Below are 72,089 nucleotides of genomic sequence, written 5' to 3' on the forward strand. Positions count from 1 at the left end.
AGAAAATCAACAATGTGGAATAGCCTACTTGGATAATTGTTGTTAAAAAAAAAAAAAAAATTAGAACAGTCCCTTATACCAAAGTTGTTCCCTTAGACACGTGTGTCAAGCTTTCGTCCCTGTGCAATACGATGAGAAGTGTTAGAATGAGAAACATTGAAGGAAATAACAAACAAATGAAATCAACAACAGAAGTCAGTCGTGCATTTGTGGTTACAGCAGCAATTGACCTTACCACGTGGGAGCTTATAGCTACCTGCGTGACATCCGAGTCCAAGAAAATCAACAATGTGGAACGGCTTACTTCGATAATTGTTCATTAAACAAAAAGAAGGGAATAAGAACAGTCCCTTATACCGAAGTGGTTTCCTTAGACACGTGTGTCAAGCTTTCGTCCCTGTGCAATACGATGAGAAGTGTTAGAATGAGAAACATTGAAGGAAATAACAAAAAAATGAAATCAACAACTGAAGTCAGTTGTGCATTTGTGGTTACAGCAGCAATTGACCTTACCACGTGGGAGATTATAGCTACCTGCGTGACATCCGAGTCCAAGAAAATCAACAATGTGGAACGGCTTACTTGGATAATTGTTCATTAAACAAAAAGAATTGAATAAGAACAGTCCCTTATACCAAAGTCGTATCCTTAGACACGTGTGTCAAGCTTTCGTCCCTGTGCAATACGATGAAAAGTGATAGAATGAGAAACATTGAAGGAAATAACAAACAAATGAAATCAACAACAGAAGTCAGTCGTGCATTTGTGGTTACAGCAGCAATTGACCTCACCACGTTACAGATTATAGCTACCTGCGTGTCATCCGAGTCCAAGAAAATCAACAATGTGGAATGGCTTACTTGGATAATTGATCATCATACAGAAAGAAGGGAATAAGAACAGTCCCTTATACCGATGTGGTTTCCATAGACACGTGTGTCAAGCTTTCGTCCCTGTGCAATACGATGAAAAGTGTTAGAATGAGAAACATTGAAGGAAATAACAAACAAATGAAATCAACATTAGAAGTCAGTCGTGCATTTGTGGTTAAAGCAGCAATTGACCTTACCACGTGGGAGATTATAGCTACCTGCGTGACATCCGAGTCCAAGAAAATCAACAATGTGGAATGGCTTACTTGGATAATTGATCATTATACAGAAAGAATGAAGTAAGAACATTTCCTTATACCAAAGTGGTTTCCTTAGACACGTGTGTCAAGCTTTCGTCCCTGTGCAATACGATGAAAAGTGTTAGAATGAGAAACATTGAAGAAAATAACAAACGAATGAAATCAACAACAGAAGTCAGTCGTGCATTTGTGGTTACAGCAGCAATTGACCTTACCACGTGGGAGATTATAGCTACCTGCGTGACATCCGAGTCCAAGAAAATCAACAATGTGGAATGGCTTATTTGGATAATTGTTCATTAAACAAAAAGAAGGGAATAAGAACAGTCCCTTATACCAAAGTGGTTTCCTTAGACACGCGTGTCAAGCTATCGTCTCTGTGCAATACGATGAAAAGTGTTAGAATGAGAAACATTGAAGAAAATAACAAACGAATGAAATCAACAACAGAAGTCAGTCGTGCATTTGTGGTTACAGCAGCGATTGACCTTACCACGTGGGAGATTACAGCTACCTGCGTGACATCCGAGTCCAAGAAAATGAACAATGTGGAATGGCTTACTTGGATAATTGTTCATTAAACAAAAAGAAGGGAATAAGAACAGTCCCTTATACCAAAGTGGTTTCCTTAGACACGCGTGTCAAGCTTTCGTCCCTGTGCAATACGATGAAAAGTGTTAGAATGAGAAACATTGAAGGAAATAACAAACAAATGAAATCAACAACAGAAGTCAGTCGTGCATTTGTGGTTACAGCAGCAATTGACCTTACCACGTGGGAGATTATAGCTACCTGCGTGACATCCGAGTCCAAGAAAATCAACAATGTGGAATGGCTTATTTGGATAATTGTTCATTAAACAAAAAGAAGGGAATAAGTACAGTCCCTTATACCAAAGTGGTTTCCTCAGACACGCGTGTCAAGCTTTCGTCCCTGTGCAATACGATGAAAAGTGTTAGAATGAGAAACATTGAAGAAAATAACAAACGAATGAAATCAACAACAGAAGTCAGTCGTGCATTTGTGGTTACAGCAGCAATTGACCTTACCACGTGGGAGATTATAGCTACCTGCGCGACATCCGAGTCCAAGAAAATCAACAATGTGGAATGGCTTATTTGGATAATTGTTCATTAAACAAAAAGAAGGGAATAAGTACAGTCCCTTATACCAAAGTGGTTTCCTCAGACACGCGTGTCAAGCTTTCGTCCCTGTGCAATACGATGAAAAGTGTTAGAATGAGAAACATTGAAGAAAATAACAAACGAATGAAATCAACAACAGAAGTCAGTCGTGCATTTGTGGTTACAGCAGCAATTGACCTTACCACGTAAAAGATAATAGCTACCTGCGTGTCATCCGAGTCCAAGAAAATCAACAATGTGGAATGGCTCACTTGGATAATTGATCATTATACAGAAAGAAGGGAATAAGAACAGTCCCTTATACCAAAGTGGTTTCCTTAGACACGCGTGTCAAGCTTTCGTCCCTGTGCAATACGATGAAATGTGTTAGAATGAGAAACATAGAAGGAAATAACAAACAAATGAAATCAACAACAGAAGTCAGTCGTGCATTTGTGGTTACAGCAGCAATTGACCTTACCACGTGGGAGATAATAGCTACCTGCGTGACATTCGAGTCCAAGAAAATCAACAATGTGGAATGGCTTACTTGGATAATTGTTGATTGAACAAAAAGAAGGGAATAAAAACAGTCCCTCATACCAAAGTGGTTTCCTTAGACACGTGTGCCAAGCTTTCGTCCCTGTGCAATAAGATGAGAAGTGTTAGAATGAGAAACATTGAAGGAAATAACAAACAAATGAAATCAACATTAGAAGTCAGTCGTGCATTTGTGGTTACAGCAGCAATTGACCTTACCACGTGGGAGATTATAGCTACCTTCGTGACATCCGAGTCCAAGATAATCAACAATGTGGAATGGCCTACTTGGATAATTGTTGATTAAACAAAAAAAGAGAATAACAACAGTCCCTTATACCAAAGTGGTTTCCTTAGACACGTGTGTCAAGCTTTCGTCCCTGTGCAATACGATGAAATGTGTTAGAATGAGAAACATAGAAGGAAATAACAAACAAATGAAATCAACAACAGAAGTCAGTCGTGCATTTGTGGTTACAGCAGCAATTGACCTTACCACGTGGGAGATAATAGCTACCTGCGTGACATTCGAGTCCAAGAAAATCAACAATGTGGAATGGCTTACTTGGATAATTGTTGATTGAACAAAAAGAAGGGAATAAAAACAGTCCCTCATACCAAAGTGGTTTCCTTAGACACGTGTGCCAAGCTTTCGTCCCTGTGCAATAAGATGAGAAGTGTTAGAATGAGAAACATTGAAGGAAATAACAAACAAATGAAATCAACATTAGAAGTCAGTCGTGCATTTGTGGTTACAGCAGCAATTGACCTTACCACGTGGGAGATTATAGCTACCTGCGTGACATCCGAGTCCAAGAAAATCAACAATGTGGAATAGCCTACTTGGATAATTGTTGATTGAACAAAAAAAAAAAAATAAGAACAGTCCCTTATACCAAAGTTGTTCCCTTAGACACGTGTGTCAAGCTTTCGTCCCTGTGCAATACGATGAGAAGTGTTAGAATGAGAAACATTGAAGGAAATAACAAACAAATGAAATCAACAACAGAAGTCAGTCGTGCATTTGTGGTTACAGCAGCAATTGTCCTTACCACGTGGGAGCTTATAGCTACCTGCGTGACATCCGAGTCCAAGAAAATCAACAATGTGGAATGGCTTACTTGGATAATTGTTGATTGAACAAAAAGAAGGGAATAAGAACAGTCCCTTATACCAAAGTGGTTTCCTTAGACACGTGTGTCAAGCTATCGTCCCTGTGCAATACGATGAGAAGTGTTAGAATGAGAAACATTGAAGGAAATAACAAACAAATGAAATCAACATTAGAAGTCAGTCGTGCATTTGTGGTTACAGCATTAATTGACCTTACCACGTGGGAGATTATAGCTACCTTCGTGACATCCGAGTCCAAGATAATCAACAATGTGGAATGGCCTACTTGGATAATTGTTGATTAAACAAAAAAAGAGAATAAGAACAGTCCCTTATACCAAAGTGGTTTCCTTAGACACGTGTGTCAAGCTTTCGTCCCTGTGCAATACGATGAAATGTGTTCGAATGAGAAACATAGAAGGAAATAACAAACAAATGAAATCAACAACAGAAGTCAGTCGTGCATTTGTGGTTACAGCAGCAATTGACCTTACCACGTGGGAGATAATAGCTACCTGCGTGACATTCGAGTCCAAGAAAATCAACAATGTGGAATGGCTTACTTGGATAATTGTTGATTGAACAAAAAGAAGGGAATAAAAACAGTCCCTCATACCAAAGTGGTTTCCTTAGACACGTGTGCCAAGCTTTGGTCCCTGTGCAATAAGATGAGAAGTGTTAGAATGAGAAACATTGAAGAAAATAACAAACAAATGAAATCAACATTAGAAGTCAGTCGTGCATTTGTGGTTACAGCAGCAATTGACCTTCCCACGTGGGAGATTATAGCTACCTGCGTGACATCCGAGTCCAAGAAAATCAACAATGTGGAATAGCCTACTTGGATAATTGTTGTTAAAAAAAAAAAAAAAATTAGAACAGTCCCTTATACCAAAGTTGTTCCCTTAGACACGTGTGTCAAGCTTTCGTCCCTGTGCAATACGATGAGAAGTGTTAGAATGAGAAACATTGAAGGAAATAACAAACAAATGAAATCAACAACAGAAGTCAGTCGTGCATTTGTGGTTACAGCAGCAATTGACCTTACCACGTGGGAGCTTATAGCTACCTGCGTGACATCCGAGTCCAAGAAAATCAACAATGTGGAACGGCTTACTTCGATAATTGTTCATTAAACAAAAAGAAGGGAATAAGAACAGTCCCTTATACCGAAGTGGTTTCCTTAGACACGTGTGTCAAGCTTTCGTCCCTGTGCAATACGATGAGAAGTGTTAGAATGAGAAACATTGAAGGAAATAACAAAAAAATGAAATCAACAACTGAAGTCAGTTGTGCATTTGTGGTTACAGCAGCAATTGACCTTACCACGTGGGAGATTATAGCTACCTGCGTGACATCCGAGTCCAAGAAAATCAACAATGTGGAACGGCTTACTTGGATAATTGTTCATTAAACAAAAAGAATTGAATAAGAACAGTCCCTTATACCAAAGTCGTATCCTTAGACACGTGTGTCAAGCTTTCGTCCCTGTGCAATACGATGAAAAGTGATAGAATGAGAAACATTGAAGGAAATAACAAACAAATGAAATCAACAACAGAAGTCAGTCGTGCATTTGTGGTTACAGCAGCAATTGACCTCACCACGTTACAGATTATAGCTACCTGCGTGTCATCCGAGTCCAAGAAAATCAACAATGTGGAATGGCTTACTTGGATAATTGATCATCATACAGAAAGAAGGGAATAAGAACAGTCCCTTATACCGATGTGGTTTCCATAGACACGTGTGTCAAGCTTTCGTCCCTGTGCAATACGATGAAAAGTGTTAGAATGAGAAACATTGAAGGAAATAACAAACAAATGAAATCAACATTAGAAGTCAGTCGTGCATTTGTGGTTAAAGCAGCAATTGACCTTACCACGTGGGAGATTATAGCTACCTGCGTGACATCCGAGTCCAAGAAAATCAACAATGTGGAATGGCTTACTTGGATAATTGATCATTATACAGAAAGAATGAAGTAAGAACATTTCCTTATACCAAAGTGGTTTCCTTAGACACGTGTGTCAAGCTTTCGTCCCTGTGCAATACGATGAAAAGTGTTAGAATGAGAAACATTGAAGAAAATAACAAACGAATGAAATCAACAACAGAAGTCAGTCGTGCATTTGTGGTTACAGCAGCAATTGACCTTACCACGTGGGAGATTATAGCTACCTGCGTGACATCCGAGTCCAAGAAAATCAACAATGTGGAATGGCTTATTTGGATAATTGTTCATTAAACAAAAAGAAGGGAATAAGAACAGTCCCTTATACCAAAGTGGTTTCCTTAGACACGCGTGTCAAGCTATCGTCTCTGTGCAATACGATGAAAAGTGTTAGAATGAGAAACATTGAAGAAAATAACAAACGAATGAAATCAACAACAGAAGTCAGTCGTGCATTTGTGGTTACAGCAGCGATTGACCTTACCACGTGGGAGATTACAGCTACCTGCGTGACATCCGAGTCCAAGAAAATGAACAATGTGGAATGGCTTACTTGGATAATTGTTCATTAAACAAAAAGAAGGGAATAAGAACAGTCCCTTATACCAAAGTGGTTTCCTTAGACACGCGTGTCAAGCTTTCGTCCCTGTGCAATACGATGAAAAGTGTTAGAATGAGAAACATTGAAGGAAATAACAAACAAATGAAATCAACAACAGAAGTCAGTCGTGCATTTGTGGTTACAGCAGCAATTGACCTTACCACGTGGGAGATTATAGCTACCTGCGTGACATCCGAGTCCAAGAAAATCAACAATGTGGAATGGCTTATTTGGATAATTGTTCATTAAACAAAAAGAAGGGAATAAGTACAGTCCCTTATACCAAAGTGGTTTCCTCAGACACGCGTGTCAAGCTTTCGTCCCTGTGCAATACGATGAAAAGTGTTAGAATGAGAAACATTGAAGAAAATAACAAACGAATGAAATCAACAACAGAAGTCAGTCGTGCATTTGTGGTTACAGCAGCAATTGACCTTACCACGTGGGAGATTATAGCTACCTGCGCGACATCCGAGTCCAAGAAAATCAACAATGTGGAATGGCTTATTTGGATAATTGTTCATTAAACAAAAAGAAGGGAATAAGTACAGTCCCTTATACCAAAGTGGTTTCCTCAGACACGCGTGTCAAGCTTTCGTCCCTGTGCAATACGATGAAAAGTGTTAGAATGAGAAACATTGAAGAAAATAACAAACGAATGAAATCAACAACAGAAGTCAGTCGTGCATTTGTGGTTACAGCAGCAATTGACCTTACCACGTAAAAGATAATAGCTACCTGCGTGTCATCCGAGTCCAAGAAAATCAACAATGTGGAATGGCTCACTTGGATAATTGATCATTATACAGAAAGAAGGGAATAAGAACAGTCCCTTATACCAAAGTGGTTTCCTTAGACACGCGTGTCAAGCTTTCGTCTCTGTGCAATACGATGAAAAGTGTTAGAATGAGAAACATTGAAGAAAATAACAAACGAATGAAATCAACAACAGAAGTCAGTCGTGCATTTGTGGTTACAGCAGCAATTGACCTTACCACGTGGGAGATTAAAGCTACCTGCGTGACATTCGAGTCCAAGAAAATCAACAATGTGGAATGGCTTACTTGGAGAATTGTTGATTGAACAAAACGAAGGGAATGAGAACAGTCCCTTATACCAAAGTGGTTTCCTTAGACACGCGTGTCAAGCTTTCGTCCCTGTGCAATACGATGAAAAGTGTAAGAATGAGAAACATAGAAGGAAATAACAAACAAATGAAATCAACAACAGAAGTCAGTCGTGCATTTGTGGTTACAGCAGCATTTGACCTTACCACGTAAAAGATAATAGCTACCTGCGTGTCATCCGAGTCCAAGAAAATCAACAATGTGGAATGGCTTACTTGGATAATTGATCATTATACAGAAAGAAGGGAATAAGAACAGTCCCTTATACCAATGTGGTTTCCATAGACACGTGTGTCAAGCTTTCGTCCCTGTGCAATACGATGAGAAGTGTTAGAATGAGAAACATTGAAGGAAATAACAAACAAATCAAATCAACAACAGAAGTCAGTCGTGCATTTGTGATTACAGCAGCAATTGACCTTACCACGTTGGAGATTATAGCTACCTGCGTGACATCCGAGTCCAAGAAAATCAACAATGTGGAACGGCTTACTTGGATAATTGTTCATTAAACAAAAAGAATTGAATAAGAACAGTCCCTTATACCAAAGTCGTATCCTTAGACACGTGAGTCAAGCTTTCGTCCCTGTGCAATACGATGAAAAGTGTTAGAATGAGAAACATCGAAGGAAATAACAAACAAATGAAATCAACAACAGAAGTCAGTCGTGCATTTGTGGTTACAGCAGCAATTGACCTCACCACGTTACAGATTATAGCTACCTGCGTGTCATCCGAGTCCAAGAAAATCAACAATGTGGAATGGCTTACTTGGATAATTGATCATCATACAGAAAGAAGGGAATAAGAACAGTCCCTTATACCGATGTGGTTTCCATAGACACGTGTGTCAAGCTTTCGTCCCTGTGCAATACGATGAAAAGTGTTAGAATGAGAAACATTGAAGGAAATAACAAACAAATGAAATCAACATTAGAAGTCAGTCGTGCATTTGTGGTTAAAGCAGCAATTGACCTTACCACGTGGGAGATTATAGCTACCTGCGTGACATCCGAGTCCAAGAAAATCAACAATGTGGAATGGCTTACTTGGATAATTGATCATCATACAGAAAGAAGGGAATAAGAACAGTCCCTTATACCGATGTGGTTTCCATAGACACGTGTGTCAAGCTTTCGTCCCTGTGCAATACGATGAAAAGTGTTAGAATGAGAAACATTGAAGGAAATAACAAACGAATGAAATCAACAACAGAAGTCAGTCGTGCATTTGTGGTTACAGCAGCAATTGACCTTACCACGTAAAAGATAATAGCTACCTGCGTGTCATCCGAGTCCAAGAAAATCAACAATGTGGAATGGCTCACTTGGATAATTGATCATTATACAGAAAGAAGGGAATAAGAACAGTCCCTTATACCAAAGTGGTTTCCTTAGACACGCGTGTCAAGCTTTCGTCTCTGTGCAATACGATGAAAAGTGTTAGAATGAGAAACATTGAAGAAAATAACAAACGAATGAAATCAACAACAGAAGTCAGTCGTGCATTTGTGGTTACAGCAGCGATTGACCTTACCACGTGGGAGATTACAGCTACCTGCGTGACATCCGAGTCCAAGAAAATGAACAATGTGGAACGGCTTACTTGGATAATTGTTCATTAAACAAAAAGAAGGGAATAAGTACAGTCCCTTATACCAAAGTGGTTTCCTCAGACACGTGTGTCAAGCTTTCGTCCCTGTGCAATACGATGAAAAATGTTAGAATGAGAAACATAAGGGGAAATAACAAACAACTGAAATCAACAACAGATGTCAGTCGTGCATTTGTGGTTACAGCAGCAATTGACCTTACCACGTAAAAGATAATAGCTACCTGCGTGTCATCCGAGTCCAAGAAAATCAACAATGTGGAATGGCTCACTTGGATAATTGATCATTATACAGAAAGAAGGGAATAAGAACAGTCCCTTATACCAATGTGGTTTCCTTAGACACGCGTGTCAAGCTTTCGTCCCTGTGCAATACGACGAAAAGTGTTAGAAAGAGAAACATAGAAGGAAATAACAAACAAATGAAATCAACAACAGAAGTCAGTCGTGCATTTGTGGTTACAGCAGCAATTGACCTTACCACGTGGGAGATTATAGCTACCTGCGTGACATCCGAGTCCAAGAAAATCAACAATGTGGAATGCCTTACTTGGATAATTGTTCATTAAACAAAACGAAGGGAATAAGAACAGTCCCTTATACCAAAGTGGTTTCCTTAGACACGCGTGTCAAGCTTTCGTCCCTGTGCAATACGATGAAAAGTGTAAGAATGAGAAACATAGAAGGAAATAACAAACAAATGAAATCAACAACAGAACTCAGTCGTGCATTTGTGGTTACAGCAGCAATTGACGTTACCACGTGGGAGATTAAAGCTACCTGCGTGACATTCGAGTCCAAGAAAATCAACAATGTGGAATGGCTTACTTGGATAATTGTTGATTGAACAAAACGAAGGGAATGAGAACAGTCCCTTATACCAAAGTGGTTTCCTTAGACACGCGTGTCAAGCTTTCGTCTCTGTGCAATACGATGAAAAGTGTTAGAATGAGAAACATTGAAGAAAATAACAAACGAATGAAATCAACAACAGAAGTCAGTCGTGCATTTGTGGTTACAGCAGCAATTGACCTTACCACGTGGGAGATTAAAGCTACCTGCGTGACATTCGAGTCCAAGAAAATCAACAATGTGGAATGGCTTACTTGGAGAATTGTTGATTGAACAAAACGAAGGGAATGAGAACAGTCCCTTATACCAAAGTGGTTTCCTTAGACACGCGTGTCAAGCTTTCGTCCCTGTGCAATACGATGAAAAGTGTAAGAATGAGAAACATAGAAGGAAATAACAAACAAATGAAATCAACAACAGAAGTCAGTCGTGCATTTGTGGTTACAGCAGCATTTGACCTTACCACGTAAAAGATAATAGCTACCTGCGTGTCATCCGAGTCCAAGAAAATCAACAATGTGGAATGGCTTACTTGGATAATTGATCATTATACAGAAAGAAGGGAATAAGAACAGTCCCTTATACCAATGTGGTTTCCATAGACACGTGTGTCAAGCTTTCGTCCCTGTGCAATACGATGAGAAGTGTTAGAATGAGAAACATTGAAGGAAATAACAAACAAATCAAATCAACAACAGAAGTCAGTCGTGCATTTGTGATTACAGCAGCAATTGACCTTACCACGTGGGAGATTATAGCTACCTGCGTGACATCCGAGTCCAAGAAAATCAACAATGTGGAATGGCTTACTTGTATAATTGATCATTATACAGAAAGAATGAAGTAAGAACAGTCCCTTATACCGATGTGGTTTCCATAGTCACGTGTGTCAAGCTTTCGTCCCTGTGCATTACGATGAAAAGTGTTAGAATGAGAAACATTGAAGAAAATAACAAACGAATGAAATCAACAACAGAAGTCAATCGTGCATTTGTGGTTACAGCAGCAATTGACCTTACCACGTGGGAGATTATAGCTACCTGCGTGACATCCGAGTCCAAGAAAATCAACAATGTGGAACGGCTTACTTGGATAATTGTTCATTAAACAAAAAGAATTGAATAAGAACAGTCCCTTATACCAAAGTCGTATCCTTAGACACGTGTGTCAAGCTTTCGTCCCTGTGCAATACGATGAAAAGTGTTAGAATGAGAAACATTGAAGGAAATAACAAACAAATGAAATCAACAACAGAAGTCAGTCGTGCATTTGTGGTTACAGCAGCAATTGACCTCACCACGTTACAGATTATAGCTACCTGCGTGTCATCCGAGTCCAAGAAAATCAACAATGTGGAATGGCTTACTTGGATAATTGATCATCATACAGAAAGAAGGGAATAAGAACAGTCCCTTATACCGATGTGGTTTCCATAGACACGTGTGTCAAGCTTTCGTCCCTGTGCAATACGATGAAAAGTGTTAGAATGAGAAACATTGAAGGAAATAACAAACAAATGAAATCAACATTAGAAGTCAGTCGTGCATTTGTGGTTAAAGCAGCAATTGACCTTACCACGTGGGAGATTATAGCTACCTGCGTGACATCCGAGTCCAAGAAAATCAACAATGTGGAATGGCTTACTTGGATAATTGATCATTATACAGAAAGAATGAAGTAAGAACAGTTCCTTATACCAAAGTGGTTTCCTTAGACACGTGTGTCAAGCTTTCGTCCCTGTGCAATACGATGAAAAGTGTTAGAATGAGAAACATTGAAGAAAATAACAAACGAATGAAATCAACAACAGAAGTCAGTCGTGCATTTGTGGTTACAGCAGCAATTGACCTTACCACGTGGGAGATTATAGCTACCTGCGTGACATCCGAGTCCAAGAAAATCAACAATGTGGAACGGCTTACTTGGATAATTGTTCATTAAACAAAAAGAATTGAATAAGAACAGTCCCTTATACCAAAGTGGTTTCCATAGACACGTGTGTCAAGCTTTCGTCCCTGTGCAATACGATGAGAAGTGTTAGAATGAGAAACATTGAAGGAAATAACAAACAAATCAAATCAACAACAGAAGTCAGTCGTGCATTTGTGATTACAGCAGCAATTGACCTTACCACGTGGGAGATTATAGCTACCTGCGTGACATCCGAGTCCAAGAAAATCAACAATGTGGAATGGCTTACTTGTATAATTGATCATTATACAGAAAGAATGAAGTAAGAACAGTCCCTTATACCAATGTGGTTTCCATAGTCACGTGTGTCAAGCTTTCGTCCCTGTGCATTACGATAAAAAGTGTTAGAATGAGAAACATTGAAGAAAATAACAAACGAATGAAATCAACAACAGAAGTCAATCGTGCATTTGTGGTTACAGCAGCAATTGACCTTACCACGTGGGAGATTATAGCTACCTGCGTGACATCCGAGTCCAAGAAAATCAACAATGTGGAACGGCTTACTTGGATAATTGTTCATTAAACAAAAAGAATTGAATAAGAACAGTCCCTTATACCAAAGTCGTATCCTTAGACACGTGTGTCAAGCTTTCGTCCCTGTGCAATACGATGAAAAGTGTTAGAATGAGAAACATTGAAGGAAATAACAAACAAATGAAATCAACAACAGAAGTCAGTCGTGCATTTGTGGTTACAGCAGCAATTGACCTCACCACGTTACAGATTATAGCTACCTGCGTGTCATCCGAGTCCAAGAAAATCAACAATGTGGAATGGCTTACTTGGATAATTGATCATCATACAGAAAGAAGGGAATAAGAACAGTCCCTTATACCGATGTGGTTTCCATAGACACGTGTGTCAAGCTTTCGTCCCTGTGCAATACGATGAAAAGTGTTAGAATGAGAAACATTGAAGGAAATAACAAACAAATGAAATCAACATTAGAAGTCAGTCGTGCATTTGTGGTTAAAGCAGCAATTGACCTTACCACGTGGGAGATTATAGCTACCTGCGTGACATCCGAGTCCAAGAAAATCAACAATGTGGAATGGCTTACTTGGATAATTGATCATTATACAGAAAGAATGAAGTAAGAACAGTTCCTTATACCAAAGTGGTTTCCTTAGACACGTGTGTCAAGCTTTCGTCCCTGTGCAATACGATGAAAAGTGTTAGAATGAGAAACATTGAAGAAAATAACAAACGAATGAAATCAACAACAGAAGTCAGTCGTGCATTTGTGGTTACAGCAGCAATTGACCTTACCACGTGGGAGATTATAGCTACCTGCGTGACATCCGAGTCCAAGAAAATCAACAATGTGGAATGGCTTATTTGGATAATTGTTCATTTAACAAAAAGAAGGGAATAAGAACAGTCCCTTATACCAAAGTGGTTTCCTTAGACACGTGTGTCAAGCTTTCGTCCCTGTGCAATACGATGAAAAATGTTAGAATGAGAAACATAAGGGGAAATAACAAACAACTGAAATCATCAACAGATGTCAGTCGTGCATTTGTGGTTACAGCAGCAATTGACCTTACCACGTAAAAGATAATAGCTACCTGCGTGTCATCCGAGTCCAAGAAAATCAACAATGTGGAATGGCTCACTTGGATAATTGATCATTATACAGAAAGAAGGGAATAAGAACAGTCCCTTATACCAATGTGGTTTCCTTAGACACGCGTGTCAAGCTTTCGTCCCTGTGCAATACGACGAAAAGTGTTAGAAAGAGAAACATAGAAGGAAATAACAAACAAATGAAATCAACAACAGAAGTCAGTCGTGCATTTGTGGTTACAGCAGCAATTGACCTTACCACGTGGGAGATTATAGCTACCTGCGTGACATCCGAGTCCAAGAAAATCAACAATGTGGAATGCCTTACTTGGATAATTGTTCATTAAACAAAACGAAGGGAATAAGAACAGTCCCTTATACCAAAGTGGTTTCCTTAGACACGCGTGTCAAGCTTTCGTCCCTGTGCAATACGATGAAAAGTGTAAGAATGAGAAACATAGAAGGAAATAACAAACAAATGAAATCAACAACAGAACTCAGTCGTGCATTTGTGGTTACAGCAGCAATTGACGTTACCACGTGGGAGATTAAAGCTACCTGCGTGACATTCGAGTCCAAGAAAATCAACAATGTGGAATGGCTTACTTGGATAATTGTTGATTGAACAAAACGAAGGGAATGAGAACAGTCCCTTTTACCAGAGTGGTTTCCTTAGACACGCGTGTCAAGCTTTCGTCCCTCTGCAATACGATGAAAAGTGTAAGAATGAGAAACATAGAAGGAAATAACAAACAGATGAAATCAACAACAGAATTCAGTCGTGCATTTGTGGTTACAGCAGCAATTGAACTTACCACGTAAAAGATAATAGCTACCTGCGTGTCATCCGAGTCCAAGAAAATCAACAATGTGGAATGGCTTACTTGGATAATTGATCATTATACAGAAAAAAGGGAATAAGAACAGTCCCTTATACCAATGTGGTTTCCATAGACACGTGTGTCAAGCTTTCGTCCCTGTGCAATACGATGAGAAGTGTTAGAATGAGAAACATTGAAGGAAATAACAAACAAATCAAATCAACAACAGAAGTCAGTCGTGCATTTGTGATTACAGCAGCAATTGACCTTACCACGTGGGAGATTATAGCTACCTGCGTGACATCCGAGTCCAAGAAAATCAACAATGTGGAATGGCTTACTTGGATAATTGATCATTATACAGAAAGAATGAAGTAAGAACAGTCCCTTATACCAATGTGGTTTCCATAGACACGTGTGTCAAGCTTTCGTCCCTGTGCATTACGATGAAAAGTGTTAGAATGAGAAACATTGAAGAAAATAACAAACGAATGAAATCAACAACAGAAGTCAGTCGGGCATTTGTGGTTACAGCAGCGATTGACCTTACCACGTGGGAGATTACAGCTACCTGCGTGACATCCGAGTCCAAGAAAATGAACAATGTGGAACGGCTTACTTGGATAATTGTTCATTAAACAAAAAGAAGGGAATAAGTACAGTCCCTTATACGAAAGTGGTTTCCTCAGACACGTGTGTCAAGCTTTCGTCCCTGTGCAATACGATGAAGAATGTTAGAATGAAAAACATAAGGGGAAATAACAAACAAATGAAATCAACAACAGAAGTCAGTCGTGCATTTGTGGTTACAGCAGCAATTGACCTTACCACGTAAAAGATAATAGCTACCTGCGTGTCATCCGAGTCCAAGAAAATCAACAATGTGGAATGGCTCACTTGGATAATTGATCATTATACAGAAAGAAGGGAATAAGAACAGTCCCTTATACCAAAGTGGTTTCCTTAGACACGCGTGTCAAGCTTTCGTCTCTGTGCAATACGATGAAAAGTGTTAGAATGAGAAACATTGAAGAAAATAACAAACGAATGAAATCAACAACAGAAGTCAGTCGTGCATTTGTGGTTACAGCAGCAATTGACCTTACCACGTGGGAGATTAAAGCTACCTGCGTGACATTCGAGTCCAAGAAAATCAACAATGTGGAATGGCTTACTTGGAGAATTGTTGATTGAACAAAACGAAGGGAATGAGAACAGTCCCTTATACCAAAGTGGTTTCCTTAGACACGCGTGTCAAGCTTTCGTCCCTGTGCAATACGATGAAAAGTGTAAGAATGAGAAACATAGAAGGAAATAACAAACAAATGAAATCAACAACAGAAGTCAGTCGTGCATTTGTGGTTACAGCAGCATTTGACCTTACCACGTAAAAGATAATAGCTACCTGCGTGTCATCCGAGTCCAAGAAAATCAACAATGTGGAATGGCTTACTTGGATAATTGATCATTATACAGAAAGAAGTGAATAAGAACAGTCCCTTATACCAATGTGGTTTCCATAGACACGTGTGTCAAGCTTTCGTCCCTGTGCAATACGATGAGAAGTGTTAGAATGAGAAACATTGAAGGAAATAACAAACAAATCAAATCAACAACAGAAGTCAGTCGTGCATTTGTGATTACAGCAGCAATTGACCTTACCACGTGGGAGATTATAGCTACCTGCGTGACATCCGAGTCCAAGAAAATCAACAATGTGGAATGGCTTACTTGTATAATTGATCATTATACAGAAAGAATGAAGTAAGAACAGTCCCTTATACCAATGTGGTTTCCATAGACACGTGTGTCAAGCTTTCGTCCCTGTGCATTACGATGAAAAGTGTTAGAATGAGAAACATTGAAGAAAATAACAAACGAATGAAATCAACAACAGAAGTCAATCGTGCATTTGTGGTTACAGCAGCAATTGACCTTACCACGTGGGAGATTATAGCTACCTGCGTGACATCCGAGTCCAAGAAAATCAACAATGTGGAACAGCTTACTTGGATAATTGTTCATTAAACAAAAAGAATTGAATAAGAACAGTCCCTTATACCAAAGTCGTATCCTTAGACACGTGTGTCAAGCTTTCGTCCCTGTGCAATACGATGAAAAGTGTTAGAATGAGAAACATTGAAGGAAATAACAAACAAATGAAATCAACAACAGAAGTCAGTCGTGCATTTGTGGTTACAGCAGCAATTGACCTCACCACGTTACAGATTATAGCTACCTGCGTGTCATCCGAGTCCAAGAAAATCAACAATGTGGAATGGCTTACTTGGATAATTGATCATCATACAGAAAGAAGGGAATAAGAACAGTCCCTTATACCGATGTGGTTTCCATAGACACGTGTGTCAAGCTTTCGTCCCTGTGCAATACGATGAAAAGTGTTAGAATGAGAAACATTGAAGGAAATAACAAACAAATGAAATCAACATTAGAAGTCAGTCGTGCATTTGTGGTTAAAGCAGCAATTGACCTTACCACGTGGGAGATTATAGCTACCTGCGTGACATCCGAGTCCAAGAAAATCAACAATGTGGAATGGCTTACTTGGATAATTGATCATTATACAGAAAGAATGAAGTAAGAACAGTTCCTTATACCAAAGTGGTTTCCTTAGACACGTGTGTCAAGCTTTCGTCCCTGTGCAATACGATGAAAAGTGTTAGAATTGAAGAAAATAACAAACGAATGAAATCAACAACAGAAGTCAGTCGTGCATTTGTGGTTACAGCAGCAATTGACCTTACCACGTGGGAGATTATAGCTACCTGCGTGACATCCGAGTCCAAGAAAATCAACAATGTGGAATGGCTTATTTGGATAATTGTTCATTAAACAAAAAGAAGGGAATAAGAACAGTCCCTTATACCAAAGTGGTTTCCTTAGACACGCGTGTCAAGCTTTCGTCCCTGTGCAATACGATGAAAAGTGTTAGAATGAGAAACATTGAAGAAAATAACAAACGAATGAAATCAATAACAGAAGTCAGTCGTGCATTTGTGGTTACAGCAGCGATTGACCTTACCACGTGGGAGATTACAGCTACCTGCGTGACATCCGAGTCCAAGAAAATGAACAATGTGGAACGGCTTACTTGGATAATTGTTCATTAAACAAAAAGAAGGGAATAAGTACAGTCCCTTATACCAAAGTGGTTTCCTCAGACACGTGTGTCAAGCTTTCGTCCCTGTGCAATACGATGAAAAATGTTAGAATGAGAAACATAAGGGGAAATAACAAACAACTGAAATCAACAACAGAAGTCAGTCGTGCATTTGTGATTACAGCAGCAATTGACCTTACCACGTAAAAGATAATAGCTACCTGCGTGTCATCCGAGTCCAAGAAAATCAACAATGTGGAATGGCTCACTTGGATAATTGATCATTATACAGAAAGAAGGGAATAAGAACAGTCCCTTATACCAATGTGGTTTCCATAGACACGTGTGTCAAGCTTTCGTCCCTGTGCAATACGATGAGAAGTGTTAGAATGAGAAACATTGAAGGAAATAACAAACAAATCAAATCAACAACAGAAGTCAGTCGTGCATTTGTGATTACAGCAGCAATTGACCTTACCACGTGGGAGATTATAGCTACCTGCGTGACATCCGAGTCCAAGAAAATCAACAATGTGGAACGGCTTACTTGGATAATTGTTCATTAAACAAAAAGAATTGAATAAGAACAGTCCCTTATACCAAAGTCGTATCCTTAGACACGTGTGTCAAGCTTTCGTCCCTGTGCAAAACGATGAAAAGTGTTAGAATGAGAAACATTGAAGGAAATAACAAACAAATCAAATCAACAACAGAAGTCAGTCGTGCATTTGTGATTACAGCAGCAATTGACCTTACCACGTGGGAGATTATAGCTACCTGCGTGACATCCGAGTCCAAGAAAATCAACAATGTGGAATGGCTTACTTGGATAATTAATCATTATACAGAAAGAATGAAGTGAGAACAGTTCCTTATACCAAATTGGTTTCCTTAGACACGTGTGTCAAGCTTTCGTTCCTGTGCAATACGATGAAAAGTGTTAGAATGAGAAACATTGAAGAAAATAACAAACGAATGAAATCAACAACAGAAGTCAGTCGTGCATTTGTGGTTACAGCAGCAATTGACCTTACCACGTGGGAGATTATAGCTACCTGCGTGACATTCGAGTCCAAGAAAATCAACAATGTGGAATGGCTTATTTGGATAATTGTTCATTAAACAAAAAGAAGGGAATAAGAACAGTCCCTTATACCAAAGTGGTTTCCTTAGACACGCGTGTCAAGCTTTCGTCTCTGTGCAATACGATGAAAAGTGTTAGAATGAGAAACATTGAAGAGAATGACAAACGAATGAAATCAACAACAGAAGTCAGTCGTGCATTTGTGGTTACAGCAGCGATTGACCTTACCACGTGGGAGATTACAGCTACCTGCGTGACATCCGAGTCCAAGAAAATGAACAATGTGGAACGGCTTACTTGGATAATTGTTCATTAAACAAAAAGAAGGGAATAAGTACAGTCCCTTATACCAAAGTGGTTTCCTCAGACACGTGTGTCAAGCTTTCGTCCCTGTGCAATACGATGAAAAATGTTAGAATGAGAAACATAAGGGGAAATAACAAACAAATGAAATCAACAACAGAAGTCAGTCGTGCATTTGTGGTTACAGCAGCAATTGACCTTACCACGTAAAAGATAATAGCTACCTGCGTGTCATCCGAGTCCAAGAAAATCAACAATGTGGAATGGCTCACTTGGATAATTGATCATTATACAGAAAGAAGGGAATAAGAACAGTCCCTTATACCAAAGTGGTTTCCTTAGACACGCGTGTCAAGCTTTCGTCTCTGTGCAATACGATGAAAAGTGTTAGAATGAGAAACATTGAAGAAAATAACAAACGAATGAAATCAACAACAGAAGTCAGTCGTGCATTTGTGGTTACAGCAGCAATTGACCTTACCACGTGGGAGATTAAAGCTACCTGCGTGACATTCGAGTCCAAGAAAATCAACAATGTGGAATGGCTTACTTGGAGAATTGTTGATTGAACAAAACGAAGGGAATGAGAACAGTCCCTTATACCAAAGTGGTTTCCTTAGACACGCGTGTCAAGCTTTCGTCCCTGTGCAATACGATGAAAAGTGTAAGAATGAGAAACATAGAAGGAAATAACAAACAAATGAAATCAACAACAGAAGTAGTCGTGCATTTGTGGTTACAGCAGCAATTGACCTTACCACGTAAAAGATAATAGCTACCTGCGTGTCATCCGAGTCCAAGAAAATCAACAATGTGGAATGGCTTACTTGGATAATTGATCATTATACAGAAAGAAGGGAATAAGAACAGTCCCTTATACCAATGTGGTTTCCATAGACACGTGTGTCAAGCTTTCGTCCCTGTGCAATACGATGAGAAGTGTTAGAATGAGAAACATTGAAGGAAATAACAAACAAATCAAATCAACAACAGGAGTCAGTCGTGCATTTGTGATTACAGCAGCAATTGACCTTACCACGTGGGAGATTATAGCTACCTGCGTGACATCCGAGTCCAAGAAAATCAACAATGTGGAATGGCTTACTTGGATAATTGATCATTATACAGAAAGAATGAAGTAAGAACAGTCCCTTATACGAATGTGGTTTCCATAGACACGTGTGTCAAGCTTTCGTCCCTGTGCAATACGATGAAAAGTGTAGAATGAGAAACATTGAAGAAAATAACAAACGAATGAAATCAACAACAGAAGTCAGTCGTGCATTTGTGGTTACAGCAGCAATTGACCTTACCACGTGGGAGATTATAGCTACCTGCGTGACATCCGAGTCCAAGAAAATCAACAATGTGGAACGGCTTACTTGGATAATTGTTTATTAAACAAAAAGAATTGAATAAGAACAGTCCCTTATACCAAAGTGGTATCCTTAGACACGCGTGTCAAGCTTTCGTCCCTGTGCAATACGATGAAAAGTGTTAGAATGAGAAACATAGAAGGAAATAACAAACAAATGAAATCAACAACAGAAGTCAGTCGTGCATTTGTGGTTACAGCAGCAATTGACCTTACCACGTGGGAGATTATAGCTACCTGCGTGACATCCGAGTCCAAGATAATCAACAATGAGGAATGGCTTACTTGGATAATTGTTCATTAAACAAAAAGAAGGGAATAAGAACAGTCCCTTATACCAAAGTGGTTTCCTTAGACACCTGTGTCAAGCTTTCGTTCCTGTGCAATACGATGGAAAGTGTTAGAATGAGAAACATAGAAGGAAATAACAAACAAATGAAATCAACAACAGAAGTCAGTCGTGCATTTGTGGTTACAGCAGCAATTGACCTTACCACGTGGGAGATTATAGCTACCTGCGTGACATCCGAGTCCAAGAAAATCAACAATGTGGAATGGCTTACTTGGATAATTGTTCATTAAACAAAACGAAGGGAACAAGAACAGTCCCTTATACCAAAGTGGTTTCCTTAGACACGCGTGTCAAGCTTTCGTCCCTGTGCAATACGATGAAAAGTGTTAGAATGAGAAACATAGAAGGAAATAACAAACAAATGAAATCAACAACAGAAGTCAGTCGTGCATTTGTGGTTACAGCAGCAATTGACCTTACCACGTGGGAGATTATAGCTACCTGCGTGACATCCGAGTCCAAGATAATCAACAATGTGGAATGGCTTACTTGGATAATTGTTCATTAAACAAAAAGAAGGGAATAAGATCAGTCCCTTATACCAAAGTGGTTTCCTTAGACACCTGTGTCAAGCTTTCGTTCCTGTGCAATACGATGAAAAGTGTTAGAATGAGAAACATAGAAGGAAATAACAAACAAATGAAATCAACAACAGAAGTCAGTCGTGCATTTGTGGTTACAGCAGCAATTGACCTTACCACGTGGGAGATTATAGCTACCTGCGTGACATCCGAGTCCAAGAAAATCAACAATGTGGAATGGCTTACTTGGATAATTGTTCATTAAATAAAAAGAAGGGAATAAGAACAGTCCCTCATACCAAAGTGGTTTCCTTAGACACCTGTGTCAAGCTTTCGTTCCTGTGCAATACGATGAAAAGTGTTAGAATGAGAAACATAGAAGGAAATAACAAACAAATGAAATCAACAACAGAAGTCAGTCGTGCATTTGTGGTTACAGCAGCAATTGACCTTACCACGTGGGAGATTATAGCTACCTGCGTGACATCCGAGTCCAAGAAAATCAACAATGTGGAATGGCTTACTTGGATAATTGTTCATTAAACAAAACGAAGGGAATAAGAACAGTCCCTTATACCAAAGTGGTTTCTTTAGACACGCGTGTCAAGCTTTCGTCCCTGTGCAATACGAAGAAAAGTGTTAGAATGAGAAACATTGAAGGAAATAACAAACAAATGAAATCAAAATTAGAAGTCAGTCGTGCATTTGTGGTTACAGCAGCAATTGACCTTACCACGTGGGAGATTATAGCTACCTGCGTGACATCCGAGTCCAAGATAATCAACAATGTGGAATGGCTTACTTGGATAATTGTTCATTAAACAAAAAGAAGGGGATAAGAACAGTCTCTTATACCAAAGTGGTTTCCTTAGACACCTGTTTCAAGCTTTCGTCCCTGTGCAATACGATGAGAAGTGTTAGAATGAGAAACATTGAAGGAAATAACAAACAAATCAAATCAACAACAGAAGTCAGTCGTGCATTTGTGATTACAGCAGCAATTGACCTTACCACGTGGGAGATTATAGCTACCTGCGTGACATCCGAGTTCAAGAAAATCAACAATGTGGAATGGCTTACTTGGATAATTGATCATTATACAGAAAGAATGAAGTAAGAACAGTCCCTTATACCAATGTGGTTTCCATAGACACGTGTGTCAAGCTTTCGTCCCTGTGCATTACGATGAAAAGTGTTAGAATGAGAAACATTGAAGAAAATAACAAACGAATGAAATCAACAACAGAAGTCAGTCGTGCATTTGTGGTTACAGCAGCAATTGACCTTACCACGTGGGAGATTATAGCTACCTGCGTGACATCCGAGTCCAAGAAAATCAACAATGTGGAACGGCTTACTTGGATAATTGTTCATTAAACAAAAAGAAGGGAATAAGAACAGTCCCTTATACCAAAGTGGTTTCCTTAGACACGCGTGTCAAGCTTTCGTCTCTGTGCAATACGATGAAAAGTGTTAGAATGAGAAACATTGAAGAAAATAACAAACGAATGAAATCAACAACAGAAGTCAGTCGTGCATTTGTGGTTACAGCAGCAATTGACCTTACCACGTGGGAGATTATAGCTACCTGCGTGACATCCGAGTCCAAGAAAATCAACAATGTGGAATGGCTTACTTGGATAATTGTTCATTAAACAAAACGAAGGGAACAAGAACAGTCCCTTATACCAAAGTGGTTTCCTTAGACACGCGTGTCAAGCTTTCGTCCCTGTGCAATACGATGAAAAGTGTTAGAATGAGAAACATAGAGGGAAATAACAAACAAATGAAATCAACAACAGAAGTCAGTCGTGCATTTGTGGTTACAGCAGCAATTGACCTTACCACGTGGGAGATTATAGCTACCTGCGTGACATCCGAGTCCAAGATAATCAACAATGTGGAATGGCTTACTTGGATAATTGTTCATTAAACAAAAAGAAGGGAATAAGATCAGTCCCTTATACCAAAGTGGTTTCCTTAGACACCTGTGTCAAGCTTTCGTTCCTGTGCAATACGATGAAAAGTGTTAGAATGAGAAACATAGAAGGAAATAACAAACAAATGAAATCAACAACAGAAGTCAGTCGTGCATTTGTGGTTACAGCAGCAATTGACCTTACCACGTGGGAGATTATAGCTACCTGCGTGACATCCGAGTCCAAGAAAATCAACAATGTGGAATGGCTTACTTGGATAATTGTTCATTAAACAAAAAGAAGGGAATAAGAACAGTCCCTCATACCAAAGTGGTTTCCTTAGACACCTGTGTCAAGCTTTCGTTCCTGTGCAATACGATGAAAAGTGTTAGAATGAGAAACATAGAAGGAAATAACAAACAAATGAAATCAACAACAGAAGTCAGTCGTGCATTTGTGGTTACAGCAGCAATTGACCTTACCACGTGGGAGATTATAGCTACCTGCGTGACATCCGAGTCCAAGAAAATCAACAATGTGGAACGGCTTACTTGGATAATTGTTCATTAAACAAAAAGAAGGGAATAAGAACAGTCCCTTATACCAAAGTGGTTTCCTTAGACACGCGTGTCAAGCTTTCGTCTCTGTGCAATACGATGAAAAGTGTTAGAATGAGAAACATTGAAGAAAATAACAAACGAATGAAATCAACAACAGAAGTCAGTCGTGCATTTGTGGTTACAGCAGCAATTGACCTTACCACGTGGGAGATTATAGCTACCTGCGTGACATCCGAGTCCAAGAAAATCAACAATGTGGAATGGCTTACTTGGATAATTGTTCATTAAACAAAACGAAGGGAACAAGAACAGTCCCTTATACCAAAGTGGTTTCCTTAGACACGCGTGTCAAGCTTTCGTCCCTGTGCAATACGATGAAAAGTGTTAGAATGAGAAACATAGAAGGAAATAACAAACAAATGAAATCAACAACAGAAGTCAGTCGTGCATTTGTGGTTACAGCAGCAATTGACCTTACCACGTGGGAGATTATAGCTACCTGCGTGACATCCGAGTCCAAGATAATCAACAATGTGGAATGGCTTACTTGGATAATTGTTCATTAAACAAAAAGAAGGGAATAAGATCAGTCCCTTATACCAAAGTGGTTTCCTTAGACACCTGTGTCAAGCTTTCGTTCCTGTGCAATACGATGAAAAGTGTTAGAATGAGAAACATAGAAGGAAATAACAAACAAATGAAATCAACAACAGAAGTCAGTCGTGCATTTGTGGTTACAGCAGCAATTGACCTTACCACGTGGGAGATTATAGCTACCTGCGTGACATCCGAGTCCAAGAAAATCAACAATGTGGAATGGCTTACTTGGATAATTGTTCATTAAACAAAAAGAAGGGAATAAGAACAGTCCCTCATACCAAAGTGGTTTCCTTAGACACCTGTGTCAAGCTTTCGTTCCTGTGCAATACGATGAAAAGTGTTAGAATGAGAAACATAGAAGGAAATAACAAACAAATGAAATCAACAACAGAAGTCAGTCGTGCATTTGTGGTTACAGCAGCAATTGACCTTACCACGTGGGAGATTATAGCTACCTGCGTGACATCCGAGTCCAAGAAAATCAACAATGTGGAATGGCTTACTTGGATAATTGTTCATTAAACAAAACGAAGGGAATAAGAACAGTCCCTTATACCAAAGTGGTTTCTTTAGACACGCGTGTCAAGCTTTCGTCCCTGTGCAATACGATGAAAAGTGTTAGAATGAGAAACATTGAAGGAAATAACAAACAAATGAAATCAAAATTAGAAGTCAGTCGTGCATTTGTGGTTACAGCAGCAATTGACCTTACCACGTGGGAGATTATAGCTACCTGCGTGACATCCGAGTCCAAGATAATCAACAATGTGGAATGGCTTACTTGGATAATTGTTCATTAAACAAAAAGAAGGGGATAAGAACAGTCTCTTATACCAAAGTGGTTTCCTTAGACACCTGTTTCAAGCTTTCGTCCCTGTGCAATACGATGAGAAGTGTTAGAATGAGAAACATTGAAGGAAATAACAAACAAATCAAATCAACAACAGAAGTCAGTCGTGCATTTGTGATTACAGCAGCAATTGACCTTACCACGTGGGAGATTATAGCTACCTGCGTGACATCCGAGTTCAAGAAAATCAACAATGTGGAATGGCTTACTTGGATAATTGATCATTATACAGAAAGAATGAAGTAAGAACAGTCCCTTATACCAATGTGGTTTCCATAGACACGTGTGTCAAGCTTTCGTCCCTGTGCATTACGATGAAAAGTGTTAGAATGAGAAACATTGAAGAAAATAACAAACGAATGAAATCAACAACAGAAGTCAGTCGTGCATTTGTGGTTACAGCAGCAATTGACCTTACCACGTGGGAGATTATAGCTACCTGCGTGACATCCGAGTCCAAGAAAATCAACAATGTGGAACGGCTTACTTGGATAATTGTTCATTAAACAAAAAGAAGGGAATAAGAACAGTCCCTTATACCAAAGTGGTTTCCTTAGACACGCGTGTCAAGCTTTCGTCTCTGTGCAATACGATGAAAAGTGTTAGAATGAGAAACATTGAAGAAAATAACAAACGAATGAAATCAACAACAGAAGTCAGTCGTGCATTTGTGGTCAATGGTCATGGTCAATATGAATATGTAATATAATAATGAGTCAACTAATATCAACTTTTTCAGAAAATGAGTGTAGAAAATCTGTAATCAATTACAATGGATTATCAATTACAAAACCTTTTATCCAGAATGAGATGACAGGAAAACATTCGAAACCTTCAACTCCCCCTAGTTCAGCTGTAAAAACAGTTGAAATTATTGCAAGAGATAATACAGAGATAATCAAAAATGATACAATTTTCAATAGGACAATTGAAAAAATTGAAAGTAGCATCTCGAATAAAAATGAATCTAAAATTGAGGAGCCCACAGTAAATGTATGGAAAAAATCATGGGCTAGTCTATTTGATAAAGATGTTAAAACAATATCGAATGAGAAAATAGACAATAAAATTAATGATCCACATGTAACATCTTTAAAACATACAAAAGTAGTCAAAAAAATAGATTCAGCCACTCATATGTTAGGAGGTGAGTTCAAAACCATATCTTTTTTTATATATTTATCTTACTTTCAACTAACAATTTGCTTACATCTACAGTAGATAATTATTTTACTTAGTTGAACCCATTTTACTCGATGAAAAGTGGAATGCTTTGGTTTTCACCTACAGATATCAGTGAAAATTCAAGTTTCTATCATGGTTAGTAATATTTTTAAATTTTCAGAATTACTAAAGAACTATTAAATTGCTGGGACGCAAACCAGTTTTAAATCCAGGTGTTTACGAAATAAAAGTATTTTTTGTTATATAAACTCAATATTACAAGCCTTACTTGCTTGCCCACCACTTTGTAATCTCCTCAAACGGCTATCAGAGAACTTCACTCACAATAATGCACTGAAATCAATAACAATGAGTGAAAATATGTATTGAAGGAAAGTTATTGGTCCTAGGAACGAAGGGAATGTAACAAGAGAAATACAAATGGACAAGACACCGATTAGTGATATATTCGGAGGACTTCTCTGTTCAAGAATCCATAAAACCGGAGACGAAACTTCAGAAAATATTGAACCATTCCTAACATTGCCATTAAATATTAAGAAAGCAAATAACATAGCTGAAGCATTAGAAGGCCTTACAACCAAGAACAAACTAGAGGGTCTAACATCATCGAAAACGAAAGAAACGGTTGAAGCATGGCAGCAAGTGATGATAGAGAAGTTGCCTGTAGTTTTAGTATTACATTTGAAATGCTTCGAATACAGAATGAATGGCTGCACTGAAATAATGAAGACTATAGAATTTCCCATCAATCTGCAGATTGATTCTAAAATATTATCTGGAAGGACGAATACTTCAGCGGAGAGACAATATAAATTAATATCTGTAGTATACCATGTAGGAAAGGAGGCCAGCTATGGGCATTATATAGCAGATACTTTCCATTCGGGGTATAATACATGGTTGAGGTTTGATGACTCTAAAATAAACAGAGTTACGGAAGAAGATGTTCTTAAACGTCAAGGAGATAGAGTTCCTTATTTATTATTTTATCGAAGGAGTGATACGGTGTGAAGTGTGAAGATTCATTGATAAAGTTGTTAATTTGTACAGATTAGATTTAAGGATGCTGAACATTGTAATATTTTTCTGTTGTTTCATGAGTGATGCCATGAATTGTATTTCGGGAGAATATGATAAATTGACTATACAATGTTATATATATATATATATATATATACATATGTATATAAAAAATAAATATTATATTTTAATAAACGAACTTTGTATGAATGTAAAATTTTGTTTGTTTTTTTGAAGAAATTTCTTTTCCTAAAACTTGAATTAAATTTTTATAAGAACTACGATCTCAGAAAGGAAAAGAAGGTCGTCTTCGTGAAAATTTCAATGAACCATTAACAGTATTAGCTATTTCAGGACTTTGGACTCTTTATTCCTTTTTTTTTGCTCTTGAAATCAGGTGAATTTCGCTCAATGTAATGAAAAGAAACTTGACCAAACTTTATAATTTCCCCCTGTGTTCAGCGGCGCTACGTTGTCCTACTTCTGTAACCTAGATAAATGAGGATATTTTGGAAGATCGTACCTCATGCACTCGAATCATGTAATTTTTTTTTGTTTCACAAAAATCATAAATATACCAGTCATGAACTCTGAATTAACCTATATCTTTAATGACCCAAAACAAAACACTCATTAATTTTCGTTTTATAACCTATTATTCCTTTTCCTGGGTCAGAACAATTTTTTTGGAGAATTCTCGTCTCTGATTACTATAAAATTTCTTTCTTCTATTGGTCCTCTAATTCACTTGAAAATCAAAACTTAGTTGAATAATTACTCGAAAAAAAGATCTGTCCAAGGTCAGATTGGATTTCTTTAAATTTTATCATCCTGGATATTAGACATGAGAACTCAGAATATATTGAATTTCTCTCTTACTACAGATGAAGGTCTGTGCTTATAATTTACATCTGGTGTACGCTAATAGTTTCGATTGTCTGGGATACCAACTATTCAATGGCATAGGCCTTTATTTGGTAACATTTTGGATGTTCCACCATTCACTAATGTACATGCCTAAAACCTCTAGAATTTGCTTCTGAATAAGGATTGGTCAAGTCTATTCAATTCTTTTACATTTTTAGACCTCAGATTTAAAAGAATAGAAAAATTCGTCGTTTCGCAATTCAGAATCAAACAATAATTGACCAATGAAATAGAGTAATGTCTAGAAATGACAATGCATATGAAATATGAAAGCAAGGTTTCAAATGAATAAACTCTGCAATCGATTAAAAAGACGGCATTAAATTTCGAATGTAGAATCTTATATTGTTATTATTAGAACTCTTTATTGCTTAATTCATATGTTAGAATCTTATATTCAATTTTTATATTTTTTCATTTAAAAAATCCCAGTTCTATTCATGTTTCTTTGGACGAATACCAGTTTCTACTATGAAATGAATAATTACAATTCAATTGTATCTATCAATTTCAACATATGTGATCTCCAATTTCAATATCTTTTTTCAATTATTCCTGAAAAGTGATCATTCAAACTTTCATTCGTAACTTCACAAATAATTAATTACTCAACTATCTAATCATCATCAGTGAATAGTAACGAATATTCATAAATATCAACTACTCACTGAATGGAAAACTATTCACTGAATAGCTAGAAGGCTAATTTCTTAGAGTATATTCTATGTTCTGAGGTAAATTTCATAGAAAACTTCAAAAAGGATGAAAGTGTGGCGGCTTCTCATAAAGCTCCACATAGCAACAATAAACACAGCATTCGGTAGCCTAGACGTTAAGAGGTAGAATCACTCACCGAGATTCGACAAGGTGCCGGGTTCGAGTCCCGGCGGCTCCCGATAATAATAAATTCCCCAAGCGTCTGTGACACGGCACACACAATCATACCAAAGTCACACTGATGAGTCCGGTGTGTGTGCCAGGGACGAAACGCATAAGTAGGCATATGTGCTATCCAACAAAAGTATGTTCGCTTTCTTGGGTTGGCAGATCGAATGTCCCTATTATCGGGAACAAAAAATAATTTCGGAAATTTGTACATTGGTCGGGAGACACAAAAATAATATTAAAGTAAATATAATAATTTAACATAATTGTTATATTCCGCTGAAGATCGAAATGTCGAAATATCAACAGAAAATGGTTTTCTCATTACCTATGTTATAATGATCAACAGAATTCAATATTTATTTTTCAGCTTGCCACATCTATCAGAATCAATTATAACCATATATAAGGGGTACATTCGTATTTATCTATGAATATAACCACGCTTAAAATGAAACCACGGAATGCAGATTACAGAAACCACAAAATACAAATATACCCTCTAGCTACACTAGCGCCTTCTATTTATCCTGTCCGCTGGACACTTTTTCAATGCGAACTGTGGACCATAGATTACAATCAAATTAAGCTGGAAATGAAGAAACGAAATACAGATAATTTTGTGGTATTGGAATTTTTTATTTCGAGCACAGTTTAGAAATTATCTAATTGAAAATTATTATTATTATTATATATATTATTATTGAAATTTAATATGAGGCGCACGCGCACTTCTATATTCTACCTAATAGACTAAGGGCCAGTTGCATCATTTGCCTAAACATTTATTAAAAATTTAAACGTTGATTACTTTATGATTTCTCAAGAGAAATCAGAAATTAATCAATGTTTAAATTTTAATCATTGTTTAGGCAAATGGTGCAACTGGCCCCTAATATAAGGTATATGGCTCGACCTGTACATAGTTAAGACGAAGAAAAATATTCTATGTTCGTCAACCATGCCGGGTTGACAAATTGTAAGTAACCTCAGTTTAGCGAATATTCTTCCAAGAGTTACTTTATAAACAGTTGTTGAAGTGATATTTCTAGTGGAAAGTTTCATGTTTAAATAAAAAATTTTTTGAATATGGGGGTATTTTTTTTAATACTAGCTTAGGGTTGTTTTAATTTATTCGAATATTTTCAAATATCAGTTATATTTCATGTAGTTAGTTTTTTTTTATTGGTTTATGGATTTTCCACCATCATAACGAAAAATTTATTACAATTCATAAAATTTCGACTTTTGAGTTTCTCTTCATGTTTTCTGGAAGTCATAGACTACTCCATTCAATGAGAAATTGCAGTTTTCCTTAGTTGAAGTTTTTCCTCGAAAACTCCTTAAGTATAGAATTTGCTTGAGACCCCTCTCTTTTTATATCTACGTAAAATTGACTGAATGAAAAAAAAAAGATGCGGCGCACGCGCACTTCTATATTTCACCCAATAGACAAAGAGCCAGTTGCACCATTTGCCTAAACATTAATTAAAAATTTAAACGTTGATTACTCTATGATTTCTCAAGAGAAATCAGAAATTAATCAATGTTTAAATTTTAATCAATGTTTAGGCAAATGGTGCAACTTGCCCCTAATATTAGGTATATGGCTCGACCTGTACATAGTTAAGAAGAAGAAAAATATTCTATGCTCGTCAACCATGCCAGGTTGACAAATTGTAAGTAACCTCAGTTCAGCGAACATTCTTCCAAGAGTTACTTCTTAAACAGTTGTTGAAGTGATATTTCTAGTGGAAAGTTTCATGTTTAAATAGTTAATTGTTTGAATATGGAGGTAAATTTTTTTAATACTAGCTTAGGGTTATTTTCATTTATTCGAATATTTTCGAATATCAGTTATATTTCATGTAGTTATTTTTTTTCATTGGTTTATGAATTTTCAACTTTCTTAACGAAAAATTTATTACAATTCCAGAAATTTCGACTTTTTAGTTTCTTTTCATGTTTTCTGGAAGTCATAGACTACTCCATTCAATGAGAAATTGCAGTTTTCCTTAGTTGAAGTTTTTCCTCGAAAACTCTTCAAGTATAGAGTTTGCTTGAGACCCCTCTCTTTTTATATCTACGTAAAATTGACTGAATGAATAAAAAAATATAGATTTTTCCAAAAAACTTTTCATTAGAAATCTATAGGAATCTCTTCAACTTATGAACTGTTCAGCTTATACTCAAGTATTGCCATATTGCTGAAATTATCATCAACCAAGCTATCTGATAATGCAATAATATACTGGGTGTGCCGTTTGAAATAACTAGGTAGTAATCTGAAATTGTTAAAATTTTCAGCAGAAAATTATTATTAGTTTTCCATAAACAATAAGCCATCGCGGTGAATCACCCTGTACATCATTATGATTCAGCCTTCTGCTTCCACTGAGGGATATAAATTTCGCCTTACTGGTTTATGACTGTTTTGCAATTATCTCTGGCCAAGCGTTTTTATAGACTATTTCAAGGGACTTTGGATATACTATATACAGAAATATTATAAATTCCAAAATGATTTCAACTATTATATTGTTATTTTTTTTTTCAGAATCTACATTTCTTGGAGTTAACTCAGTTAGAAGAAGAAGAGGTCCGTATTATAAATAATATATTATTTACCAATTCTAGTGAATACAAATTACCCTGTAGAGTTAAACAAAAATTTTCTGCAAGTAAGTATAGAGATCTTAAAAGAATTATTCATGGTCAATATGAATATGCAATATAACAATGAATCAACTAATATCAACTTTTTCAGAAAATGAGTGTAGAAAATCTGTAATCAATTACAATGGATTATCAATTACAAAACCTATTATCCAGAATGAGATGACAGGAAAACATTCGAAACCTTCAACTCCCCCCAGTTGAGCTGTAAAAACAGTTGAAATTATTGCAAGAGATAATACAGAGATAATCAAAAATGATACAATTTCCAATAGGACAATTGAAAAAATTGAAAGTAGCATCTCGAATAAAAATGAATTTAAAATTGAGGAGCCCACAGTAATTGTATGGAAAAAATCATGGGCTAGTCTATTTGATAAAGATGTTAAAACAATATCGAATGAGAAAATAGACAATAAAATTAATGATTCACTTGTAACATCTTTAAAACATACAAAAGTAGTCAAAAAAATAGATTCAGCCACTCATATGTTAGGAGGTGAGTTCAAAACCATATCTATTTTTATATATTTATCTTACTTTCAACTAACAATTTGCTTACATCTACAGTAGATAATTATTTTACTTGGTTGAACCCATTTTACTTGATGAAAAGTGGTATGCTTTGGTTTTCACCTACAAATATCAGTGAAAATTTATGTTTCTATCATGGTTAGTAATATTTTTTAATTTTCCGAATTTCTCAAGAACTATAAAATTGATGGGACCCAAACCAGTTTTAAACCCAGGGGTTTACGAAACAAAAGTAACTTTCGTTATATAAACTCAATATTACAAGCCTTACTTGCTTGCCCACCACTTTGTAATCTCCTCAAACAGCTATCAGAGAACTTCACTCACAATAATGCACTGAAATCAATAACAATGAGTGAAAATATGTGAGTATAAATTAATATAATTTGCAACTTTGATTGAATAACAATTTTATATACGTATTTTCATTATTCAACCATTCAAGGTGTAAATTTATGAATAACTTCGATAATCTGCCAATGTAAGACGCAAGTCACGTTCAAAAAAGAAAAACAAGAAGCAAACTTCCGTCAATATAGACAATGGCAATTCGTTTGAGGCCTCATCGTTTTATACGATGCTAAACGAAACACTTAGCGATTCTTTCCTTGTTGAAGGCCGACAAGAAGACGCCGAAGAATTCTTGGGCCTTCTGTTGAATGGACTCAATGATGAAATGATGGGAATAATGAAATTGATTAGCCATGACGAAAATATTCAAGCAGCTAAAAAAGAAGTGAAAATAGATGTGGATGATTGGAAAGTTATTGGTCCTAGGAACGAAGGGAATGTAACAAGAGAAATACAAATGGACAAGACACCGATTAGTGATATATTCGGAGGACTTCTCTGTTCAAGAATCCATAAAACCGGAGACGAAACTTCAGAAAATATTGAACCATTCCTAACATTGCCATTAAATATTAGGAAAGCAAATAACATAGCTGAAGCATTAAAAGGCCTTACAACCAAGAACAAACTAAAGGGTCTGACATCATCGAAATGTAAGAAACGGTTGAAGCATGGCAGCAAGTGATGATAGAGAAGTTGCCTGTAGTTTTAGTATTACATTTGAAATGCTTCGAATACAGAATGAATGGCTGCACTAAAATAATGAAGACTATAGAATTTCCCATCAATCTGCAGATTGATTTTAGAATATTATCTGGAAGGACGAATACTTCAGCGGAGAGACAATATAAATTAATATCTGTAGTATACCATGTAGGAAAGGAGGCCAGCTATGGGCATTATACAGCAGATACCTTCCATTCGGGGTATAATACATGGTTGAGGTTTGATGACTCTAAAATAAACAGAGTTACGGAAGAAGATGTTCTTAAACGTCAAGGAGATAGAGTTCCTTATTTATTATTTTATCGAAGAGGTGATACGGTGTGAAGTGTAAAGATTCATTGATATAGTTGTTAATTTGTACAGATTAGATTTAAGGATGCTGAACATTGTAATATTTTTCTGTTGTTTCATGAGAAATGCCATGTCTTGTATTTCGGGAGAATATGATTAATTGACTTTACAATGTTATATATATGTATATGTATATGTATATAAAAAATAAATATTATATTTTAATAAACGAACTTTGTATAAATGTAAAATTTTGTTTGTTTTTTTTGAAGAAATTTCTTTTCCTAAAACTTAAATTAAATTTTTGCAAGAACTACTATCTCAGAAGGAAAAAAAGATCGTCTTCGTGAAAATTCCAATCAACCATAAACAGTATTAGCTATTTCAGGACTTTGGACTCTTTATTCCTTTTTCTTTGCTCTTGAAATCAGGTGAATTTCGCTCAATATAATAAAAAAAAACTTGACCAAACTTTATAATTTTCCCCTGTGTTCAGCGGCGCTACGTTCTCCTACTTCTGTAACCTAGATAAATGAGGATATTTTGGAAGATCGTACCTCATGCACTCGAATCATGTAATTTTTTTTTGTTTCACAAAAAACACAAATATACCAGTATTAAACTCTGAATTAACCTATATCTATAATGACCCAAAACAAAACACTCATTAATTTCCGTTTTATAACCTATTATTCCTTTTCCTGGGTCAGAACAATTTTTTTGGAGAATTCTCGTCTCTGATTATTATGAAATTTTTTTTTTCTATTGGTCCTCTAATTCACTTGAAAATCAAAACTCAGTTGAATAATTACTCAAAAAAAAGTTCTGTCCAAGGTCAGATTGGATTTCTTTAAATTTTATTATCCTGGATATTAGACATGAGAACTCAGAATATATTGAATTTCTCTCTTACTACAGTTTAAGGTCTGTGCTTATAATTTACATCTGGTGTACGCTAGTAGTTTCGATTGTCTGGGATACCAACTATTCAATGGCATAGGCCTCGATTTGGTAACATTTTGGATGTTCCACCATTTACTAATGTACATGCCTAAAACCTCTAGAATTTGCTTCTGAATAAGGATTGGTTAAGTCTATTCAATTCTTTTACATTTTTAGACCTCAGATTTAAAAGAATAGAAAAATTCGTCGTTTCGCAATTCAGAATCAAACAATAATTGACCAATGAAATAGAGTAATGTCTAGAAATGACAATGCATATGAAATATGAAAGCAAGGTTTCAAATGAATAAACTCTGCAATCGATTAAAAAGACGGCATTAAATTGCGAATGTAGAATCTTATATTGTTATTATTAGAACTCTTTATTGCTAAATTCATATGTTAGAATCTTATATTCAATTTTTATATTTTTTTATTTATAAATTCCCAATTCTATTCATGTTTCTTTGGACGAATACCAGTTTCTACTATGAAATGAATAATTACAATTCAATTGTATCTATCAATTTCAACATATGTGATCTCCAATTTCAATATCTTTCTTCAATTATTCCTGAAAAGTGATCATTCAAACTTTCATTCTTAACTTCACAAATGATTAATTACTCAACTATCTAATCATCATCAGTGAATAGTAACGAATATTCATAAATATCAACTACTCACTGAATAGAAAACTATTCACTGAATAGCTAGAAGGCTAATTTCTTAGAGTATATTCTATGTTCTAAGGTAAATTTCATAAAAAACTTCAAAAAGGATGAAAGTGTGGCGGCTTCTCATAAAGCTCCACATAGCAACAATAAACACAGCATTCGGTAGCCTAGACGTTAAGAGGTAGACTCACTCACCGTGATGCGACAAGGTGCCGGGTTCGAGTCCCGGCGGCTCCCGATAATAATAAATTTCCCAAGCGTCTGTGACACGGCACACACAATTATACCAAAGTCACCCTGATGAGTCCGGTGTGTGTGCCAGGGACGAAACGCATAAGTAGGCATATGTGCTATCCAACAAAAGTATGTTCGCTTTCTTCGGTTGGCAGATCGAATGTCCCTATTATCGGGAACAAAATATAATTTCGGAAATTTGTACTTTGGTCGGGCGACACAAAAATAATATTAAAGTAAATATAATAATTTAACATAATTGTTATATTCCGCTAAAGATCGAAATGTCGAAATATCAACAGAAAATGGTTTTCTCATTACCTATGTTATAATTATCAACAGAATTTAATATTTATTTTTCAGCTTGCCACATCTATCAGAATCAATTATAACCATATATAAGGGGTACATTTGTATTTATCTATGAATATAACCACGCTTAACATGAAACCACGGAATGCAGATTACAGAAACCACAAAATACAAATATACCCCTAGCTACACTAGCGCCATCTATTTATCCTGTCCGCTGGACATTTTTTCAATGCGAACTGTGGACCATAGATTACAATAAAATTAAGCTGGAAATGAAGAAACGAAATACAGATAATTTTGTGGGATTGGAATTTTTTATTTCGAGCACAGTTTAGGAACTATCTGTTTGAAAATTATTATTATGATTATATATATTATTATTGAAATTTAAAATGAGGCGCACGCGCACTTCTATATTCTACCCAATAGACTAAGGGCCAGTTGCACCATTTGCCTAAACATTAATTAAAAATTTAAACGTTGATTACTCTATGATTTCTCAAGAGAAATCAGAAATTAATCAATGTTTAAATTTTAATCAATGTATAGGCAAATGGTGCAACTGGCCCCTAATATAAGGTATATGGCTTGACCTGTACATAGTTAAGACGAAGAAAAATATTCTATGTTCGTCAACCATGCCGGGTTGACAAATTGTAAGTAACCTCAGTTTAGCGAATATTCTTTCAAGAGTTACTTTATAAACAGTTGTTGAAGTGATATTTCTAGTGGAAAGTTTCATGTTTAAATAGAAAATTGTTTGAATATGGAGGTAATTTTTTCAATACTAGCTTAGGGTTGTTTTAATTTATTCGAATATTTTCAAATATCAGTTATATTTCATGTAGTTAGTTTTTTTTTATTGGTTTATGGATTTTCAACCATCATAACAAAAAATTTATTACAATTCATGAAATTTCGACTTTTTAGTTTGTTTTCATGTTTTCTGGAAGTCATAGACTACTCCATTCAATGAGAAATTGCAGTTTTCCTTAGTTGAAGTTTTTCCTCGAAATCTCCTTAAGTATAGAATTTGCTTGAGACCCCTCTCTTTTTATATCTACGTAAAATTGACTGAATGAACAAAAAAATATGCGGCGCACGCGCACTTCTATATTTTACCCAATAGACAAAGGGCCAGTTGCACCATTTGCCTAAACATTAATTAAAAATTTAAACGTTGATTACTCTATGATTTCTCGAAAGAAATCAGAAATTAATCAATGTTGAAATTTTAATCAATGTTTAGGCAAATGGTGCAACTTGCCCCTAACATTAGGTATATGGCTCGACCTGTACATAGTTAAGAAGAAGAAAAATATTCTATGTTCGTCAACCATGCCGGGTTGACAAATTGAAAGTAACCTCAGTTTAGCGAACATTCTTCAAAGAGTTACTTTATAAACAGTTGTTGAAGTGATATTTCTAGTGGAAAGTTTCATGTTTAAATAGTTAATTGTTTGAATATGGAGGTAATTTTTTTAATACTAGCTTAGGGATATTTTCATTTATTCGAATATTTTCAAAAATCAGTTATATTTTATGTAGTTAGTTTTTTTTTATTGGTTTATGAATTTTCAACTTTCTTAACGAAAAATTTATTACATTTCAAGAAATTTCGACTTTTTAGTTTCTTTTCATGTTTTCTGGAAGTCATAGACTACTCCATTCAATGAGAAATTGCAGTTTTCCTCAGTTGAAGATTTTCCTCGAAAAGTCTTCAAGTATAGAGTTTGCTTGAGACCCCTCTCTTTTCATATCTACGTAAAATTGACTGAATGAATAAAAAAATATAGATTTTTCCAAAAAACTCTTCATTAGATATCTATAGGAATCTCTTCAACTTATGAACTGTTCAGCTTATACTCAAGTATTTCCATATTGCTGAAATTATCATCAACCAAGCTATCTGATAATGCAATAATATACTGGGTGTGCCGTTTGAAATAAGTAGGTAGTAATCTGAAATTGTTAAAATTTTCAGCAGAAAATTATTATTAGTTTTCCATAAACAATAAGCCATCGCGGTGAATCACCCTGTACATCATTATCATTCAGCCTTCTGCTTCCACTGAGGGATATAAATTTCGCCTTACTGGTTTATGACTGTTTTGCAATTATCTCTGGCCAAGCGTTTTTATAGACTATTTCAAGGGACTTTGGATATACTATATACAGAAATATTATAATTTCCAAAATGATTTCAACTATTATTTTGTTATTTTTTTTTTCAGAATCTACATTTCTTGGAGTTAACTGCGTTAGAAGAAGAAGAGGTCCGTATTATAAATAATATATTATTCACCAATTCTAGTGAATACAAATTACCCTGTAGAGTTAAACAAAAATTTTCTGCAAGTAAGTATAGAGATCTTAAAAGAATTATTCATGGTCAATATGAATATGTAATATAATAATGAATCAACTAATATCAACTTTTTCAGAAAATGAGTGTAGAAAATCTGTAATCAATTACAATGGATTATCAATCACAAAACCTTTTATCCAGAATGAGATGACAGGAAAACATTCGAAACCTTCAACTCCCCCTAGTTGAGCTGTAAAAACAGTTGAAATTATTACAAGAGATAATACAGAGATAATCAAAAATGATACAATTTCCAATAGGACAATTGAAAAAATTGAAAGTAGCATCTCGGATAAAAATGAATCTAAAATTGAGGAGCCCACAGTAAATGTATGGAAAAAATCATGGGCTAGTCTATTTGATAAAGATGTTAAAACAATTTCGAATGAGAAAATAGATAATAAAATTAATGATTCACATGTAACATCTTTAAACCATACAAAAGTAGTCAAAAAAATAGATTCAGCCACCCATATGTTAGGAGGTGAGTTCAAAACCATATCTTTTTTTATATATTTATCTTACTTTCAACTAACAATTTGCTTACATCTACAGTAGATAATTTTTTTACTTAGTTGAACCCATTTTACTTGATGAAAAGTGGAATGCTTTGGTTTTCACCTACAAATATCAGTGAAAATTCAAGTTTCTATCATGGTTAGTAATATTTTTTAATTTTCAGAATTTCTCAAGAACTATAAAATTGATGGGACCCAAACCAGTTTTAAACCCAGGGGTTTACGAAACAAAAGTAACTCTCGTTATATAAACTCAATATTACAAGCCCTACTTGCTTGCCCACCACTTTGTAATCTCCTCAAACGGCTATCAGAGAACTTCACTCACAATAATGCACTGAAATCAATAACAATGAGTGAAAATATGTAAGTATAAATTAATATAATTTGCAACTTTGATTGAATAACAATTTTATATATGTATTTTCATTATTCAACTATTCCAGATGTAAATTTATGAATAACTTCGATAATCTGCCCAATGTAAGACGCAAGTCAGGTTCAAAAAAGAAAAACAAGAAGCAAACTTTCGTCAATATAGACAATGGCAATTCGTTTGAGGCCTCATCGTTTTATACGATGCTAAACGGAACACGTAGCGATTCTTTCCTTGTTGAAGGCCGACAAGAAGACGCCGAAGAAATCTTGGGCCTTCTGTTGAATGGACTCAATGATGAAATGATGGGAATAATGAAATTGATTAGCCATGACGAAAATATTCAAGCAGCTAAAAAAGAAGTGAAAATAGATGTGGATGATTGGAAAGTTATTGGTCCTAGGAACGAAGGGAATGTAACAAGAGAAATACAAATGGACAAGACACCGATTAGTGATATATTCGGAGGACTTCTCTGTTCAAGAATCCATAAAACCGGAGACGAAACTTCAGAAAATATTGAACCATTCCTAACATTGACATTAAATATTAAGAAAGCAAATAACATAGCTGAAGCTTTAGAAGGCCTTACAACCAAGAACAAACTAAAGGGTCTGACATCATCGAAAACGAAAGAAACGGTTGAAGCATGGCAGCAAGTGATGATAGAGAAGTTGCCTGTAGTTTTAGTATTACATTTGAAATGCTTCGAATACAGAATGAATGGCTGCACTAAAATAATGAAGACTATAGAATTTCCCATCAATCTGCAGATTGATTCTAAAATATTATCTGGAAGGACGAATACTTCAGCGGAGAGACAATATAAATTAATATCTGTAGTATACCTTGTAGGAAAGGAGGCCAGCTATGGGCATTATATAGCAGATACTTTCCATTCGGGGTATAATACATAGTTGAGGTTTGATGACTCTAAAATAAACAGAGTTACGGAAGAAGATGTTCTCAAACGTCAAGGAGATAGAGTTCCTTATTTATTATTTTATCGAAGGAGTGATACGGTGTGAAGTGTAAAGATTCATTGATATAGTTGTTAATTTGTACAGATTAGATTTAAGGATGCTGAACATTGTAATATTTTTCTGTTGTTTCATGAGTAATGCCATGTATTGTATTTCGGGAGAATATGATAAATTGACTTTACATAGTTATATATATGTATATGTATATGTATATAAAAAATAAATATTATATTTTAATAAACGAACTTTGTATAAATGTAAAATTTTGTTTGTTTTTTTCGAAGAATTTCTTTTCCTAAAACTTAAATTAAATTTTTGCAAGAACTACTATCTCAGAAGGAAAAAAGATCGTCTTCTTGAAAATTCCAATCAACCATAAACAGTATTAGCTATTTCAGGACTTTGGACTCTTTATTCCTTTTTCTTTGCTCTTGAAATCAGGTGAATTTCGCTCAATGTAATAAAAAAAAACTTGACCAAACTTTATAATTTTTCCCAGTGTTCAGCGGCGCTACGTTCTCCTACTTCTGTAACCTAGATAAATGAGGATATTTTGGAAGATCGTACTTCATGCACTCGAATCATGTAATTTTTTTTTGTTTCACAAAAATCACAAATATACCAGTCATGAACTCTGAATTAACCTATATCTATAATGACCCAAAACAAAACACTCATTAATTTCCGTTTTATAACCTATTATTCCTTTTCCTTGGTCAGAACAATTTTTTTGGAGAATTCTCGTCTCTGATTACTATAAAATTTCTTTCTTCTATTGGTCCTCTAATTCACTTGAAAATCAAAACTTAGTTGAATAATTACTCAAAAAAAAGTTCTGTCTAAGGTCAGATTGGATTTCTTTAAATTTTATTATCCTGGATATTAGACATGAGAACTCAGAATATATTGAATTCCTCTCTTACTACAGTTAAAGGTCTGTGCTTATAATTTACATCTGGTGTACGCTAGTAGTTTCGATTGTCTGGGATACCAACTATTCAATGGCATAGGCCTCGATTTGGTAACATTTTGGATGTTCCACCATTTACTAATGTAAATGCCTAAAACCTCTAGAATTTGCATCTGAATAAGGATTGGTCAAGTCTATTCAATTCTTTTACATTTTTAGACCTCAGATTTAAAAGAATAGAAAAATTCGTCGTTTCGCAATTCAGAATCAAACAATAATTGACCAATGAAATAGAGTAATGTCTAGAAATGACAATGCATATGAAATATGAAAGCAAGGTTTCAAATGAATAAACTCTGCAATCGATTAAAAAGACGGCATTAAATTTCGAATGTAGAATCTTTTATTCTTATTATAGAACTCTTTATTGCTAAATTCATATGTTAGAATCTTATATTCAATTTTTATATTTTTTTATTTATAAAATCCCAATTCTATTCATGTTTCTTTGGACGAATACCAGTTTCTACTATGAAATGAATAATTACAATTCAATTGTATCTATGAAGGACTGTTCTTATTCCCTTCTTTTTGTTTAAACAACATTTATCCAAGTAAGCCTTTCCACATTGTTGATTTTCTTGGACTAGGATGTCACGCAGCTAGCTATAATCTCCCATGTGGTAAGGTCAATTGCTGCTGTAACCACAATTGGACGGCTGACTTCTGTTGTTGATTTCATTTGTTTGTTATTTCCTTCAATGTTTCTCATTCTAACACTTCTCATCGTATTGCACAAGGACGCAAGCTTGACACACGTGTCTATGGAAACCACATTGGTATAAGGGACTGTTCTTATTCCCTTCTTTCTGTATAATGATCAATTATCCAAGTAAGCCATTCCACATTGTTGATTTTCTTGAACTCGGATGACACGCAGGTAGCTATAATCTCCCACGTGGTAAGGTCAATTGCTGCTGTAACCACAAATGCACGACTGACTTCTGTTGTTGATTTCATTTGTTTGTTATTTCCTTCTATGTTTCTCATTCTAACACTTTTCATCGTATTGCACAGGGACGAAAGCTTGACACACGTGTCTAAGGAAACCACTTTTTTTTGTTTAATCAACAATTATCCAAGTAGGCCATTCCACATTGTTGATTTTCTTGGACTCGGATGTCACGCAGGTAGCTATAATCTCCCACGTGGTAAGGTCAATTGCTGCTGTAACCACAAATGCACGACTGACTTCTAATGTTGATTTCATTCGTTTGTTATTTTCTTCAATGTTTCTCATTCTAACACTTTTCATCGTATTGCACAGGGACGAAAGCTTGACACGCGTGTCTTAGGAAACCACTTTGGTATAAGGGACTGTTCTTATTCCCTTTTTTTTGTTTGATCAACAATTATCTAAGTGGGCCATTCCACATTGTTGGTTTTCTTGGACTCGGATGTCACGCAGGTAGCTAGAATCTCCCACGTGGTAAGGTCAATTGCTGCTGTAACCACAAATGCACGACTGACTTCTGTTATTGATTTCATTTGTTTGTTTTTTCCTTCTATGTTTCTCATTCTTACACTTTTCATCGTATTGCACAGGGACGAAAGCTTGACACACGTGTCTATGGAAACCACATTCGTATAAGGGACTGTTCTTACTTCATTCTTTCTGTATAATGATCAATTATCCAAGTAAGTCATTCCACATTGTTGATTTTCTTGGACTCGGATGTCACGCAGGTAGCTATAATCTCCCACGTGGTAAGGTCAATTGCTGCTGAAACCACAAATGCACGACTGACTTCTGTTGTTGATTTCATTTGTTTGTTATTTCCTTCAATGTTTCTCATTCTAACACTTTTCATCGTATTGCACAGGGACGAAAGCTTGACACACGTGTCTAAGAAAACCACTTTGGTATGAGGGACTGTTCTTATTCCCTTTTTTTTGTTCAATCAACAATTATCCAAGTAAGCCATTCCACATTGTTGATTTTCTTGGACTCGGATGTCACGCTGGTAGCTATCATCTCCCACGTGGTAAGGTCAATTGCTGCTGTAACCACAAATGCACGACTGACTTCTGTTGTTGATTTCATTCGTTTGTTATTTCCTTCTATGTTTCTCATTCTAACACTTTTCATCGTATTGCACAGGGACGAAAGCTTGACACACGTGTCTAAGGAAACCACTTTGGTATAAGGGACTGTTCTTATTTTTTTTTTTGTTTAATCAACAATTATCCAAGTAGGCCATTCCACATTGTTGATTTTCTTGGACTCGGATGTCACGCAGGTAGCTATGATCTCCAACGTGGTAAGGTCAATTGCTGCTGTAACCACAAATGCACGACTGACTTCTAATGTTGATTTCATTTGTTTGTTATTTCCTTCAATGTTTCTCATTCTAACACTTCTCATCGTATTGCACAGGGACGAAAGCTTGACACACGTGTCTAAGGAAACCACTTTGGTAGAAGGGAATGTTCTTATTCTCTTTTTTTTGTTTAATCAACAATTATCCAAGTAGGCCATTCCACATTGTTGATTATCTTGGACTCGGATGTCACGCAGGTAGCTATAATCTCCCACGTGGTAAGGTCAATTGCTGCTGTAACCACAAATGCACGACTGACTTCTAATGTTGATTTCATTTGTTTGTTATTTCCTTCAATGTTTCTCATTCTAACACTTTTCATCGTATTGCACAGGGACGAAAGCTTGACACACGTGTCTATGGAAACCACATCGGTATAAGGGACTGTTCTTATTCCCTTCTTTCTGTATGATGATCAATTATCCAAGTAAGCCATTCCACATTGTTGATTTTCTTGGACTCGGATGACACGCAGGTAGCTATAATCTGTAACGTGGTGAGGTCAATTGCTGCTGTAACCACAAATGCACGACTGACTTCTGTTATTGATTTCATTTGTTTGTTATTTCCTTCAATGTTTCTCATTCTAACACTTTTCATCGTATTGCACAGGGACGAAAGCTTGACACACGTGTCTAAGGATACGACTTTGGTATAAGGGACTGTTCTTATTCAATTCTTTTTGTTTAATGAACAATTATCCAAGTAAGCCGTTCCACATTGTTGATTTTCTTGGACTCGGATGTCACGCAGGTAGCTATAATCTCCCACGTGGTAAGGTCAATTGCTGCTGTAACCACAAATGCACGACTGACTTCTGTTGTTGATTTCATTCGTTTGTTATTTTCTTCAATGTTTCTCATTCTAACACTTTTCATCGTAATGCACAGGGACGAAAGCTTGACACACGTGTCTATGGAAACCACATTGGTATAAGGGACTGTTCTTACTTCATTCTTTCTGTATAATGATCAATTATCCAAGTAAGCCATTCCACATTGTTGATTTTCTTGGACTCGGATGTCACGCAGGTAGCTATAATCTCCCACGTGGTAAGGTCAATTGCTGCTGTAATCACAAATGCACGACTGACTTCTGTTGTTGATTTGATTTGTTTGTTATTTCCTTCAATGTTTCTCATTCTAACACTTCTCATCGTATTGCACAGGGACGAAAGCTTGACACACGTGTCTATGGAAACCACATTAGTATAAGGGACTGTTCTTATTCCCTTCTTTCTGTATAATGATCAATTATCCAAGTAAGCCATTCCACATTGTTGGTTTTCTTGGACTCGGATGACACGCAGGTAGCTATTATCTTTTACGTGGTAAGGTCAATTGCTGCTGTAACCACAAATGCACGACTGACTTCTGTTGTTGATTTCATTTGTTTGTTATTTCCTTCTATGTTTCTCATTCTTACACTTTTCATCGTATTGCACAGGGACGAAAGCTTGACACGCGTGTCTAAGGAAACCACTTTGGTATAAGGGACTGTTCTCATTCCCTTCGTTTTGTTCAATCAACAATTATCCAAGTAAGCCATTCCACATTGTTGATTTTCTTGGACTCGAATGTCACGCAGGTAGCTTTAATCTCCCACGTGGTAAGGTCAATTGCTGCTGTAACCACAAATGCACGACTGACTTCTGTTGTTGATTTCATTTGTTTGTTATCTCCTTCTATGTTTCTCATTCTTACACTTTTCATCGTATTGCACAGGGACGAAAGCTTGACACGCGTGTCTAAGGAAACCACTTTGGTATAAGGGACTGTTCTTATTCCCTTCGTTTTGTTTAATGAACAATTATCCAAGTAAGCCATTCCACATTGTTGATTTTCTTGGACTCGGATGTCACGCAGGTAGCTATAATCTCCCACGTGGTAAGGTCAATTGCTGCTGTAACCACAAATGCACGACTGACTTCTAATGTTGATTTCATTCGTTTGTTATTTTCTTCATTGTTTCTCATTCTAACACTTTTCATCGTATTGCACAGGGACGAAAGCTTGACACGCGTGTCTTAGGAAACCACTTTGGTATAAGGGACTGTTCTTATTCCCTTTTTTTTGTTTGATCAACAATTATCTAAGTGGGCCATTCCACATTGTTGATTTTCTTGGACTCGGATGTCACGCAGGTAGCTAGAATCTCCCACGTGTTAAGGTCAATTGCTGCTGTAACCACAAATGCACGACTGACTTCTGTTGTTGATTTCATTTGTTTGTTTTTTCCTTCAATGTTTCTCATTCTTACACTTTTCATCGTATTGCACAGGGACGAAAGCTTGACACACGTGTCTATGGAAACCACATTCGTATAAGGGACTGTTCTTACTTCATTCTTTCTGTATAATGATCAATTATCCAAGTAAGTCATTCCACATTGTTGATTTTCTTGGACTCGGATGTCACGCAGGTAGCTATAATCTCCCACGTGGTAAGGTCAATTGCTGCTGAAACCACAAATGCACGACTGACTTCTGTTGTTGATTTCATTTGTTTGTTATTTCCTTCAATGTTTCTCATTCTAACACTTTTCATCGTATTGCACAGGGACGAAAGCTTGACACACGTGTCTAAGAAAACCACTTTGGTATGAGGGACTGTTCTTATTCCCTTTTTTTTGTTCAATCAACAATTATCCAAGTAAGCCATTCCACATTGTTGATTTTCTTGGACTCGGATGTCACGCTGGTAGCTATCATCTCCCACGTGGTAAGGTCAATTGCTGCTGTAACCACAAATGCACGACTAACTTCTGTTGTTGATTTCATTCGTTTGTTATTTCCTTCTATGTTTCTCATTCTAACACTTTTCATCGTATTGCACAGGGACGAAAGCTTGACACACGTGTCTAAGGAAACCACTCTGGTATAAGGGACTGTTCTTATTTTTTTTTTGTTTAATCAACAATTATCCAAGTAGGCCATTCCACATTGTTGATTTTCTTGGACTCGGATGTCACGCAGGTAGCTATAATCTCCCACGTGGTAAGGTCAATTGCTGCTGTAACCACAAATGCACGACTGACTTCTAATGTTGATTTCATTTGTTTGTTATTTCCTTCAATGTTTCTCATTCTAACACTTCTCATCGTATTGCACAGGGACGAAAGCTTGACACACGTGTCTAAGGAAACCACTTTGGTAGAAGGGAATGTTCTTATTCTCTTTTTTTTGTTTAATCAACAATTATCCAAGTAGGCCATTCCACATTGTTGATTATCTTGGACTCGGATGTCACGCAGGTAGCTATAATCTCCCACGTGGTAAGGTCAATTGCTGCTGTAACCACAAATGCACGACTGACTTCTAATGTTGATTTCATATGTTTGTTATTTCCTTCAATGTTTCTCATTCTAACACTTTTCATCGTATTGCACAGGGACGAAAGCTTGACACACGTGTCTATGGAAACCACATCGGTATAAGGGACTGTTCTTATTCCCTTCTTTCTGTATGATGATCAATTATCCAAGTAAGCCATTCCACATTGTTGATTTTCTTGGACTCGGATGACACGCAGGTAGCTATAATCTGTAACGTGGTGAGGTCAATTGCTGCTGTAACCACAAATGCACGACTGACTTCTGTTATTGATTTCATTTGTTTGTTATTTCCTTCAATGTTTCTCATTCTAACACTTTTCATCGTATTGCACAGGGACGAAAGCTTGACACACGTGTCTAAGGATACGACTTTGGTATAAGGGACTGTTCTTATTCAATTCTTTTTGTTTAATGAACAATTATCCAAGTAAGCCGTTCCACATTGTTGATTTTCTTGGACTCGGATGTCACGCAGGTAGCTATAATCTCCAACGTGGTAAGGTCAATTGCTGCTGTAACCACAAATGCACGACTGACTTCTGTTGTTGATTTCATTCGTTTGTTATTTTCTTCAATGTTTCTCATTCTAACACTTTTCATCGTAATGCACAGGGACGAAAGCTTGACACACGTGTCTATGGAAACCACATTGGTATAAGGGACTGTTCTTACTTCATTCTTTCTGTATAATGATCAATTATCCAAGTAAGCCATTCCACATTGTTGATTTTCTTGGACTCGGATGTCACGCAGGTAGCTATAATCTCCCACGTGGTAAGGTCAATTGCTGCTGTAATCACAAATGCACGACTGACTTCTGTTGTTGATTTGATTTGTTTGTTATTTCCTTCAATGTTTCTCATTCTAACACTTCTCATCGTATTGCACAGGGACGAAAGCTTGACACACGTGTCTATGGAAACCACATTGGTATAAGGGACTGTTCTTATTCCCTTCTTTCTGTATAATGATCAATTATCCAAGTAAGCCATTCCACATTGTTGGTTTTCTTGGACTCGGATGACACGCAGGTAGCTATTATCTTTTACGTGGTAAGGTCAATTGCTGCTGTAACCACAAATGCACGACTGACTTCTGTTGTTGATTTCATTTGTTTGTTATTTCCTTCTATGTTTCTCATTCTTACACTTTTCATCGTATTGCACAGGGACGAAAGCTTGACACGCGTGTCTAAGGAAACCACTTTGGTATAAGGGACTGTTCTCATTCCCTTCGTTTTGTTCAATCAACAATTATCCAAGTAAGCCATTCCACATTGTTGATTTTCTTGGACTCGAATGTCACGCAGGTAGCTTTAATCTCCCACGTGGTAAGGTCAATTGCTGCTGTAACCACAAATGCACGACTGACTTCTGTTGTTGATTTCATTTGTTTGTTATCTCCTTCTATGTTTCTCATTCTTACACTTTTCATCGTATTGCACAGGGACGAAAGCTTGACACGCGTGTCTAAGGAAACCACTTTGGTATAAGGGACTGTTCTTATTCCCTTCGTTTTGTTTAATGAACAATTATCCAAGTAAGCCATTCCACATTGTTGATTTTCTTGGACTCGGATGTCACGCAGGTAGCTATAATCTCCCACGTGGTAAGGTCAATTGCTGCTGTAACCACAAATGCACGACTGACTTCTAATGTTGATTTCATTCGTTTGTTATTTTCTTCAATGTTTCTCATTCTAACACTTTTCATCGTATTGCACAGGGACGAAAGCTTGACACGCGTGTCTTAGGAAACCACTTCGGTATAAGGGACTGTTCTTATTCCCTTTTTTTTGTTTGATCAACAATTATCTAAGTGGGCCATTCCACATTGTTGATTTTCTTGGACTCGGATGTCACGCAGGTAGCTAGAATCTCCCACGTGGTAAGGTCAATTGCTGCTGTAACCACAAATGCACGACTGACTTCTGTTGTTGATTTCATTTGTTTGTTTTTTCCTTCTATGTTTCTCATTCTTACACTTTTCATCGTATTGCACAGGGACGAAAGCTTGACACACGTGTCTAAGAAAACCACTTTGGTATGAGGGACTGTTCTTATTCCCTTTTTTTTGTTCAATCAACAATTATCCAAGTAAGCCATTCCACATTGTTGATTTTCTTGGACTCGGATGTCACGCTGGTAGCTATCATCTCCCACGTGGTAAGGTCAATTGCTGCTGTAACCACAAATGCACGACTAACTTCTGTTGTTGATTTCATTCGTTTGTTATTTCCTTCTATGTTTCTCATTCTAACACTTTTCATCGTATTGCACAGGGACGAAAGCTTGACACACGTGTCTAAGGAAACCACTCTGGTATAAGGGACTGTTCTTATTTTTTTTTTTGTTTAATCAACAATTATCCAAGTAGGCCATTCCACATTGTTGATTTTCTTGGACTCGGATGTCACGCAGGTAGCTATAATCTCCCACGTGGTAAGGTCAATTGCTGCTGTAACCACAAATGCACGACTGACTTCTAATGTTGATTTCATTTGTTTGTTATTTCCCTCAATGTTTCTCATTCTAACACTTCTCATCGTATTGCACAGGGACGAAAGCTTGACACATGTGTCTAAGGAAACCACTTTGGTAGAAGGGAATGTTCTTATTCTCTTTTTTTTGTTTAATCAACAATTATCCAAGTAGGCCATTCCACATTGTTGATTATCTTGGACTCGGATGTCACGCAGGTAGCTATAATCTCCCACGTGGTAAGGTCAATTGCTGCTGTAACCACAAATGCACGACTGACTTCTAATGTTGATTTCATTTGTTTGTTATTTCCTTCAATGTTTCTCATTCTAACACTTTTCATCGTATTGCACAGGGACGAAAGCTTGACACACGTGTCTATGGAAACCACATCGGTATAAGGGACTGTTCTTATTCCCTTCTTTCTGTATGATGATCAATTATCCAAGTAAGCCATTCCACATTGTTGATTTTCTTGGACTCGGATGACACGCAGGTAGCTATAATCTGTAACGTGGTGAGGTCAATTGCTGCTGTAACCACAAATGCACGACTGACTTCTGTTGTTGATTTCATTTGTTTGTTATTTCCTTCAATGTTTCTCATTCTAACACTTTTCATCGTATTGCACAGGGACGAAAGCTTGACACACGTGTCTAAGGATACGACTTTGGTATAAGGGACTGTTCTTATTCAATTCTTTTTGTTTAATGAACAATTATCCAAGTAAGCCGTTCCACATTGTTGATTTTCTTGGACTCGGATGTCACGCAGGTAGATATAATCTCCCACGTGGTAAGGTCAATTGCTGCTGTAACCACAAATGCACGACTGACTTCTGTTGTTGATTTCATTCGTTTGTTATTTTCTTCAATGTTTCTCATTCTAACACTTTTCATCGTAATGCACAGGGACGAAAGCTTGACACACGTGTCTATGGAAACCACATTGGTATAAGGGACTGTTCCTACTTCATTCTTTCTGTATAATGATCAATTATCCAAGTAAGCCATTCCACATTGTTGATTTTCTTGGACTCGGATGTCACGCAGGTAGCTATAATCTCCCACGTGGTAAGGTCAATTGCTGCTGTAATCACAAATGCACGACTGACTTCTGTTGTTGATTTGATTTGTTTGTTATTTCCTTCAATGTTTCTCATTCTAACACTTCTCATCGTATTGCACAGGGACGAAAGCTTGACACACGTGTCTATGGAAACCACATTGGTATAAGGGACTGTTCTTATTCCCTTCTTTCTGTATAATGATCAATTATCCAAGTAAGCCATTCCACATTGCTGATTTTCTTGGACTCGGATGACACGCAGGTAGCTATTATCTTTTACGTGGTAAGGTCAATTGCTGCTGTAACCACAAATGCAAGACTGACTTCTGTTGTTGATTTCATTTGTTTGTTATTTCCTTCTATGTTTCTCATTCTTACACTTTTCATCGTATTGCACAGGGACGAAAGCTTGACACGCGTGTCTAAGGAAACCACTTTGGTATAAGGGACTGTTCTCATTCCCTTCGTTTTGTTCAATCAACAATTATCCAAGTAAGCCATTCCACATTGTTGATTTTCTTGGACTCGAATGTCACGCAGGTAGCTTTAATCTCCCACGTGGTAAGGTCAATTGCTGCTGTAACCACAAATGCACGACTGACTTCTGTTGTTGATTTCATTTGTTTGTTATTTCCTTCTATGTTTCTCATTCTTACACTTTTCATCGTATTGCACAGAGACGAAAGCTTGACACGCGTGTCTAAGGAAACCACTTTGGTATAAGGGACTGTTCTTATTCCCTTCGTTTTGTTTAATGAACAATTATCCAAGTAAGCCATTCCACATTGTTGATTTTCTTGGACTCGGATGTCACGCAGGTAGCTCTAATCTCCCACGTGGTAAGGTCAATTGCTGCTGTAATCACAAATGCACGACTGACTTCTGTTGTTGATTTCATTTGTTTGTTATTTCCTTCAATGTTTCTCATTCTAACACTTTTCATCGTATTGCACAGGGACGAAAGCTTGACACACGTGTCTATGGAAACCACATTGGTATAAGGGACTGTTCTTATTCCCTTCTTTTTGTTTAATGAACAATTATCCAAGTAAGCCGTTCCACATTGTTCATTTTCTTGGGCTCGGATGTCACGCAGGTAGCTGTAATCTCCCACGTGGTAAGGTCAATTGCTGCTGTAACCACAGATGCACGACTGACTTCTGTTGTTGATTTCATTTGTTTGTTATTTCCTTCTATGTTTCTCATTCTTACACTTTTCATCGTATTGCACAGGGACGAAAGCTTGACACGCGTGTCTAAGGAAACCACTTTGGTATAAGGGACTGTTCTTATTCCCTTCTTTTTGTTTAATGAACAATTATCCAAGTAAGCCATTCCACATTGTTGATTTTCTTGGACTCGGATGTCACGCAGGTAGCTATATTCTCCCACGTGGTGAGGTCAATTGCTGCTGTAACCACAAATGCACGACTGACTTCTGTTGTTGATTTCATTCGTTTGTTATTTTCTTCAATGTTTCTCATTCTAACACTTTTCATCGTATTGCACAGGGACGAAAGCTTGACACGCGTGTCTAAGGAAACCACTTTGGTATAAGGGACTGTTCTTATTCCCTTCTTTTTGTTTAATGATCAATTATCCAAATAAGCAATTCCACATTGTTGATTTTCTTGGACTCGAATGTCACGCCGGTAGCTATAATCTCCCACGTGGTAAGGTCAATTGCTGCTGTAACCACAAATGCACGACTGACTTCTGTTGTTGATTTCATTTGTTTGTTATTTCCTTTAATGTTTCTCATTCTAACACTTTTCATCGTATTGCACAGGGACGAAAGCTTGACACACGTGTCTAAGGAAACCACTTTGGTATAAGGAACTGTTCTTATTCCCTTCTTTTTGTTTAATGAACAATTATCCAAGTAAGCCGTTCCACATTGTTGATTTTCTTGGGCTCGGATGTCACGCAGGTAGCTGTAATCTCCCACGTGGTAAGGTCAATTGCTGCTGTTACCACGAATGCACGACTGACTTCTGTTGTTGATTTCATTCGTTTGTTATTTTCTTCAATGTTTCTCATTCTAACATTTTTCATCGTATTGCACAGTGACGAAAGCTTGACACACGTGTCTAAGGAAACCACTTTGGTATGAGGGACTGCTCTTCTTCCCTTTTTTCTTTTTGATGAACAATTATCCAAGTAAGCCATTCCACATTGTTGATTTTCTTGGACTAGGATGTCATGCAGCTATCTATAATCTCCCACGTGGAAAGGTCAATTGCTGCTGTAACCACAAATGCACGACTGACTTCTGTTGTTGATTTCATTTGTTTGTTATTTTCTTCAATGTTTCTCATTCTAACACTTTTCATCGTATTGCACAGGGACGAAAGCTTGACACACATGTCTGAGAAAACCACTTCGGTATGAGGGACTGTTCTTATTCCCTTTTTTTTGTTTAATCAACAATTATCCAAGTAAGCCATTCCACATTGTTGATTTTCTTGGACTCGGATGTCACGCATGTAGCTACAATCTCTCAATTGGTAAGGTCAATTGCTGCTGTAACCAAAACTGGACGACTGACTTCTGTTGTTGATTTCATTTGTTTGTTATTTCCTTCTATGTTTCTCATTCTAACACTTTTCATCGTATTGCACAGGGACGAAAGCTTGACACACGTGTCTAAGGAAACCACTTTTTTTTGTTTAATCAACAATTATCCAAGTAGGCCATTCCACATTGTTGATTTTCTTGGACTCGGATGTCACGCAGGTAGCTATAATCTCCCACGTGGTAAGGTCAATTGCTGATGTAACCACAAATGCACGACTGACTTCTGTTGTTGATTTCATTTGTTTGTTATTTCCTTCAATGTTTCTCATTCTAACACTTCTCATCGTATTGCACAGGGACGAAAGCTTGACACACATGTCTAAGGAAATCACATTGGTAAGAGGGACTGTTCTTATTCCCTTCATTTTGTTTAATTAACAATTATCCAAGTGAGCCATTCCACATTCCCATTTCTCATTTCTCATTCTAACACTTTTCATCGTATTGCACAGGGACGAAAGCTTGACACACGTGTCTAAGGAAACCACTTTGGTAAAAGGGACTGTTCTTATTCCCTTTTTTTTGTTTAATGAACAATTATCCAAGTAAGCCATTCCACATTGTTGATTTTCTTGGACTCGGATGTCACGCAGGTAGCTATAATCTCCCACGTGGTAAGGTTAATTGCTGCTGTAACCACAAATGCACGACTGACTTCTGTTGTTGATTTCATTTGTTTGTGATTTCCTTCTATGTTTCTCATTCTAACACTTTTCATCGTATTGCACAGGGACGAAAGCTTGACGCACATGTCTAAGGAAACCACTCTGGTATAAGAGACTGTTCTTATTCCCTTTTTTTTATTTAATCAACAATTATCCAAGTAGGCCATTCCATATTGTTGATTTTCTTGGACTCGGATGTCACGCAGGTAGCTATAATCTCCCACGTGGTAAGGTCAATTGCTGCTGTAACCACAAATGCACGACTGACTTCTGTTGTTGATTTCATTCGTTTGTTATTTTCTTCAATGTTTCTCATTCTAACACTTTTCATCGTATTGCACAGGGACGAAAGCTTGACACACGTGTCTAAGGAAACAACTTTGGTATAAGGACTGTTCTTATTCCCTTCTTTTTGTTTAATGAACAATTATCCAAGTAAGCCATTCCACATTGTTGATTTTCTTGAACTCGGATGTCACGCAGGTAGCTATAATCTCCCACGTGGTAAGGTCAATTGCTGCTGTAACCACAAATGCACGACTGACTTCTGTTGTTGATTTCATTTGTTTGTTTTTTCCTTCTATGTTTCTCATTCTTACACTTTTCATCGTATTGCACAGGGACGAAAGCTTGACACACGTGTCTATGGAAACCACATTCGTATAAGGGACTGTTCTTACTTCATTCTTTCTGTATAATGATCAATTATCCAAGTAAGTCATTCCACATTGTTGATTTTCTTGGACTCGGATGTCACGCAGGTAGCTATAATCTCCCACGTGGTAAGGTCAATTGCTGCTGAAACCACAAATGCACGACTGACTTCTGTTGTTGATTTCATTTGTTTGTTATTTCCTTCAATGTTTCTCATTCTAACACTTTTCATCGTATTGCACAGGGACGAAAGCTTGACACACGTGTCTAAGGAAACCACTTTGGTATGAGGGACTGTTCTTATTCCCTTTTTTTTGTTCAATCAACAATTATCCAAGTAAGCCATTCCACATTGTTGATTTTCTTGGACTCGGATGTCACGCTGGTAGCTATCATCTCCCACGTGGTAAGGTCAATTGCTGCTGTAACCACAAATGCACGACTGACTTCTGTTGTTGATTTCATTCGTTTGTTATTTCCTTCTATGTTTCTCATTCTAACACTTTTCATCGTATTGCACAGGGACGAAAGCTTGACACACGTGTCTAAGGAAACCACTTTGGTATAAGGGACTGTTCTTATTTTTTTTTTTGTTTAATGAACAATTATCCAAGTAGGCCATTCCACATTGTTGATTTTCTTGGACTCGGATGTCACGCAGGTAGCTATGATCTCCCACGTGGTAAGGTCAATTGCTGCTGTAACCACAAATGCACGACTGACTTCTAATGTTGATTTCATTTGCTTGTTATTTCCTTCAATGTTTCTCATTCTAACACTTCTCATCGTATTGCACAGGGACGAAAGCTTGACACACGTGTCTAAGGAAACCACTTTGGTAGAAGGGAATGTTCTTATTCTCTTTTTTTTGTTTAATCAACAATTATCCAAGTAGGCCATTCCACATTGTTGATTATCTTGGACTCGGATGTCACGCAGGTAGCTATAATCTCCCACGTGGTAAGGTCAATTGCTGCTGTAACCACAAATGCACGACTGACTTCTAATGTTGATTTCATTTGTTTGTTATTTCCTTCAATGTTTCTCATTCTAACACTTTTCATCGTATTGCACAGGGACGAAAGCTTGACACACGTGTCTATGGAAACCACATCGGTATAAGGGACTGTTCTTATTCCCTTCTTTCTGTATGATGATCAATTATCCAAGTAAGCCATTCCACATTGTTGATTTTCTTGGACTCGGATGACACGCAGGTAGCTATAATCTGTAACGTGGTGAGGTCAATTGCTGCTGTAACCACAAATGCACGACTGACTTCTGTTATTGATTTCATTTGTTTGTTATTTCCTTCAATGTTTCTCATTCTAACACTTTTCATCGTATTGCACAGGGACGAAAGCTTGACACACGTGTCTAAGGATACGACTTTGGTATAAGGGACTGTTCTTATTCAATTCTTTTTGTTTAATGAACAATTATCCAAGTAAGCCGTTCCACATTGTTGATTTTCTTGGACTCGGATGTCACGCAGGTAGCTATAATCTCCCACGTGGTAAGGTCAATTGCTGCTGTAACCACAAATGCACGACTGACTTCTGTTGTTGATTTCATTCGTTTGTTATTTTCTTCAATGTTTCTCATTCTAACACTTTTCATCGTATTGCACAGGGACGAAAGCTTGACACACGTGTCTATGGAAACCACATTGGTATAAGGGACTGTTCTTACTTCATTCTTTCTGTATAATGATCAATAATCCAAGTAAGCCATTCCACATTGTTGATTTTCTTGGACTCGGATGTCACGCAGGTAGCTATAATCTCCCACGTGGTAAGGTCAATTGCTGCTGTAATCACAAATGCACGACTGACTTCTGTTGTTGATTTGATTTGTTTGTTATTTCCTTCAATGTTTCTCATTCTAACACTTCTCATCGTATTGCACAGGGACGAAAGCTTGACACACGTGTCTATGGAAACCACATTAGTATAAGGGACTGTTCTTATTCCCTTCTTTCTGTATAATGATCAATTATCCAATTAAGCCATTCCACATTGTTGGTTTTCTTGGACTCGGATGACATGCAGGTAGCTATTATCTTTTACGTGGTAAGGTCAATTGCTGCTGTAACCACAAATGCACGACTGACTTCTGTTGTTGATTTCATTTGTTTGTTATTTCCTTCTATGTTTCTCATTCTTACACTTTTCATCGTATTGCACAGGGACGAAAGCTTGACACGCGTGTCTAAGGAAACCACTTTGGTATAAGGGACTGTTCTCATTCCCTTCGTTTTGTTCAATCAACAATTATCCAAGTAAGCCATTCCACATTGTTGATTTTCTTGGACTCGAATGTCACGCAGGTAGCTTTAATCTCCCACGTGGTAAGGTCAATTGCTGCTGTAACCACAAATGCACGACTGACTTCTGTTGTTGATTTCATTTGTTTGTTATCTCCTTCTATGTTTCTCATTCTTACACTTTTCATCGTATTGCACAGGGACGAAAGCTTGACACGCGTGTCTAAGGAAACCACTTTGGTATAAGGGACTGTTCTTATTCCCTTCGTTTTGTTTAATGAACAATTATCCAAGTAAGCCATTCCACATTGTTGATTTTCTTGGACTCGGATGTCACGCAGGTAGCTATAATCTCCCACGTGGTAAGGTCAATTGCTGCTGTAACCACAAATGCACGACTGACTTCTAATGTTGATTTCATTCGTTTGTTATTTTCTTCATTGTTTCTCATTCTAACACTTTTCATCGTATTGCACAGGGACGAAAGCTTGACACGCGTGTCTTAGGAAACCACTTTGGTATAAGGGACTGTTCTTATTCCCTTTTTTTTGTTTGATCAACAATTATCTAAGTGGGCCATTCCACATTGTTGATTTTCTTGGACTCGGATGTCACGCAGGTAGCTAGAATCTCCCACGTGGTAAGGTCAATTGCTGCTGTAACCACAAATGCACGACTGACTTCTGTTGTTGATTTCATTTGTTTGTTTTTTCCTTCAATGTTTCTCATTCTTACACTTTTCATCGTATTGCACAGGGACGAAAGCTTGACACACGTGTCTATGGAAACCACATTCGTATAAGGGACTGTTCTTACTTCATTCTTTCTGTATAATGATCAATTATCCAAGTAAGTCATTCCACATTGTTGATTTTCTTGGACTCGGATGTCACGCAGGTAGCTATAATCTCCCACGTGGTAAGGTCAATTGCTGCTGAAACCACAAATGCACGACTGACTTCTGTTGTTGATTTCATTTGTTTGTTATTTCCTTCAATGTTTCTCATTCTAACACTTTTCATCGTATTGCACAGGGACGAAAGCTTGACACACGTGTCTAAGAAAACCACTTTGGTATGAGGGACTGTTCTTATTCCCTTTTTTTTGTTCAATCAACAATTATCCAAGTAAGCCATTCCACATTGTTGATTTTCTTGGACTCGGATGTCACGCTGGTAGCTATCATCTCCCACGTGGTAAGGTCAATTGCTGCTGTAACCACAAATGCACGACTAACTTCTGTTGTTGATTTCATTCGTTTGTTATTTCCTTCTATGTTTCTCATTCTAACACTTTTCATCGTATTGCACAGGGACGAAAGCTTGACACACGTGTCTAAGGAAACCACTCTGGTATAAGGGACTGTTCTTATTTTTTTTTTTGTTTAATCAACAATTATCCAAGTAGGCCATTCCACATTGTTGATTTTCTTGGACTCGGATGTCACGCAGGTAGCTATAATCTCCCACGTGGTAAGGTCAATTGCTGCTGTAACCACAAATGCACGACTGACTTCTGATGTTGATTTCATTTGTTTGTTATTTCCTTCAATGTTTCTCATTCTAACACTTCTCATCGTATTGCACAGGGACGAAAGCTTGACACACATGTCTAAGGAAATCACATTGGTAAGAGGGACTGTTCTTATTCCCTTCATTTTGTTTAATTAACAATTATCCAAGTGAGCCATTCCACATTCCCATTTCTCATTTCTCATTCTAACACTTTTCATCGTATTGCACAGGGACGAAAGCTTGACACACGTGTCTAAGGAAACCACTTTGGTAAAAGGGACTGTTCTTATTCCCTTTTTTTTGTTTAATGAACAATTATCCAAGTAAGCCATTCCACATTGTTGATTTTCTTGGACTCGGATGTCACGCAGGTAGCTATAATCTCCCACGTGGTAAGGTCAATTGCTGCTGTAACCACAAATGCACGACTGACTTCTGTTGTTGATTTCATTTGTTTGTGATTTCCTTCTATGTTTCTCATTCTAACACTTTTCATCGTATTGCACAGGGACGAAAGCTTGACGCACATGTCTAAGGAAACCACTCTGGTATAAGAGACTGTTCTTATTCCCTTTTTTTTATTTGATCAACAATTATCCAAGTAGGCCATTCCATATTGTTGATTTTCTTGGACTCGGATGTCACGCAGGTAGCTATAATCTCCCACGTGGTAAGGTCAATTGCTGCTGTAACCACAAATGCACGACTGACTTCTGTTGTTGATTTCATTCGTTTGTTATTTTCTTCAATGTTTCTCATTCTAACACTTTTCATCGTATTGCACAGGGACGAAAGCTTGACACACGTGTCTAAGGAAACAACTTTGGTATAAGGACTGTTCTTATTCCCTTCTTTTTGTTTAATGAACAATTATCCAAGTAAGCCATTCCACATTGTTGATTTTCTTGAACTCGGATGACACGCAGGTAGCTATAATCTCCCACGTGGTAAGGTCAATTGCTGCTGTAACCACAAATGCACGACTGACTTCTGTTGTTGATTTCATTTGTTTGTTTTTTCCTTCTATGTTTCTCATTCTTACACTTTTCATCGTATTGCACAGGGACGAAAGCTTGACACACGTGTCTATGGAAACCACATTCGTATAAGGGACTGTTCTTACTTCATTCTTTCTGTATAATGATCAATTATCCAAGTAAGTCATTCCACATTGTTGATTTTCTTGGACTCGGATGTCACGCAGGTAGCTATAATCTCCCACGTGGTAAGGTCAATTGCTGCTGAAACCACAAATGCACGACTGACTTCTGTTGTTGATTTCATTTGTTTGTTATTTCCTTCAATGTTTCTCATTCTAACACTTTTCATCGTATTGCACAGGGACGAAAGCTTGACACACGTGTCTAAGGAAACCACTTTGGTATGAGGGACTGTTCTTATTCCCTTTTTTTTGTTCAATCAACAATTATCCAAGTAAGCCATTCCACATTGTTGATTTTCTTGGACTCGGATGTCACGCTGGTAGCTATCATCTCCCACGTGGTAAGGTCAATTGCTGCTGTAACCACAAATGCACGACTGACTTCTGTTGTTGATTTCATTCGTTTGTTATTTCCTTCTATGTTTCTCATTCTAACACTTTTCATCGTATTGCACAGGGACGAAAGCTTGACACACGTGTCTAAGGAAACCACTTTGGTATAAGGGACTGTTCTTATTTTTTTTTTGTTTAATGAACAATTATCCAAGTAGGCCATTCCACATTGTTGATTTTCTTGGACTCGGATGTCACGCAGGTAGCTATGATCTCCCACGTGGTAAGGTCAATTGCTGCTGTAACCACAAATGCACGACTGACTTCTAATGTTGATTTCATTTGCTTGTTATTTCCTTCAATGTTTCTCATTCTAACACTTCTCATCGTATTGCACAGGGACGAAAGCTTGACACACGTGTCTAAGGAAACCACTTTGGTAGAAGGGAATGTTCTTATTCTCTTTTTTTTGTTTAATCAACAATTATCCAAGTAGGCCATTCCACATTGTTGATTATCTTGGACTCGGATGTCACGCAGGTAGCTATAATCTCCCACGTGGTAAGGTCAATTGCTGCTGTAACCACAAATGCACGACTGACTTCTGATGTTGATTTCATTTGTTTGTTATTTCCTTCAATGTTTCTCATTCTAACACTTTTCATCGTATTGCACAGGGACGAAAGCTTGACACACGTGTCTATGGAAACCACATCGGTATAAGGGACTGTCCTTATTCCCTTCTTTCTGTATGATGATCAATTATCCAAGTAAGCCATTCCACATTGTTGATTTTCTTGGACTCGGATGACACGCAGGTAGCTATAATCTGTAACGTGGTGAGGTCAATTGCTGCTGTAACCACAAATGCACGACTGACTTCTGTTATTGATTTCATTTGTTTGTTATTTCCTTCAATGTTTCTCATTCTAACACTTTTCATCGTATTGCACAGGGACGAAAGCTTGACACACGTGTCTAAGGATACGACTTTGGTATAAGGGACTGTTCTTATTCAATTCTTTTTGTTTAATGAACAATTATCCAAGTAAGCCGTTCCACATTGTTGATTTTCTTGGACTCGGATGTCACGCAGGTAGCTATAATCTCCCACGTGGTAAGGTCAATTGCTGCTGTAACCACAAATGCACGACTGACTTCTGTTGTTGATTTCATTCGTTTGTTATTTTCTTCAATGTTTCTCATTCTAACACTTTTCATCGTAATGCACAGGGACGAAAGCTTGACACACGTGTCTATGGAAACCACATTGGTATAAGGGACTGTTCTTACTTCATTCTTTCTGTATAATGATCAATAATCCAAGTAAGCCATTCCACATTGTTGATTTTCTTGGACTCGGATGTCACGCAGGTAGCTATAATCTCCCACGTGGTAAGGTCAATTGCTGCTGTAATCACAAATGCACGACTGACTTCTGTTGTTGATTTGATTTGTTTGTTATTTCCTTCAATGTTTCTCATTCTAACACTTCTCATCGTATTGCACAGGGACGAAAGCTTGACACACGTGTCTATGGAAACCACATTAGTATAAGGGACTGTTCTTATTCCCTTCTTTCTGTATAATGATCAATTATCCAATTAAGCCATTCCACATTGTTGGTTTTCTTGGACTCGGATGACATGCAGGTAGCTATTATCTTTTACGTGGTAAGGTCAATTGCTGCTGTAACCACAAATGCACGACTGACTTCTGTTGTTGATTTCATTTGTTTGTTATTTCCTTCTATGTTTCTCATTCTTACACTTTTCATCGTATTGCACAGGGACGAAAGCTTGACACGCGTGTCTAAGGAAACCACTTTGGTATAAGGGACTGTTCTCATTCCCTTCGTTTTGTTCAATCAACAATTATCCAAGTAAGCCATTCCACATTGTTGATTTTTTTGGACTCGAATGTCACGCAGGTAGCTTTAATCTCCCACGTGGTAAGGTCAATTGCTGCTGTAACCACAAATGCACGACTGACTTCTGTTGTTGATTTCATTTGTTTGTTATCTCCTTCTATGTTTCTCATTCTTACACTTTTCATCGTATTGCACAGGGACGAAAGCTTGACACGCGTGTCTAAGGAAACCACTTTGGTATAAGGGACTGTTCTTATTCCCTTCGTTTTGTTTAATGAACAATTATCCAAGTAAGCCATTCCACATTGTTGATTTTCTTGGACTCGGATGTCACGCAGGTAGCTATAATCTCCCACGTGGTAAGGTCAATTGCTGCTGTAACCACAAATGCACGACTGACTTCTAATGTTGATTTCATTCGTTTGTTATTTTCTTCATTGTTTCTCATTCTAACACTTTTCATCGTATTGCACAGGGACGAAAGCTTGACACGCGTGTCTTAGGAAACCACTTTGGTATAAGGGACTGTTCTTATTCCCTTTTTTTTGTTTGATCAACAATTATCTAAGTGGGCCATTCCACATTGTTGATTTTCTTGGACTCGGATGTCACGCAGGTAGCTAGAATCTCCCACGTGGTAAGGTCAATTGCTGCTGTAACCACAAATGCACGACTGACTTCTGTTGTTGATTTCATTTGTTTGTTTTTTCCTTCAATGTTTCTCATTCTTACACTTTTCATCGTATTGCACAGGGACGAAAGCTTGACACACGTGTCTATGGAAACCACATTCGTATAAGGGACTGTTCTTACTTCATTCTTTCTGTATAATGATCAATTATCCAAGTAAGTCATTCCACATTGTTGATTTTCTTGGACTCGGATGTCACGCAGGTAGCTATAATCTCCCACGTGGTAAGGTCAATTGCTGCTGAAACCACAAATGCACGACTGACTTCTGTTGTTGATTTCATTTGTTTGTTATTTCCTTCAATGTTTCTCATTCTAACACTTTTCATCGTATTGCACAGGGACGAAAGCTTGACACACGTGTCTAAGAAAACCACTTTGGTATGAGGGACTGTTCTTATTCCCTTTTTTTTGTTCAATCAACAATTATCCAAGTAAGCCATTCCACATTGTTGATTTTCTTGGACTCGGATGTCACGCTGGTAGCTATCATCTCCCACGTGGTAAGGTCAATTGCTGCTGTAACCACAAATGCACGACTAACTTCTGTTGTTGATTTCATTCGTTTGTTATTTCCTTCTATGTTTCTCATTCTAACACTTTTCATCGTATTGCACAGGGACGAAAGCTTGACACACGTGTCTAAGGAAACCACTCTGGTATAAGGGACTGTTCTTATTTTTTTTTTTGTTTAATCAACAATTATCCAAGTAGGCCATTCCACATTGTTGATTTTCTTGGACTCGGATGTCACGCAGGTAGCTATAATCTCCCACGTGGTAAGGTCAATTGCTGCTGTAACCACAAATGCACGACTGACTTCTGATGTTGATTTCATTTGTTTGTTATTTCCTTCAATGTTTCTCATTCTAACACTTCTCATCGTATTGCACAGGGACGAAAGCTTGACACACGTGTCTAAGGAAATCACATTGGTAAGAGGGACTGTTCTTATTCCCTTCATTTTGTTTAATTAACAATTATCCAAGTGAGCCATTCCACATTCCCATTTCTCATTTCTCATTCTAACACTTTTCATCGTATTGCACAGGGACGAAAGCTTGACACACGTGTCTAAGGAAACCACTTTGGTAAAAGGGACTGTTCTTATTCCCTTTTTTTTGTTTAATGAACAATTATCCAAGTAAGCCATTCCACATTGTTGATTTTCTTGGACTCGGATGTCACGCAGGTAGCTATAATCTCCCACGTGGTAAGGTTAATTGCTGCTGTAACCACAAATGCACGACTGACTTCTGTTGTTGATTTCATTTGTTTGTGATTTCCTTCTATGTTTCTCATTCTAACACTTTTCATCGTATTGCACAGGGACGAAAGCTTGACGCACGTGTCTAAGGAAACCACTCTGGTATAAGAGACTGTTCTTATTCCCTTTTTTTTATTTAATCAACAATTATCCAAGTAGGCCATTCCATATTGTTGATTTTCTTGGACTCGGATGTCACGCAGGTAGCTATAATCTCCCACGTGGTAAGGTCAATTGCTGCTGTAACCACAAATGCACGACTGACTTCTGTTGTTGATTTCATTCGTTTGTTATTTTCTTCAATGTTTCTCATTCTAACACTTTTCATCGTATTGCACAGGGACGAAAGCTTGACACACGTGTCTAAGGAAACAACTTTGGTATAAGGACTGTTCTTATTCCCTTCTTTTTGTTTAATGAACAATTATCCAAGTAAGCCATTCCACATTGTTGATTTTCTTGAACTCGGATGACACGCAGGTAGCTATAATCTCCCACGTGGTAAGGTCAATTGCTGCTGTAACCACAAATGCACGACTGACTTCTGTTGTTGATTTCATTTGTTTGTTTTTTCCTTCTATGTTTCTCATTCTTACACTTTTCATCGTATTGCACAGGGACGAAAGCTTGACACACGTGTCTATGGAAACCACATTCGTATAAGGGACTGTTCTTACTTCATTCTTTCTGTATAATGATCAATTATCCAAGTAAGTCATTCCACATTGTTGATTTTCTTGGACTCGGATGTCACGCAGGTAGCTATAATCTCCCACGTGGTAAGGTCAATTGCTGCTGAAACCACAAATGCACGACTGACTTCTGTTGTTGATTTCATTTGTTTGTTATTTCCTTCAATGTTTCTCATTCTAACACTTTTCATCGTATTGCACAGGGACGAAAGCTTGACACACGTGTCTAAGGAAACCACTTTGGTATGAGGGACTGTTCTTATTCCCTTTTTTTTGTTCAATCAACAATTATCCAAGTAAGCCATTCCACATTGTTGATTTTCTTGGACTCGGATGTCACGCTGGTAGCTATCATCTCCCACGTGGTAAGGTCAATTGCTGCTGTAACCACAAATGCACGACTGACTTCTGTTGTTGATTTCATTCGTTTGTTATTTCCTTCTATGTTTCTCATTCTAACACTTTTCATCGTATTGCACAGGGACGAAAGCTTGACACACGTGTCTAAGGAAACCACTTTGGTATAAGGGACTGTTCTTATTTTTTTTTTGTTTAATGAACAATTATCCAAGTAGGCCATTCCACATTGTTGATTTTCTTGGACTCGGATGTCACGCAGGTAGCTATGATCTCCCACGTGGTAAGGTCAATTGCTGCTGTAACCACAAATGCACGACTGACTTCTAATGTTGATTTCATTTGCTTGTTATTTCCTTCAATGTTTCTCATTCTAACACTTCTCATCGTATTGCACAGGGACGAAAGCTTGACACACGTGTCTAAGGAAACCACTTTGGTAGAAGGGAATGTTCTTATTCTCTTTTTTTTGTTTAATCAACAATTATCCAAGTAGGCCATTCCACATTGTTGATTATCTTGGACTCGGATGTCACGCAGGTAGCTATAATCTCCCACGTGGTAAGGTCAATTGCTGCTGTAACCACAAATGCACGACTGACTTCTAATGTTGATTTCATTTGTTTGTTATTTCCTTCAATGTTTCTCATTCTAACACTTTTCATCGTATTGCACAGGGACGAAAGCTTGACACACGTGTCTATGGAAACCACATCGGTATAAGGGACTGTTCTTATTCCCTTCTTTCTGTATGATGATCAATTATCCAAGTAAGCCATTCCACATTGTTGATTTTCTTGGACTCGGATGACACGCAGGTAGCTATAATCTCCCACGTGGTAAGGTCAATTGCTGCTGTAACCACAAATGCACGACTGACTTCTAATGTTGATTTCATTTGTTTGTTATTTCCTTCAATGTTTCTCATTCTAACACTTTTCATCGTATTGCACAGGGACGAAAGCTTGACACACGTGTCTATGGAAACCACATCGGTATAAGGGACTGTTCTTATTCCCTTCTTTCTGTATGATGATCAATTATCCAAGTAAGCCATTCCACATTGTTGATTTTCTTGGACTCGGATGACACGCAGGTAGCTATAATCTGTAACGTGGTGAGGTCAATTGCTGCTGTAACCACAAATGCACGACTGACTTCTGTTATTGATTTCATTTGTTTGTTATTTCCTTCAATGTTTCTCATTCTAACACTTTTCATCGTATTGCACAGGGACGAAAGCTTGACACACGTGTCTAAGGATACGACTTTGGTATAAGGGACTGTTCTTATTCAATTCTTTTTGTTTAATGAACAATTATCCAAGTAAGCCGTTCCACATTGTTGATTTTCTTGGACTCGGATGTCACGCAGGTAGCTATAATCTCCCACGTGGTAAGGTCAATTGCTGCTGTAACCACAAATGCACGACTGACTTCTAATGTTGATTTCATTTGTTTGTTATTTCCTTCAATGTTTCTCATTCTAACACTTTTCATCGTATTGCACAGGGACGAAAGCTTGACACACGTGTCTATGGAAACCACATCGGTATAAGGGACTGTTCTTATTCCCTTCTTTCTGTATGATGATCAATTATCCAAGTAAGCCATTCCACATTGTTGATTTTCTTGGACTCGGATGACACGCAGGTAGCTATAATCTGTAACGTGGTGAGGTCAATTGCTGCTGTAACCACAAATGCACGACTGACTTCTGTTATTGATTTCATTTGTTTGTTATTTCCTTCAATGTTTCTCATTCTAACACTTTTCATCGTATTGCACAGGGACGAAAGCTTGACACACGTGTCTAAGGATACGACTTTGGTATAAGGGACTGTTCTTATTCAATTCTTTTTGTTTAATGAACAATTATCCAAGTAAGCCGTTCCACATTGTTGATTTTCTTGGACTCGGATGTCACGCAGGTAGCTATAATCTCCCACGTGGTAAGGTCAATTGCTGCTGTAACCACAAATGCACGACTGACTTCTGTTGTTGATTTCATTCGTTTGTTATTTTCTTCAATGTTTCTCATTCTAACACTTCTCATCGTATTGCACAGGGACGAAAGCTTGACACACGTGTCTAAGGAAATCACATTGGTAAGAGGGACTGTTCTTATTCCCTTCATTTTGTTTAATTAACAATTATCCAAGTGAGCCATTCCACATTCCCATTTCTCATTTCTCATTCTAACACTTTTCATCGTATTGCACAGGGACGAAAGCTTGACACACGTGTCTAAGGAAACCACTTTGGTAAAAGGGACTGTTCTTATTCCCTTTTTTTTGTTTAATGAACAATTATCCAAGTAAGCCATTCCACATTGTTGATTTTCTTGGACTCGGATGTCACGCAGGTAGCTATAATCTCCCACGTGGTAAGGTTAATTGCTGCTGTAACCACAAATGCACGACTGACTTCTGTTGTTGATTTCATTTGTTTGTGATTTCCTTCTATGTTTCTCATTCTAACACTTTTCATCGTATTGCACAGGGACGAAAGCTTGACGCACATGTCTAAGGAAACCACTCTGGTATAAGAGACTGTTCTTATTCCCTTTTTTTTATTTGATCAACAATTATCCAAGTAGGCCATTCCATATTGTTGATTTTCTTGGACTCGGATGTCACGCAGGTAGCTATAATCTCCCACGTGGTAAGGTCAATTGCTGCTGTAACCACAAATGCACGACTGACTTCTGTTGTTGATTTCATTCGTTTGTTATTTTCTTCAATGTTTCTCATTCTAACACTTTTCATCGTATTGCACAGGGACGAAAGCTTGACACACGTGTCTAAGGAAACAACTTTGGTATAAGGACTGTTCTTATTCCCTTCTTTTTGTTTAATGAACAATTATCCAAGTAAGCCATTCCACATTGTTGATTTTCTTGAACTCGGATGACACGCAGGTAGCTATAATCTCCCACGTGGTAAGGTCAATTGCTGCTGTAACCACAAATGCACGACTGACTTCTGTTGTTGATTTCATTTGTTTGTTTTTTCCTTCTATGTTTCTCATTCTTACACTTTTCATCGTATTGCACAGGGACGAAAGCTTGACACACGTGTCTATGGAAACCACATTCGTATAAGGGACTGTTCTTACTTCATTCTTTCTGTATAATGATCAATTATCCAAGTAAGTCATTCCACATTGTTGATTTTCTTGGACTCGGATGTCACGCAGGTAGCTATAATCTCCCACGTGGTAAGGTCAATTGCTGCTGAAACCACAAATGCACGACTGACTTCTGTTGTTGATTTCATTTGTTTGTTATTTCCTTCAATGTTTCTCATTCTAACACTTTTCATCGTATTGCACAGGGACGAAAGCTTGACACACGTGTCTAAGGAAACCACTTTGGTATGAGGGACTGTTCTTATTCCCTTTTTTTTGTTCAATCAACAATTATCCAAGTAAGCCATTCCACATTGTTGATTTTCTTGGACTCGGATGTCACGCTGGTAGCTATCATCTCCCACGTGGTAAGGTCAATTGCTGCTGTAACCACAAATGCACGACTGACTTCTGTTGTTGATTTCATTCGTTTGTTATTTCCTTCTATGTTTCTCATTCTAACACTTTTCATCGTATTGCACAGGGACGAAAGCTTGACACACGTGTCTAAGGAAACCACTTTGGTATAAGGGACTGTTCTTATTTTTTTTTTGTTTAATGAACAATTATCCAAGTAGGCCATTCCACATTGTTGATTTTCTTGGACTCGGATGTCACGCAGGTAGCTATGATCTCCCACGTGGTAAGGTCAATTGCTGCTGTAACCACAAATGCACGACTGACTTCTAATGTTGATTTCATTTGCTTGTTATTTCCTTCAATGTTTCTCATTCTAACACTTCTCATCGTATTGCACAGGGACGAAAGCTTGACACACGTGTCTAAGGAAACCACTTTGGTAGAAGGGAATGTTCTTATTCTCTTTTTTTTGTTTAATCAACAATTATCCAAGTAGGCCATTCCACATTGTTGATTATCTTGGACTCGGATGTCACGCAGGTAGCTATAATCTCCCACGTGGTAAGGTCAATTGCTGCTGTAACCACAAATGCACGACTGACTTCTAATGTTGATTTCATTTGTTTGTTATTTCCTTCAATGTTTCTCATTCTAACACTTTTCATCGTATTGCACAGGGACGAAAGCTTGACACACGTGTCTATGGAAACCACATCGGTATAAGGGACTGTTCTTATTCCCTTCTTTCTGTATGATGATCAATTATCCAAGTAAGCCATTCCACATTGTTGATTTTCTTGGACTCGGATGACACGCAGGTAGCTATAATCTGTAACGTGGTGAGGTCAATTGCTGCTGTAACCACAAATGCACGACTGACTTCTGTTATTGATTTCATTTGTTTGTTATTTCCTTCAATGTTTCTCATTCTAACACTTTTCATCGTATTGCACAGGGACGAAAGCTTGACACACGTGTCTAAGGATACGACTTTGGTATAAGGGACTGTTCTTATTCAATTCTTTTTGTTTAATGAACAATTATCCAAGTAAGCCGTTCCACATTGTTGATTTTCTTGGACTCGGATGTCACGCAGGTAGCTATAATCTCCCACGTGGTAAGGTCAATTGCTGCTGTAACCACAAATGCACGACTGACTTCTGTTGTTGATTTCATTCGTTTGTTATTTTCTTCAATGTTTCTCATTCTAACACTTTTCATCGTAATGCACAGGGACGAAAGCTTGACACACGTGTCTATGGAAACCACATTGGTATAAGGGACTGTTCTTACTTCATTCTTTCTGTATAATGATCAATAATCCAAGTAAGCCATTCCACATTGTTGATTTTCTTGGACTCGGATGTCACGCAGGTAGCTATAATCTCCCACGTGGTAAGGTCAATTGCTGCTGTAATCACAAATGCACGACTGACTTCTGTTGTTGATTTGATTTGTTTGTTATTTCCTTCAATGTTTCTCATTCTAACACTTCTCATCGTATTGCACAGGGACGAAAGCTTGACACACGTGTCTATGGAAACCACATTAGTATAAGGGACTGTTCTTATTCCCTTCTTTCTGTATAATGATCAATTATCCAATTAAGCCATTCCACATTGTTGGTTTTCTTGGACTCGGATGACATGCAGGTAGCTATTATCTTTTACGTGGTAAGGTCAATTGCTGCTGTAACCACAAATGCACGACTGACTTCTGTTGTTGATTTCATTTGTTTGTTATTTCCTTCTATGTTTCTCATTCTTACACTTTTCATCGTATTGCACAGGGACGAAAGCTTGACACGCGTGTCTAAGGAAACCACTTTGGTATAAGGGACTGTTCTCATTCCCTTCGTTTTGTTCAATCAACAATTATCCAAGTAAGCCATTCCACATTGTTGATTTTCTTGGACTCGAATGTCACGCAGGTAGCTTTAATCTCCCACGTGGTAAGGTCAATTGCTGCTGTAACCACAAATGCACGACTGACTTCTGTTGTTGATTTCATTTGTTTGTTATCTCCTTCTATGTTTCTCATTCTTACACTTTTCATCGTATTGCACAGGGACGAAAGCTTGACACGCGTGTCTAAGGAAACCACTTTGGTATAAGGGACTGTTCTTATTCCCTTCGTTTTGTTTAATGAACAATTATCCAAGTAAGCCATTCCACATTGTTGATTTTCTTGGACTCGGATGTCACGCAGGTAGCTATAATCTCCCACGTGGTAAGGTCAATTGCTGCTGTAACCACAAATGCACGACTGACTTCTAATGTTGATTTCATTCGTTTGTTATTTTCTTCATTGTTTCTCATTCTAACACTTTTCATCGTATTGCACAGGGACGAAAGCTTGACACGCGTGTCTTAGGAAACCACTTTGGTATAAGGGACTGTTCTTATTCCCTTTTTTTTGTTTGATCAACAATTATCTAAGTGGGCCATTCCACATTGTTGATTTTCTTGGACTCGGATGTCACGCAGGTAGCTAGAATCTCCCACGTGGTAAGGTCAATTGCTGCTGTAACCACAAATGCACGACTGACTTCTGTTGTTGATTTCATTTGTTTGTTTTTTCCTTCAATGTTTCTCATTCTTACACTTTTCATCGTATTGCACAGGGACGAAAGCTTGACACACGTGTCTATGGAAACCACATTCGTATAAGGGACTGTTCTTACTTCATTCTTTCTGTATAATGATCAATTATCCAAGTAAGTCATTCCACATTGTTGATTTTCTTGGACTCGGATGTCACGCAGGTAGCTATAATCTCCCACGTGGTAAGGTCAATTGCTGCTGAAACCACAAATGCACGACTGACTTCTGTTGTTGATTTCATTTGTTTGTTATTTCCTTCAATGTTTCTCATTCTAACACTTTTCATCGTATTGCACAGGGACGAAAGCTTGACACACGTGTCTAAGAAAACCACTTTGGTATGAGGGACTGTTCTTATTCCCTTTTTTTTGTTCAATCAACAATTATCCAAGTAAGCCATTCCACATTGTTGATTTTCTTGGACTCGGATGTCACGCTGGTAGCTATCATCTCCCACGTGGTAAGGTCAATTGCTGCTGTAACCACAAATGCACGACTGACTTCTGTTGTTGATTTCATTCGTTTGTTATTTCCTTCTATGTTTCTCATTCTAACACTTTTCATCGTATTGCACAGGGACGAAAGCTTGACACACGTGTCTAAGGAAACCACTCTGGTATAAGGGACTGTTCTTATTTTTTTTTTTGTTTAATCAACAATTATCCAAGTAGGCCATTCCACATTGTTGATTTTCTTGGACTCGGATGTCACGCAGGTAGCTATAATCTCCCACGTGGTAAGGTCAATTGCTGCTGTAACCACAAATGCACGACTGACTTCTGATGTTGATTTCATTTGTTTGTTATTTCCTTCAATGTTTCTCATTCTAACACTTCTCATCGTATTGCACAGGGACGAAAGCTTGACACACGTGTCTAAGGAAACCACTTTGGTAGAAGGGAATGTTCTTATTCTCTTTTTTTTGTTTAATCAACAATTATCCAAGTAGGCCATTCCACATTGTTGATTATCTTGGACTCGGATGTCACGCAGGTAGCTATAATCTCCCACGTGGTAAGGTCAATTGCTGCTGTAACCACAAATGCACGACTGACTTCTAATGTTGATTTCATATGTTTGTTATTTCCTTCAATGTTTCTCATTCTAACACTTTTCATCGTATTGCACAGGGACGAAAGCTTGACACACGTGTCTATGGAAACCACATCGGTATAAGGGACTGTTCTTATTCCCTTCTTTCTGTATGATGATCAATTATCCAAGTAAGCCATTCCACATTGTTGATTTTCTTGGACTCGGATGACACGCAGGTAGCTATAATCTGTAACGTGGTGAGGTCAATTGCTGCTGTAACCACAAATGCACGACTGACTTCTGTTATTGATTTCATTTGTTTGTTATTTCCTTCAATGTTTCTCATTCTAACACTTTTCATCGTATTGCACAGGGACGAAAGCTTGACACACGTGTCTAAGGATACGACTTTGGTATAAGGGACTGTTCTTATTCAATTCTTTTTGTTTAATGAACAATTATCCAAGTAAGCCGTTCCACATTGTTGATTTTCTTGGACTCGGATGTCACGCAGGTAGCTATAATCTCCCACGTGGTAAGGTCAATTGCTGCTGTAACCACAAATGCACGACTGACTTCTGTTGTTGATTTCATTCGTTTGTTATTTTCTTCAATGTTTCTCATTCTAACACTT

The sequence above is a fragment of the Harmonia axyridis genome, chromosome 2, assembly GCF_914767665.1.
Source record: "Harmonia axyridis chromosome 2, icHarAxyr1.1, whole genome shotgun sequence".
Lineage (NCBI taxonomy): Eukaryota > Metazoa > Arthropoda > Insecta > Coleoptera > Coccinellidae > Harmonia > Harmonia axyridis.